General features: G+C 45.7%; 8 protein-coding genes and 1 long non-coding RNA gene across 16 annotated transcripts in view; 6 read left to right on the top strand and 3 right to left on the bottom strand.

The window, feature by feature from the left end:
• The window catches only part of wnt4 (wingless-type MMTV integration site family, member 4), a 12,442-nt gene extending 2,650 nt beyond the window's left edge, over window positions 1-9,792 (top strand). The window contains exons 2-6 of the mRNA XM_057030784.1: window positions 5,933-6,014; window positions 6,422-6,575; window positions 6,830-6,961; window positions 7,051-7,193; window positions 7,917-9,792. Coding sequence (XP_056886764.1) covers window positions 5,933-6,014; window positions 6,422-6,575; window positions 6,830-6,961; window positions 7,051-7,193; window positions 7,917-8,387 — 982 coding nt within the window. The 3' untranslated portion in view covers window positions 8,388-9,792. The remainder of the gene's footprint in view (window positions 1-5,932; window positions 6,015-6,421; window positions 6,576-6,829; window positions 6,962-7,050; window positions 7,194-7,916) is intronic.
• A 4,441-nt stretch (window positions 9,793-14,233) lies between these two features.
• On the bottom strand, window positions 14,234-20,632 carry LOC130524047 (cell division control protein 42 homolog). 3 transcript variants are annotated; one of them, XM_057029751.1, is made up of 6 exons: window positions 20,474-20,632; window positions 18,016-18,156; window positions 17,872-17,944; window positions 17,682-17,791; window positions 17,398-17,595; window positions 14,234-15,699 (listed from the first exon to the last, which is right to left on the bottom strand). In XM_057029751.1, the coding sequence occupies exons 2-6, from the start codon at window positions 18,118-18,120 to the stop codon at window positions 15,610-15,612; spliced, it is 576 nt and encodes a 191-aa protein (XP_056885731.1). In that variant the 5' UTR covers window positions 18,121-18,156; window positions 20,474-20,632; the 3' UTR covers window positions 14,234-15,609. The 3 variants fall into 3 exon arrangements, with proteins under 3 accessions (XP_056885731.1, XP_056885733.1, XP_056885732.1); XM_057029753.1 differs by lacking the exon at window positions 20,474-20,632 and adding an exon at window positions 19,002-19,025; XM_057029752.1 differs by lacking the exon at window positions 14,234-15,699 and adding an exon at window positions 16,214-17,033.
• Window positions 20,633-20,953: 321 nt separating this feature from the next.
• LOC130524049 (small nuclear ribonucleoprotein E) lies at window positions 20,954-23,127 on the bottom strand. The gene is made up of 5 exons (XM_057029756.1): window positions 22,841-23,127; window positions 22,304-22,330; window positions 22,154-22,216; window positions 21,428-21,506; window positions 20,954-21,152 (listed from the first exon to the last, which is right to left on the bottom strand). Exons 1-5 carry the CDS (start codon window positions 22,892-22,894, stop codon window positions 21,097-21,099), a joined length of 279 nt encoding a protein of 92 aa, XP_056885736.1. The 5' UTR covers window positions 22,895-23,127; the 3' UTR covers window positions 20,954-21,096.
• Window positions 23,128-23,666: 539 nt separating this feature from the next.
• Window positions 23,667-25,569, bottom strand: LOC130524048 (small nuclear ribonucleoprotein E). The gene is made up of 5 exons (XM_057029754.1): window positions 25,397-25,569; window positions 25,008-25,034; window positions 24,858-24,920; window positions 24,349-24,427; window positions 23,667-23,851 (listed from the first exon to the last, which is right to left on the bottom strand). The coding sequence occupies exons 1-5, from the start codon at window positions 25,448-25,450 to the stop codon at window positions 23,796-23,798; spliced, it is 279 nt and encodes a 92-aa protein (XP_056885734.1). The 5' UTR covers window positions 25,451-25,569; the 3' UTR covers window positions 23,667-23,795.
• Window positions 25,570-25,709: 140 nt separating this feature from the next.
• Window positions 25,710-29,690, top strand: LOC130524046 (uncharacterized). Of its 2 annotated transcripts, XR_008950061.1 has the most exons (9): window positions 25,710-27,020; window positions 27,173-27,226; window positions 27,310-27,432; window positions 27,613-27,652; window positions 28,061-28,312; window positions 28,480-28,604; window positions 28,747-28,839; window positions 28,944-29,085; window positions 29,264-29,690. XR_008950061.1 is itself a non-coding variant. In XM_057029749.1 (8 exons), exons 1-8 carry the CDS (start codon window positions 26,931-26,933, stop codon window positions 29,028-29,030), a joined length of 864 nt encoding a protein of 287 aa, XP_056885729.1. In that variant the 5' UTR covers window positions 25,710-26,930; the 3' UTR covers window positions 29,031-29,690. The 2 variants fall into 2 exon arrangements, 1 of the variants encoding a protein (XP_056885729.1); XM_057029749.1 differs by having other exon boundaries at window positions 28,944-29,690.
• A 1,659-nt stretch (window positions 29,691-31,349) lies between these two features.
• Window positions 31,350-33,730, top strand: LOC130524828 (uncharacterized). The gene is made up of 8 exons (XM_057031288.1): window positions 31,350-31,448; window positions 31,601-31,654; window positions 31,738-31,860; window positions 32,040-32,079; window positions 32,487-32,738; window positions 32,904-33,028; window positions 33,171-33,263; window positions 33,368-33,730. The coding sequence occupies exons 1-8, from the start codon at window positions 31,359-31,361 to the stop codon at window positions 33,452-33,454; spliced, it is 864 nt and encodes a 287-aa protein (XP_056887268.1). The 5' UTR covers window positions 31,350-31,358; the 3' UTR covers window positions 33,455-33,730.
• Window positions 33,731-33,734: 4 nt separating this feature from the next.
• Window positions 33,735-38,115, top strand: LOC130523925 (uncharacterized). The gene is made up of 6 exons (XM_057029549.1): window positions 33,735-36,392; window positions 36,498-36,737; window positions 36,890-36,943; window positions 37,027-37,149; window positions 37,330-37,369; window positions 37,778-38,115. Exons 1-6 carry the CDS (start codon window positions 36,312-36,314, stop codon window positions 38,113-38,115), a joined length of 876 nt encoding a protein of 291 aa, XP_056885529.1. The 5' UTR covers window positions 33,735-36,311.
• An 83-nt stretch (window positions 38,116-38,198) lies between these two features.
• On the top strand, window positions 38,199-39,232 carry LOC130524628 (uncharacterized). The gene is made up of 4 exons (XR_008950175.1): window positions 38,199-38,320; window positions 38,463-38,555; window positions 38,660-38,801; window positions 38,981-39,232. It is a non-coding gene; the product is annotated as an uncharacterized LOC130524628 (long non-coding RNA).
• A 16,405-nt stretch (window positions 39,233-55,637) lies between these two features.
• The window catches only part of LOC130524983 (transcription factor SOX-13-like), a 22,898-nt gene continuing 9,961 nt past the window's right edge, over window positions 55,638-68,574 (top strand). The window contains exon 1 of one of the 5 annotated variants that reach the window (XM_057031607.1): window positions 55,638-55,967. The gene's annotated coding sequence lies outside the window, so the exon portion shown is untranslated. The remainder of the gene's footprint in view (window positions 55,968-68,574) is intronic. The other 4 variants (XM_057031605.1, XM_057031603.1, XM_057031606.1 and 1 more) reach the window with 4 other exon arrangements.

The following is a 68,574-nucleotide window of genomic DNA, read 5'->3' as shown; positions in this document are numbered from 1 at the left end:
CTGCAGCTCCTAATGCACAAAATAAGAGAATTTAGAATAAACAATAATTAATTTAATAACGTGTTTTTATTCTATAAAAATCAACATCTTTCCTGCTTGTCTGGCCTCACATTTCTGTTGGTGGAGCACACACACACACACAACACACACACACACACCACACACACACCACACACACACACACACACACACACACACACACACAGATATAATGCGTGTTTCATTAATAATAAACTAAAGAACTACATTGTATTATTCAGAACAGCTGGAATATTTCTCCCACTCCACCGGACACATTGTTTCACCCTCAGTTTACCTGTTAGCTTTAGCACGTGTGGCAGGATCATTATGGCTAACGAGTCAGTTGCTGACTCAGTTTTACTCCGATGTTGCTGAATAGATCTTTAAGATTTAGTTCTTTTGTTATGCTCATCTGTCCACATTTGGATTGCTTTGGCTGCTTCTGTGACCCGTGTGTGTTCATGAGTGTGTGTGTGTGAGAGAGAGAGAGAGTGTGTGCAGGAGGCTGCCACTTCACAGTACTTGAACTCACACCCAGATATACTTTGTGCTAACATGATTGGTGTGAGACTCGAGCCTCATCAACGGTGCTGCACATATCGCCAGCCTGACGCTTGTAACAGCTAGTAGCTTATTAGCATGTAGCCATCAGAGCAGACATGATTCATTCATGATTAAAAACATCTCTGCTCCTGAAATAACTTTCTAGGTGACAAAAAAGGGTGAGGAGATGTTGCTATTGATGGGTGAGGTTCACTCCACGCCAGGGCTGCAGTTTTTGACTGGCAGGACTTGTGTGGAGGATCTAGCAGCAGTCAGAAATGGTGACTCAAAGAGGATACGAGTGCAGTTGGCGGAGCCGAACGTGCACTGTTCCAGACCTGTTTCCAGGTCTCAGCGAACCTAAGATTGATCGTAATTACACAGGAGAACAATAAAAGGTTTCAATCTTTTTATTTATTGACATCATGTCACTTATTTCATTGTGGAACTCTCAGAGAATTTTCTCTGTGACTTTCATTGTCTGTTAGTGTGTGTGTATGTGTGTGTGTGTGCGCGCGTACATGCCCGTATATGTATGCTGAAGAGGGCAGCTGATGGGTAACAAGAGAAACCAAGACCTTGGCGTTGCGGTACACGCTGGCGCCTCACACACATATAAACGTGGTAAAGCTGCGGCATGTTATTTCCAGTCCTTTTGTCGCCAGAGTGTGAACAATTATCATGACAAACTTGGAGCCATTGAGGATCACTGGAGATGTCCAGATTACCACCAGGGGAGTTTGTGCTGGTGAGGAAACACCTGGGATGTTGAAAGATGACAGTTCTGGCAGCGAGGGGCTCGGCTGTTTTAGGTGACACACGCTATATAACCTCCTGTGGCCGTGGCGACAAGCTTTGGCATTAACTCCAATGGCCATGAACAGCTGGTCACACAGTATTCCTGCATTTTAAACTTAGAGGGAACAGTTTTGCTGGCTAACATCACAGTTAAGCTAAGGGCAGCTTACCGGGTCTGTTCAAGATGATGTTAAATGTAGCTGATGTACAGCAGTTAGCTGTAAGTGTGTAAGTGTTAGCAGCTACAGCAGAAGCTGCATCTACGTGCACGTGCACGCGTCACTGTTGTTTCCAGGGAAATTCAGATATCTGACTCCTGCATCTGAAGCTCATCAACAAGAAAAATAAGGTTTAAATGCCCTGATGATGAGCTGGAATGAGGTGAAGCCAATATTTGAACATACACACACTCACACACAAACACACAAACACACAAACACACACTTGACACTAGTGTGTAGAGTTGTGAGGGAACGTTGTGTTATTTTTAAAGGAAAATAGGCTCAAGTGGAGCCAGCAGCATATAAATACACTGAGACACGCGTGGGCAGGACTCTAAAATAGAATCACTCTCTCCCAACATCAGCAGACACTGTGTCAAAACGTTTCTTCCAGTTGTTGTAATTGAGGTTCAAACTTTGGGGGGTGAGGTGCAGAGATTATGCTGACATCAAAGCTACATCACCAGGTCCAGTAAAAGTGACTGAACAGAAGATTCTGGGCTCATGTGGGGGCTGTGGAATGTTGTCAGGTAGCGAACCAGGAGGGAGTTAGTTAAAGGAAAAGAGTTCAGAATGAAACCAAACAGGTATGAGAAGAAGAGTAGAGCAGATCTGGGGGGGAGGGGGGGGGGGGGTCGACATCAGTGCTGATGGTTAAAGCTGAAAAATGTCAGAACCAAACATCAGAACCACTGAAGTCAAACACTTTGGATGGAAACTGTCTCATTCTCATCTCAGGTCATCAAATGATGACATCACACATTCTTCTCGACTTGTCCACGTGCACGTGGTCGGCCATCCCAACGTGCATGTACCCACAGACAAGCCCCACAACGGTCCTTTTAGATGTTGAAATGATCACAGACGAAACATCACAAAACCTTTGGAGTTTGACGTTCTCCTCATCAGAAGGTAACCGGCGGTTACGGCGGTTGCCATGGTGCTTTAGCCTCCTCAGGATCTCCTCAGCCTTCATTGTGAGGAGGCTGGTGTAGGACCATGATCTCTCATCCTGAATCACTCTCATCCTGATGAATTTGCTCGTCTTCTGCTGCCTGCTAAGATGGAGCATTGACCAGTTTAAGGTCTTCTGGCACGGATGCTCGGTGTATCCCGATTCATGGCTCCTCGTATTACCCCCCCCATTGATCACGCTCTTGCTGGAGGAGACATGGCAGCTTTGCAGGAGCATGTGCAGAGGTGAACCACAAACAAACAAACACTTCCAGTTCAAGTGAACAATGAGGAAATTGGGGAGACTGGGACGCAGCCATGGAATTCTGTGGTTTAGTGCAGGCACACAGACTCTTAGAGTACAGTGCCCCCTACAGGTCAGTGCATATGTTACATAGTGTAGGTGTCAGGAAGAGGTCAAGGAGGGTTAGCCGGGGTCATGCGGCAGTGTTGTCTGACAAATAAAGCAGGTTTCTGCTGGTGAAAGAGCCGCATTACTCCAAAATATAAGTTCACCAAAACACACTGGGATAGTTTAGTGGCCAAGGCTTGGTCACATTAGAGAAGAAGATTCTTCTGTGTGCTGCTATATTTACCGCTCACTGTGTACCTCTGCTGTGTGCTCAGCGCTGGAAAGGCAAACACGGGGATATTTTCAAATGAATGCCCATTAGAGAAGATGGATGCACGCAGACAGTGAGTGCACAGAAATCCTGGAGGGTTTGATAACCCGTCATGTTTCTCCTGGTATCTGCCTCTCCTCTCACTTGTTGCTGAGTTTTCTGACTAAATAAGCAGCTAATGTGGGAGGACAGAAGAACTGGTCCTGTTAGAGGTAAAAATGAACCTAAATACTGTGTGAAATGGCTGTAGTAGCGTGTGGAAGTGTGTTTGACTCTGAATATCCTGTAAAGACCCCTCCTGTTGGACCATAAGAACATCTAATGTAGACATTCTCAACTCTTAGCCTTGATTTCCTGTCTGCTAACAACAACCTGCGCCTCCTCTGTTCGGGATTATCTCTCGCTCTCAGCGTCTCCCTCCCATGAGCGTGTTGGCGGTGGTGGATGGGAGGCACGGGGCATTCCACCTGGACTGGGGTGCTTTTGCAGGTCGTGGTGTGTTTGTGTTGCATTACACATCACAGCTTTCACAACACCACTGGCTCCGCTGGGCTTAGACCAGTGGGATTTAAGCACGCAAGCGGCCCAGGCCAGAGAGGCCGAGAGGAAGGAGGATGAGACCTGGGATGACGGTGTGTGTGAGTGCGTGTGTGTGTGTGTGTGTGTGTGCACCTTCCATCTCTGAATGAAGAGATAAAAGCGGGCTGCACGTTTTCTCTGCACACACAGAAACACACATGAACGCAGGAATTATCCAGGTCCGAGTGAATGTTTCCAGGGTGTCTGCTACACCAGCGGGATGCCATCCCGGCTCTGGGAGCGCGGTGCCGCCCGTGGTATGATCGGGTTTCTGTCGTCTTTGTTTTCTCCACACGTTGCTTTTATCGCTCTCTGACGGCCTCCCAGCTGGATGGCCCAAAAGTAGCACGTCGCCCGAGGCTGTGCTGCACAACAAAGGGGGATCAAATGCCGCACATGGCTTTGATGAAGGCCTTGTAACTCCGACGGAACGAATCAGAGCGGGGCAGGCCTGGATTTGAGCCACGGTGGGAGAGCGAGCACAACGTCGACTTGTGCTTCGGCCACCGTCCTGCTGTATTAATTATGATCTTCAAACTCAGCAGCTTGACCGAAAGCACAGGATGTTTTTACAGACCCCGAACGCTCCAGTGACAGTGACTGTAGCTCCGCTTTGATCAGGAACACGAGCAACACGAGATTGGCGAAGGCTTGTGCTCACGCTTGTGCTCACGCTGGTGCTGCTGTGCACGCTGGGTCGCCGTTACGAGACAGTGAAGTCACCTCAGAGTGTGGATGTGAGCGGATGTGGCTGCTGAGATGTGCTGGAGTGCTGGAGAGTGGGGTTATCAAGGCGATGAGTGCTGAATACTGACGCTGTCTGTGCACGAGGAGCAAAGGAAGACCATCAAAGACATTCAGGGAAAGATTATCTGAACTGCTGAGAGGACGGATGAAATCATTTGACCTCCAATTATATCACCATCAGCGCGTCTTGCTGTTCCTTCATAGCAACGTTTGGGTGAGATTCCATCTGTGTCGTCCATCCCAGGTCCATGGAGGTTCTCCTCCAGCCAGGCCACGGTAATCCAGGAAGCCTATCAAAGAGCTACTGGACAGTTGAAAGAAACTGGAAGACGTTTTGTTTCTCTTCGGTTCTGGAAGACGTATCGGTAGCATATAGTTGAGAGGTGCTTCCAGTTGGGTCAGTAATTGACAGCAGAGGTCTCTGGACCTGGGCCACAGCTTGATTGAGACAGACTAACGTGGCTTTACGGAGGTATGTGTGGTCTTGGGAACTCATAACATGAGACTCACAAAACAATCTAGGAAAACCTAGAAAAGGAGAAGCATGTCTGCTTGTGCAGAATGAAAGCCTAAAAGTTAATTCTGTTGGAATTTGCCTTTATCGTCTCCCTGCTTTGCCCTCGTCCCTTCAAGGCTTTGTGAACATTACAATTTCATGGCATCGTTGTCATTTCCACCAGCTGACTGGACGCTATTTCCCCGACAATCTCCAAATCGATGGATGATAATGAACTCATCATCGACTGGAATGTCAGGAACGTTTGCAAATGCACTGAAATGGACGTTTTTCTGTGTGTCCGACGCACCGGCCTCGTCTCTTAAGCATCGTCCCTGCCTGCCAAATGTTTTTATTTTTTATTTAATGATTTGTAGACTCGGGGATTGTTTGAGGGCTTCTGAGAAATCCTATTTCTGTAAGGTGCAGCTGGGATTAGAGATATGAGCCTCAAGTGATGTGAGGCGTACGTGTGGGTCAGGCCATCCACACTGATGCCATTTTCTCACACATTTTAGAGTGTGTGTGTGCGCACGCGTGGGTGGGTGTGTGTGGTATATCTGACTGACCTGTCTGGCCTGGAGGTGGTGTGTGTGATAAGACACTTTCCCTCCTCTCAGTGTCCTCACAACCAGACATTTATCCCAAACATTCCCACAGCATCATGGGAACTAACCTCCCTCCTACACACACACACACACACACACACACACACACACACACACACCACACCACACACACACACACACACACACACACACACACACACACCACACACACACACACACACACACACACACACACACACCTCTGCATTATCTGAATGACATTCAATTTGGATCATCCCTGTTCTGAGGGGAACATTGAAAGGGTCTGATGTCCTTTAGAACCTTGATGTTCTTCCCCAGCGACACCAACAAGGTTCTGTTGTGTTCTGAACTTCTCGACAGGTACCTGGCCAAGCTGTCATCAGTGGGGAGCATCCGGGACGAGGAGACCTGTGAGCGGTTACGAGGCCTGATCCAGAGACAGGTACCCACCTCTGCTTGGTCAGAAACTTCATCGGGCGCTCAAACTGTTAGCGAAGCATCTCCTCTTCAGATTAATTTAATTGCTGCTGTGGCTTCCAAAAAACAAAAAGATGGAAATAATGTTAAATCCTGTGAAGCTGCATCTTTCTACACATCTTAACCAAAATAGTTGAACCTCTTCTGCTGTAAACGTCATCAGAGTAAATGTCCACATTGAGCTGTTCCTGCACATCAGCCTGAAAATTAGACCCCGACTCAGTGCTGCCCTCTAGTGGACCGAGACCTTTGGCTGCTCTCTGCTTCCTCCCTGAGCGGCAGCTCCGTCTGGATAAAGCTGTCAAACACAAACAGTTGTGCTCGCTCTATTGCCATCTCTGTGGTCAATGTGGCTCCTGTGTCCGTGCTCAGGTTCAGATCTGCAAGCGCAGTGTGGAGGTGATGGATGCAGTGCGGCGTGGAGCCCAGCTGGCGATAGACGAGTGCCAGTTCCAGTTTCGCAACCGGCGTTGGAATTGTTCCACTCTGGAGACCATGCCTGTGTTTGGCAAAGTGGTCACGCAGGGTGAGTCCGCTTTGAACTGTCAGCTGCCAACAAGCATCTGGACAAACAGGAGATACTGATGACTGACGAAACGAAGCAGATCTCAGATGTCTTTGACCGCATCCTAACTCTGATTTTCCTTTTCAACTGTAGCTTAATCCATCGATGCCTGTCCATTCCGACCTCAGTAGACTCTTTAATCACAGTTTATCTGATCCAGAGGCATAGAAACAACTCACTCTGTGTGTGTGTGTGTGTGCGTGTGTGTGTCACAGGTACCCGTGAAGCAGCCTTTGTGTACGCCATCTCAGCAGCCAGTGTGGCGTTCGCGGTCACGAGAGCCTGCAGCAGCGGAGAGCTGGAGAAATGTGGCTGTGACCACAATGTACATGGAGTCAGCCAGGAGGGTAAGTCCACACACACGCACGCGCGCACAGTTGAAAGCACGTGCACGGACAGCCGTTCCTACAGACGACCACTTCCCATCTGGTCTCAGGGTTCCAGTGGTCGGGCTGCAGTGACAACATCGCCTACGGAGTGGCCTTCTCTCAGTCCTTCGTGGACGTGAGGGAGCGGAGTAAAGGCCAGTCGTCCAGCCGCGCGCTCATGAACCTGCACAACAACGAGGCTGGCAGGAAGGTAAAGCAACAATTCCTCGTCCGGGCTTTAAAACGTCTTCTAACAACTTAAATGTTACACATCCATTTGATTCTCTTTGGAAGAGGCTCGGGTCACGGCAGATGCAGGGTTGGTAGGATGGTAGGATTCCAGATGTCCCTTCAGGGACACGTTGCAGCTCCTCCCGCAAGATCCACTCAGTCAACACTGAGACGGCAGATGGGAGATCTGATCCCTTCAGAGCAAAAGGCCTCCGAAGGGAGGCATCCAGGAGGCATTCAGTCAGCCAAAACAACTGATTCTTTTCAATGCAAAGCACAAGCAGCTCCGTCTGGATCCCTCTGAGCCCCCCACCCTGTCTCGCTGAGCTTAGGGACCCTATGAAGGAAATTAATTTAGGCCCTTTGTATCCACAATCTCATTATTTCAGTCGATACACAAAAGTCAGCGTTATGGGCCAGGCTTTGAGAGTAAATCTCCTGGAAAATCACATTCCTGCATTCGAAGTGGTAGAAGTGGAGGGACCAGACAGAGGTTCTTCCAAACAAAATCAACCAACCCTTGAAAGAGGAACAAGCCTTTACAGTATGTTTAACCCGGGGATTTAATCAGACAGGTTTTATACTGGGTTGGGCTCAACTCCCCCCGTCAGAGCACAAAACGATACCCCGGCCCGTGTGACGGCTGCTGTCTCCTTGTTTCTAGTTCTCCCTTTTAACCTTCGGTTCTTCGGCGTGTCTGCAGGCCATCCTGTCCCACATGCGCGTTGAATGCAAATGCCACGGCGTGTCGGGCTCCTGCGAGGTGAAGACCTGCTGGAAGGCCATGCCGCCCTTCCGCAAAGTAGGCAACATCATCAAAGAGAAGTTTGACGGCGCCACCGAGGTGGAGCAGCGCAAGGTGGGCACCACCAAAGTCCTGGTGCCTCGCAACTCCCAGTTCAAGCCTCACACGGATGAAGATCTGGTCTACTTGGACCCGAGTCCGGACTTTTGTGACCACGACCCGCGCACGCCGGGTATGCTGGGCACGGTGGGCCGCCAGTGTAACAGAACCTCAAAAGCCATCGATGGCTGCGAGCTGATGTGCTGCGGCCGTGGCTTCCAGACGCAGGAGGTGGAGGTGGTGGACAGGTGCAGCTGTAAGTTCCACTGGTGCTGTTACGTCAAATGCAAACAGTGCCGCAAAATGGTGGAGATTCACACTTGTCGGTGATGGGGGGGGGAGGACCCAGAGGGACACAACAGGCACGCCGCGCTGCTCCACGGTGAACAGGAGCACAGAGGACTTCTGACACGCCATATTCTCCTGCTTGAATCCACCCCACCCTCCGACGCCTGCTCCCACGGGACGGGGGCCGAGGCTGCAGACGCCCTCCTGCTCATTGAGGCCAGCATAACTGGGCGTCCCTAGATTATGCACGGCGTTGACCTCGAGGAACAGAGCGATGGCTTTCTTGTGCCGTTTTTCACTTCCTGTCGCCCCTTCCTCACCTTCACATTTGCTTCGTCGTTGATGCTTTTTGGGTTTTGTAATGTTTAAGTTATTTGTTCAACATGGTGAGATTATGGGACGACTAAGGAGGAGGACACAGACAAGTGGAGACGATTAAAAACTGGACTTGTGGCTGGACAGATGGGTGGGTGGGGTTAAAGAGTTGGGTGGGGACCGTGGGGGGGGGTTGTTGTCCCCCTGTCCTCACTGCTGCTGCTGCCGCTGCTGCTTCAGGGACTCACTTTGAGTGCTGGATGTCAAAAAGGGGAGACGTCATGTCTGACTGACAGACGGACGGACGGACGGGCTCAGCTCACCACAGACGGACTTCCTGTGTTGGGCGTCCTGGGTTCATGTGCCTGTGTTGCGCTGAGGTTCAGTTTGCCCTTGATTCCATTATTTTGCCCTCTGCGATGCCCTGATGCTGCTTCGTCCTGATGGACAGGCGGACGCCACGGTCAGCTGCTTCCTGCCATTTTGGTAAAATCTCGTAGCACTGACAGGTGATGGCCGACACACACACACACACACACACACACACACACACACACACACACACACACACACACAAATATGTAATTGGTTGGCAAATATTACATTAAAACTACACCCCCAGATGCTAAAAATACATGGTAACAATGTAAAGAGTATAAATGCTGATCTGATCTTGTGCTCTGACCAATAAACACACACACACACACACACACACACACACACACACACACACACACACACACACACACACACACTAAGGGGTCTGCCAGAGGGTTGCTACGCATGCATGACGACTGAAGCACTTTCTCTCCAAGCGCACATAGAGCCCTCGGCCCACCGCAACATCTGACTATACTAAAATCATTTCTTTCTATTAACACACACTCTCATACTCTCACACACACTCACTCTCTCTCACTCACACTCTCTCTCTCTCACACACACACACACACACTCTTTCCCCTTCTCTTCTGAGGAATTTTCTTGTTTTGTACCATCAAACAGCAATGCCTTCCTATAAAATTGTGCTTTGATTATAAAAACATACTGTAGATCTGTAAAGACTTATACACTGAAGACTATAATGCTCATGAATGTATGTTAATACAGAATATATGCTGTGTCAAAAAGACCGCTGTCGTTTCTTTTGTTCGGTACCGTAGGACAGAGTGGATGGAATCATGGAAAAGTGAGAAGGAGCAGCTCCTATTCCAACATTAACCTCTCTCTCTTTCTCACACACACACACACACACACACACACACACACACACACCCGCAGACTTACACATACCTCAATAAAATTGTCTATTTCCCGTGTCTTTCAGCTGCATTATTATGTGACCACAGAGATCATTTCATGTGTGTGCACACGCGTGTGAGCTGCGCTGCACCCTGACACCTATAAACTCAATTTATGCCACATACATCACCACACGCATCATATCAGCCGGAGATAAATGAGCGTTTCCTGCGGCGCCGGTAGAACCGGGTTATCGGGTTTTGGGGAAGAACCAGCGTGGCCACTCGAATTTCAGAGAGCGCCTGGTTTGGTTTTGGCTGAAGAGGGAACGGAGGCAGGAACACCAGGCTAGAACAGGGATTACAGTCAAATGCAGACCACATGGCACCGGCTCTTTTCCCTCACTCTGTCTCTGTCAATATCACGCTGCCTCCCATCACGGTTCTTGCTCCTTCTCCTCCTCCGTGCTGGTTCCAGTGTGGCCCACTCTATGGAAAGTGTAACCCTAACCAGTCTTGATCTGGGACTATGCGGATCTGTGCTCCATTTAGCCAACATGACATTAGCGCGTGTGTTTCTGTCTGTCAGACAGCCATGGGAGTCTGTCAGTCAGGAGCTGCCATTCTTTTTGTGGTTTGCTAAGAGGAGAGGATGACGGCTGCATGTCTCTGAGCGCTACCCAGCTTTCGTCTTTTAGACTTTACAGTGATCAACAGCCGGGAGGACAGACCCCCACAAAGGACTTGTAAATTTCTACTCGTGTGAGTTTTACAGAGATAAGCATTTAAATTAAAAACACATGCAGGCTAAAAACATATGCAGAGGCACTGCATCGTACATTTCCAGTGAATATGGAGGAGTTAGTCAGCACTTTAAAGGTGTTCATCATCTTTAAACCCAGAGCAAACAGACCACCCTGGTCTGATTAGGCTTTAGTTGTAATATCAGGACGTTGGTTATTAATGGATTACGTTGCCCTCTGTTGCAGCGCTGCGAGTGTGAGGGGGTTAAACAGTGCAGGTTGGGTGGAAAATAATGCCCCATGCTCATGGAACCCAGGAAAAGGCCGGCTTTATCCCAGGGCCCAGCCCTCCCAGGCTTCTCTCAAACTCCTAGATCTCCTCAGCATACTTCTCATATTAAAAGAAAACAAGTTACACAAATGAGACAGATGGTTCTTGTTTGTGATGACAGTTGCGATTCTTTCTTCTCCAGCCACCCCCCCCATCCTCGACCCTCTTGGCTTTCCTCTAGTATCTCCCCTGATGGTTCCTGCTGGTATTGTGCTGCTAGCATGAGCATCCCGACAGGGACGCCAGGCTCCCCATCAGAATCTGCTGATGCTCCAGAACCTGATTTACCTCTACCTCAACCTGGATGACCCCTTTGACCCACAACTGTGACACAAAGAAATAGATCCTGACATTATTAAGTTGTCTTATTTAGGACTAATTTCATTTTGATGAACCACAGAACTTTCCAGCTGTGGGATTTATGGGCGCACATTTATTTAGTGTAATTACCGCACTGGTTTTCATCTGAGACGAGGACGTAACAGACAGATGTTAAACCGATTCATCACTGAGGGGTGGGCGCAAATAAGACAAAATAAGACTAAATCACAATGTTGGGGAGGTAAGAATAGTACAATAAACCCTAAACCAACATTATTGTTAATGTTAACTGTATCTAAGGCTGTGAAATTTAACCACTCCTGTTCTACTCATCCTAATTCTCACACACACACACACACACACACACACACACACACACACACACACACACACACAGAGGAAATGGCTGATCCATACATCCAAGCCCCCATTTCAAGGAAAAAAACCCATCAAGATAAGGGATGAGATCAGTAAAAGTGACAACACACACACACACCCACACCCACACACACATCCCTCCACATGCTGGTGAGAATAACTGTGAGCTCACCTCACCACACACAATAACACACACTTATTTTAGCGCATATATCCATGCGTCTGTCATCAGAGAGACTTGAGCTGAACTGCAAAGAACTTTCCCCTAACACCTGGTACTGAACACACACACACACACACACACACACACACACACACACACAACACACACACACACACACACACCACACACACACACACGTTCAGGTGTGTGCATGCGGGTGACGGGCGGTTGCTGGAGCATGTGTTACATGTATCTATTAGCCAAAAGTAACTTGCCGTATCAAAATAGTCCTTGCGGTGACCAGCGGCGGCGTCACTTGATGGTGATCTGCTTGTCAGACATGCGCTCAACACACAACCACCCCCGGCTGCTGCAGGATAAACACACACACACACACACACACACACACACACACACACACACACACACACACACACAACAGTGCAAACACACACATGCAGCCCCCCTTAACAGAATGGGGAAAAGACATCTCAATCAGTCAGATCTACTTACTTTAACGTAACCACAAAATTAACAACACATTGAGGACCACTCATGGCGAGACCCAAAAAGGGGGTCAAGACTGTAAAAATGAGGCCAAAACCAAGATCCACCTTGGAGCGTGGAATGAATCCTGCCCACATTTCCACTGTGGGAACCTTAACCAGCAACCTTACAGTGGCAAGAACAACCATCTAAATTTAGTTCTGGTGTCCCCCCCCCCCACCAGAAACCTCTGTGGTTGAGTGGCAGTTCTCTCCAAAGGTCCAGGAACTTTGGTAGCATGTGCTGAGCAGTTGTGATTGAATGCAGCTGCAGCCTATATTGATTACCTCTGCAGGGCTGATTCATTGCTCTTCGGCTCAGATGGGGAAGGTGAGGACAGACTGAAGGTGGGATACAGGCCTGATGTTCGTCCAACCCAAAACAACAGCTTGGAAAAAGAGATGAAAGCAGGTCAGAAGGTTGTAGAAGCTTAAAATAAGCCAAGACGGTCTGAACATTGCTTTAACATGCACAGAATCTTTCTCCAGTCTCCAGGGAAAACACTCATGAACAGTTTTGAAGAGGTGGGCTCACACGTCATGATCTGGTGCATCTGGGCATCCGGTTCCGGTCCTTACACCCTGACCTGCAGAACATCACGCCACTGCTGGAGAAAAGCCCGAAAGTTCCATTCTTGCACAGAACCAAGGTGGTAATCTCCAAACCAAGGTGGATCTTCCAGCTGTGACGTGAGCTTGCCCCAGTTGGGCCCAGTTAAAAGTAAAGGTGGACCCTTCAGTTCTTTCTCCTCACCGGTCCGACCTGCTGGAGAACATTTGTAGCGGACGGATCCGAGCCAAAGCTCGGCCAACGTCTGGGTCTCGCCTTCATCCAGGGGAGCAGATGTCTGATCACAGCCCAGACGTGATCGACCGCGAACATCCACCTCATCGCATCTCTGCGTGCACCTTCCATTTCAATTTTCAACCCGACCTTCATGAGGTGCAGAACCACCTCGGGGTTCTCAGATTTGGGTCGTCCCCGCCACCGTGTCCACCATCACGCCCAGGACAAAACATCCAGGCTCGTTTGTCAAACATGCCGAAAACCGGCCGAGGCCAGGTGGCGTCTGAGAGCGAAGGCAGGGGTCCGAGGAGAAGCCCAGAGGAATGCCCCTCGTTCTGCCTGCGTGATAATTAATGGCTGTCAGCGTCTCTTTAGGGGAAGAAGGTGCTGACAGACGGCACTCCAGAAACACTGGGGCTGTGTGAACGCCTCTCTGGGGTGGATGAGGGAGCTGAGGGCGCTCGCAGCACGGCTGTGGCAGATGATCCAGGTCACCAAACCTGGGCGATCGCCCTCATCTGCTGCCGTGTGTGGAATTCCTGGACATCTGTGGAAGCTGTGAGAAAGTGATAACTGATCTGTCGACACCAGCAATTACAGCAACTGTGAGATCCTGATGGACGAGACAAATTCGATTTATCAACAACCCCCCCGGACTCATTTTGCCACCCATAAAACCTCCTAGCAACCTAAAAAAATTGAGGAGGCTTTTATTTTATGTACACTGTGTGATTGGTAACACCCCAGGACAGACTGTTATAGGACCACCTGTTAACCACCAATGTTAAGATCTGGTCTAAAAAGCTGCCATTCAAATGCGTGATGTGTTTTGGTTGGGTGACGTCAAACAACCCCTGATGAGAGTATCTGGTCGGACGGCGCCCCCTGCTGGTTCGACACAGGTATTGACTAACTGGACTAGAATAAACCTGGAATATATATTTTTTTAAATCAACCTGGAATATAGAATAATCGGGAAGTTTCAAGGTTCCGTGATGACGGCAGGTGAGAAGGAGCTATGTTCACCACTCACACCTTACAGGACAAAGAGAAGGACAACGTGGTAAAGGCAATTAAGGTATAAGTTTAATATTCTTGAAAAGAATGCATATACAAAGAACAAAGACTTTAGACAAAGCATTTGGTTTTGCACCAAAACAACAGGTTATCATAATTATACTGACTTGAGTCTGGATTTCAACCCAACTCTGAAGCCACCAGTAAAGAAAACAGGGACCTGTAACAAACAGTCTCAATTTAACCAATCAGACCTTTTCTTATAAACTGGAAGATAAGAGTTCAGGTGAATTCCGACCCCCAAAAATGCAAAAGGAGTGAAAAGTAACCTTTTTATATATTTATATATATATAAAATAAAGAAAAACACACAAAAAAAAAAGAAAACAGATTTTGGTAAAAACACCTGGAGCCTACATCAGCATTTTGTGCCAGCTTACTTTATAATTACATCTGTTAAACCTATCCTTTAGAACAGAGACCAAGGAGCAACACTCAGCACTGGGACTGGGACTGGGCTCCGGACTAGCGTATCCAGCCTGGATAAAACACAAATGACTCGTCTGGTTGCCGATGAGCACGGCGAACATTCCGATTCACTCGCGAGTGTGCCGGAGCCCCGCCCCAGAGTGTACGGTGAGAGCGTTTAAATAGTTTCTTTGGTCTCTGGCAACACAAAGAACACACTGCTTGTTCTGCTAACACTGTTTAAGTTCCCTGCATCTAAGAGTCAATTGCTGCGGTTGACTAGCAGACTTGTTGCTACCGGTTGTCTTTAGCACTTCAAGTGTCTAACGCGCTCAAACGAACTGCAGCTCTGCACTGTCCGCTCTGGAGAGGACGGGACGCACCCGCTTTAGCCCCCACCGCCCACAATTACCCAGTCCCGTCAGGCCTACACAGTTTCCTTAGTGGTTAAGAGCGCGTTTATACCGAACAGGAAATAAATGTCAGACGAGGTGTTGGCAAACATCGAAACATCTACTGGAAAATGCTCCAGTACTGTAGGAGAACAGGGGGGGGGGGGGGCGCAGTGCTCTCGGCTGGGGTGCCATTTCTTGCCAATTGTTTTAGCCGAGGAGCTGAGGAATTTCCAACTGCATTAAATATGGTTTCTTGATCTTGGTCCAAGGTTGTAGCCACCCTGCCGGGGAGGGGGGGGGGGGGGGTCACAGCGGCCTGTTGGCCAGGGTAAACAGCTCCATACTAGGATTCAACGATGAATCTCACTGTTGCAGACACACTTTTAGGAACTTGGTAGGCTGTTTTTCTTCTAGTCTTCCCTGTGGAGGACGACGCTGTCAAGCAGCTTTAGCAGAGCAAGGGAAAAGGGTGGGGGGTGGGGAATGGGGGGGTGTATGTGTGTGTTTAAGATGTATGCGTGTGTGACGTGTGTGTGTGCTCTGAAAAGTGGAGCAACCTCTCATAGCAGCACACATTTGCGTTTCTTCTTGGGCTCTGGAGGCTCCAGTGCAGCCAATATCGCCTCATCAAACACATTCTTTAGGCCTTTCTGTGGACACAAACACACAAACACACAAGCTCAATGAGGGGGGCCAAGCAAACACACACAGGTCAAATCAAACAGGTGGGGGGAAAAATAACAGGGAGGGGGAAAACGTGTGAGCAACAACTTATAAAACAAGCTCATTTCAGTTCTCATCACTCATGAGAACTGAGTGGCAACGGGTCGAAGTGCAGCTGAGCTGTGACAACTGAAATCAGGACGGGTCAAACAAGAAAGTGGAGGGGAGAGAACCCAGCACCAGCACCAGCACCACACTCACAGCAACCACTTCCTGTCAGCTACTTGCAATCGGTGGATAATCGGTCATTTCTTAATGTTTGTGATAACTCAATGAGTCTATTGTCTTCATGTGTGGCCAGAACAGAGCAGCCTGCATCATGGGTCTGGTCATGTGTGGTGACCAGGGGTGTTCTCACACTGGGGGGGGGGCAACACACACGCTGGCACGGCTGAATCCACAACAACTGCAACTGGGAAAAGAAGGGACCCGGACAGAAAAGCCAGTTTGTGTCCTTTATTAATGGATTTGACAGGTCATTCATGATCCGAACTTAAAGACAGAACATTATGGCACATTTGCGTTATACATCAGGAATGTCTGGTCTGACTGGTTAGAAAGTATTTACTGGAAACCTCGGCTGTTGGGAAATGCCAAACCAATATTAATAACCAACAGCAAAGACTTTATATTTCAGTTTGAGATTAAAAAACAACAAAACATGCCCTGGATATGGCGCAAGTCTTAAAAGCTCTGTATATAATCAAGTACTTTTGTCAAACATTAATTGTTGTAGAAAAAATATCTTGCAATTGAAAATGAAAGAAGCGATCAGGATAAAACCTCGACCTTCGGCATATTTAAGCCCATCTGACGTACGTGACCAACAAACAAACGACCTGTAGACGCCCTTCACAACACACCTGCTGTTCACCTGTGAACGCGCCGCTGCAACACAAGAGGAGGAACACAGACGGCGCCACGCACAGGTGATCAAATGTACGCAGTTAGGTGGAGCAGCTGATGTGCAGAAAGGCCACAAGTCAGTAAAGCAGGCCATAAAGGTCTTTTTAATAAGGGGGGACTTTCAGGGGGGGTATCGAGATGAATGAAACAGAGTGAATCTTAGTAGCAGCACATGTAAAAGAATGTAAAGAGAAGGAAGAGAAAGTGGAGTCATCCCAAAAAAATTAGACAACAATCAGAATGAAGGTAAGAAACGCAGCAGAGTTTAGAATATACAGCATTTAGTGTTTCTTTGCGTCTCAGGTGGCTCGAGAGCAGCTAGGATAGCTTCATCAAAAACATTCTTCAGCCCTCGCTACAGTGAGGAAGAGAAGGAAGAGAACAACAACACGGTTAGCAAAGCTGGCGGAGGGAGGGAGGGAGGAGCAGAGAATCAGGGTGGAATCATGAAAGGAGAGCGGGCGGCTAACATATGGAGGACTGGGGGTTCTGACGGGAAAAGGAAATGACATTAGCAGCTATGCAACAGTTGTTCTGAGGAGGGGAGGAAGGAAGGAGCAGAGCAGCACGGCGGAGGCTGCACGTCAGCGTTTCAACACTATTGTTTTGTAATTGGCTGAGGCCGACGCGTTCAAATTTCCTCCTTTGTCTCAGCTGTGTGGACATCCATACAGTATAGATACACTATAGATATACTATAGATCTTTAAAGGCACGTACCTGTGTGAGCGCTGAGCACTCCACATATTTCACAGCCTTGAGGTCTCTCGCCAGCTTCTCAGCCGTCTCCGGAGTGATGGGCTTCTGCTTGTTCTTGGCCAGCTTCTCGATGGTGGACGGGTCATCCCGCAAGTCAATCTGGGTCCCAACCAGCAGGAAGGGCGTCTTTGGACAGTGGTGGGTGATCTCTGGGACCCACTGATCCGGGAGAGATGACAAACAGGTGGTCAACACCGATGTGAAGGTTTAGGACACCGTGAGACACCGTTTAGGACAAAACTCACCTTTTCTTTGACATTTTCAAAGGAAGAGGGGGAGACGACAGAGAAACAGACCAGGAACACGTCCGTCTGTGGATAACTCAGCGGCCGTAACCTGTCGTAGTCTTCCTGACCTGAGGAACACACAAATGGAGGTAGCAAAGTGAGAACGCGCAGTAACGGGGGGGCGGCGCGTGCTGGAGGAGCGGCGTACCTGCTGTATCGAACAGGCCCAGAGTGTAGGGCTCCCCTCCGATCATCACAGTTACGGCATAGTTGTCAAACACCTGGAAGAGACACAAGCTCAGTGACCTCGGCGGTGGCGGCGCCGTGCTCCCCAACGTGTCCTCAGACTCACCGTAGGAACATATTCAGAGGGAAACTTGTTTGTGGTGTAAGAGATGAGCAGGCAGGTTTTACCCACAGCACCGTCACCCACGACAACACACTTGATGGTCTGCATGGCTGCGTTTCACTCTCTTCCCTGCTCATCCAAGATCTGCAGCACAAAGTCAGACAAAAAGGCCCAAAGTCAAAGGAAGTGGAACCTCCAACGCTCGCTCGTGGAGACATTACATACACCTGACAGCCACCCTCAAAGGAAGAGACCATGTGGAAGCAGTTTGAAGGCCCAAGTCAAGAGTATCTGCCAGCTGAATCGCCCCCAAGCTCAAAACATTAGAACAAACCCACAAACATTCAGGTGTTTTCAGAAATGAGGGGGGAAAAAACCCAATTGTTGATAATTAGAGAACGCAATCTGAAGTCGAGGCGCCAAAGGTTCCACCCAGACCTGGTCGAGTTCGTCGCCTCAACGGCACCGGAGACGAATCTATTGTGAAGAATGAACCAAAGACCCTAGAAGTGCTCCAGCAGGCAGGTTTCACCCACCGCACAATAGAAAAATAAGGTCAAATGCTGGAATACCAGCACAAACATCACAGATTTACATTTTTAAACTCGCTTTGTTAGCTGCTGGCAGGTTTCTTCTGCCACCAGAGATTCTTCCTGGGTGAAACTAAATAACTGCGGTGTTGGTGGGTACGTGAAGACGTGGACGATCTCACATCAACTTTCCTTTGTGATGAGATCCAGTCGTGTCCCGACTGCACGATATAAAGTGTTCCACCATCGTTCTGAGCTGGTCTAAAGGAAATCGAAGGTGAACTTCTGCCTGACCTCAGCAAAAGTGTGTTATCTGATCTGAGGGTGAAACCTTTCACTCCATTTACAATAAATAAACACACAGGAGGGAGGAGGTGTGAATCACAGGCAGGTAAAACCACCTGGAACAGAGCAGCGCCCACCATGATGATGCAGTACTGTAATGTCAGATAAATCCACCTTTCCATGACTCAAAAGGATCTCCTTAGTTTCCTCCCTCTTCACTGCAGGCAGACGAGCTGTTAGACCACCATGTGACTGGCTGCCGGCCCAACACGTTACCAGTCTGGTTCCAGCCTCCCTGCATTTGATTCATTAGGATTTTTAGGGTGGTTTCTATTGTAAACGGTCTCTGACGATTCAGTGAAGAGTTTAATGGTGGCAAACATCCTCAACAGCACCGAATGCACCAGACTGGACTGGACAGGCGTTCTCTCCCAGCTCTGCGCCTGCACGGCTACACGATGTGGCACAGGCGAGAGAAACGGGGGTTTTATTAAGACTACTGAGCAGCTCTGAGCAACCGTGGGGATTTCCGGTTTTGCTGCGGACACACAGAATGACAGCAGTTACAATAATGTGGCAGGTTTGATCCGTTCATTCGTCTTCTAGGGACTACAAGCACTCGCTCAGGCCAGACCAGCAGCTGCAAACCAAAAACACGTTTCCCACCATTACAAGGCTACAAAAATAAAGAAGAAAGCCATTATTTTAAAAAAGAAAAACCCACCTGGCCATCAGATCTGCCCACAACAAACACACCAGATTAGATCGCGATTTACACTTAAAATGGCAACATATCGAACCTACTTGATGGTTTTTAAAGAGCAAATATAGATTTAAAACGTGATGGGGAACATCTGCCAGGCTAACATCGCTCAACCTAAAAACAATCAGAAAATGGAATTTAGAGCGCCTGGATCACCCCCCAACTTCACCATCTTAGCCGAATTCTAATGATCATAACAGGAACAGTAAAATAGCAGCAGACGGCTGCTGCCAGCTACCATCTGGAGGAATTAAGTTTGGCATTTAAAAGCTTTGGGAGCCGTCCTGACAGCGAGCGTCGAACATTACCGTTAGCTTGGCTGCATTAGCCTCAGCCTGGGTATTTCGGTCACATACACGGCCTCAATCTGGCCCAATTTCCTGTCGACTGTTCGCAATCCCTTTGCGGGTATTCTAAACCCCGCGTACGGGGTTCGGTAGAGCTCGTCCTCCATCAACAACCCCTCGACGGAATTTGATTCTTGAAAGGGATTTTGCCCGACATTTATTAGGTTTCGCCTTCTTAATTCAGCTCGCTTAACAGCTAAAGCTACTGTGGAGGAACAGATTTATGAAATCAAGGCATTATCCTTCCAAGTCTCCTAACACGAAAATGCGCAATGCATCTTGTTTTATATGATGATGCTGATGATCCAGGTCTTATAAATCTTATTTACCATCCGCTGTCTGGGGCTACTCTGGCCAATTGGCTGCTAGTTACGCTTCTGAGCTAACTGGCTAACCTTAGCGGATGCTGTTGCCGAACACTAATACCTCATTTCACCATTACACTGTATGTACGGCTAAAACTACACCGACACATTTGGAGGTAAAATCAACGGTATTCGTAGTCAAATTGGTGGAAAAACCTATATTTTCCTTACCGAATTCCTCTGCCTATGCGCCGGGCGTTGGCGACTCAGTGCTAGGGGCTTCCCAGTCAACGAAACAGGGACACGTCGTGTTGGTACCGAACTACGTAGTTACGTTAATCAGCTCAATCACAGCTGGTTACTGCCCCCAACACACCCCCGCAGCCAAAAACTACCATTTAAACCACCCTCCTTCAACATGCGCCATTCAGCCTTTTTAGAATGTTCGATACTTATCAAACATGGCATTCAGGAGCGTCAGGATGTTATTCTAATCAATTGGTTCTACAGTTTCGGTTGTTAAAACGTCCCACTCTTGGATACATGCGTATGGGTGGTTTGATTTTAATCATCCTGCTTTAATTACCTCCAAATTAAACAGCCATTGCTGTTAATATCTGTGGTTCTCTCTGCTGTTTGAGGTTGACCTACATTTAAAGAAGCAATACTCAAATCTGCCACTAGGGGGGGCGATGCTGTAAAATGACCCAATTACAATCACAAGAAAATAGTTTTATTCTCAAGTCATAGAAAGAAAACTGCAACCACCATGTAATATTAACTGAAAACAAATTTGTATAAAAAAAGAAACATTTCTTTCTAGGAAGGATTAGCTTCTTGGTGTCTCCAGGGCCCTAGTTGGACACACTCTGCAGCAGAGTGATGTTGTCTCCTTTCAACATGACCCTCCCTGAAAGACAATGAAGAGGACAAAGGGGGACAATCCCCAATGGCAAAAATATAAATAATCAATGGTGCAAAATAGGGTTCATCGTGTCAAATAATAGTGACCTGAAATGAGCCACAACAGCTGAAAAAGTTTAGTCACCTATAAATACGTGGTCCCAAACTGTGGCTTCATAGGTGAAAATGAACTTTAAGCTATCACTGATTCATTGTAATAATGTACATTTTGTGAATTGTCAGAAGTAAGTGTTTAATTGTTAAAATGCAGGCTGTTCTTACCCAGGGGCTTTCTGTTCTTAGTCTTCATGTGGATTTCTTCAGAATCATCTAGAACTAGGTTCATGTACTCGTCAAAGCCCTGAGAAAAGCAGAACAGTTTAAATGGGCTCCAGCAGGAACAGGTTAATATCGTGTTCTGGTGGTTATTTTATCTGCTGCTGGTGCGGTTATACAGTCCAACCTTAAGCAGGTAAACATGATTAAAACAAAAGCCGAAATTCTGTTCGTAGTTCAGGACAATGACAGATGGCAAATCCCCACAGAACACGTGACAGCATAAGATCATGCAATATTTTATTTATTTAGAACTGGCTATCCAGCTATAAGTTTTATTCCACCAGTAGAAGCCCTACATTGGTAAAAGGGAGTGATGATGACAAAGAAAAATGAAACTAGAAAAAAGACACATTTGCAAGGAAAAACAGAACACTTGCTTGTGAGTGAAAAGATCTGAAAGATTCTGAAGGTGCACATTGATGCTCACTCAACAGTGTTTTGTCTGCAAAGTCAGAGAAATCTTCTAATCTATCCACACTAATTCTTTTCAGTCCAGACTGTCAAATATCTAAAGGCATAAGGGAAAACCATGTGGTGAAGATCTGCACTGATCACCAATAATTTCAGATGTTATTCAGGTTCTTGGACTCAAGCTCTTCCACTGTTCAAAACAGACTGAATTATACACTTTAAAAGTTGACCTGATATAGCAAAAGCATAGAAACCTACAATGATGCAGCCTTCTATCCGCATGTTGACCTGTTCATACAACCAAACCTGGATCCGAGAGCGCTGGGAATGAGAAAAGAGAAATAAATACCAATTAGAACTAAAGCACACAGAAATCAGAAAATACAGTATCGGACATTTTTTACTTACATTTTGAAGATACCTGAAAATTAGGTTCTGATAAACGCCGTCAAGGAAACTAATGTACAAAAGCAAGAACACGAATGCGGCTAAATAATGGCAACATATAAACCATCAGATTATTATCTCAGTCATACTTCCAAGGTTAGCCGCTTGGTCTTTGGAGGCCAGATTCTCTAAAACTGTAAGCTCAGCTTCCTCTAAAATTTCAAAAATTAAATAGTTAAATATGTCCGGATATTGAAAACAAAGTCCCTTCAGATTCAGCTACTAATCATAATTGGAGGATCGGTCTTAAGCCTGAATCCCTTTTAGATTGACCGCTACTTACAGATATACGCCTTCACTTGAGCATTGGTAGCTTTGGACCATTATAACTATGGGTCCAGTTAATTCTAACAGCGAGAATTCACCGAATCTAGGATTGCTAGAAATAGTGAAAATGAATGAAACCATAACCACGATGAGACGGTTAGCCTAGCTGCTAAATCATTGTAGCAAATAATCCTACCGCATATATATGTTTTTTTTGCAAAGAAAGGATACAATGGGCTGCACCATAACCTTCTGGACCTTTTGTCCCTGTCCTCTGTATGCCATGTCTTCGACAAATCAACCGCGATCGGTAGACCTTTTGGGATAGAAAAATGCACTTTTTGAGAGTGCACATGTACTTCTCAGTACGAGGTTTAAGGCAGATTCCGCCCTTTCCTGTGACGTCACTTCCTAATAATTACGGAAGCCGAGCTGGGACAATTGTCATTACACCGTAGGGAGTTTGAGACGCACCTGCCTTTAGTGATGTACGTGACGTGATTTACCTCTTAAAATTGAAGCACCTCTCAGATCTTCCGTCTTTGAGTTTCGTGCACTGTAGTGTCGATTATTCTATACTCAAAATCATTTTATTTATTTTTTCTGTCTCTTTACTCTGCTACTATAATTCAATTTCCCCACGGGGATGAATAAAGTTCATCTTAATCTTCACATAATTTAAATTTTTCTAATCGACCGTTAAAGCTGCAAGAGAAATATACTTTTCTTTAAAATTTTCAAAGGAAGATGTGGAAACGACAAAGAAATAGACCAGAAACACGTCTGTATGTGGATAACTCGACAGCCATAACCTGTCAGTCATTCTAGACCTGAAGAAAACACCAATCAAGGTAGCAAAATGAAGCAGAGCGCAAAAACGACAGGAAAATGTAAATTCCCCTATATTTCATGTACCGTTCGTTAGTCCAAATGTAGGTTGTTAAAACGTCCCACTTTTGTATACATGCATTCGGATTGAATTCAAATCGTGCTTTCATTTCTTATAAATTAAACAGCCATACTCGAATCTGCCACTAGGAGGCGATGCAGCCAAATGTCATGAAAAAAAAAAGTTTTATTCTCAAAAGTCATAGAAAGAAAACTGCAACCAGCATACAACCTAATTTGTATTAAAAAAGAAACATTTCTTTCTAGGAAGGATTAGCTTCTTGGTGTCTCCAGGGCCCTAGTTGGACACACTCTGCAGCAGAGTGATGTTGTCTCCTTTCAACATGACCCTCCCTGAAAGACAAAGAGGGACAATCCCCAATGGAGGTGATTAGAAGTCCAAACAGCATTAGAACAATTAGTGCCTGTTCAGTTTTTTAGTATTGTGTTCTGTATCTGGTTCTCCTCCAAACACAAATACCAAATGGTGCCATGCTATTGAGAAATTGCCTAAAATTTCAACTCAGGTATGTTCTACACACCTTTCTTATCCTAACTTTGGTGTTGTATATTTTGTGTGTCACAATGGAGTTTACCCTTCAGCACACACACAACAGCGGGTAAAAGGCAGAACAGGGTTCAGTGTCAAATAATAATAAGATTGACCTGATATGACCAGCTGAGAAAAAGCTTTAAAAAAAAAAATTGTTACCTATAAATAAGTGATCTCAAACTGTGGCCTCATGGGTGAAACTAAGCTTTGAGCTATAACTGATTCATTATAATAATGTACATCTTGAGAATTGTCAGAATTAAACATTTAAAAGTGTTTAAATGCAGGCTGTTCTTACCCAGGGGCTTTCTGTTCTTAGTCTTCATGTGAATTTCTTCAGAATCATCTAGAACTAGGTTCATGTACTCGTCAAAGCCCTGAAAAAAAACAACAGTTCAAATGGGCTCCAGCAGGAACAGGTTTAACATACCATTTTAGTTAGACGACTACACACAGAGGGAACGATGGTGATGTTGTTTACAGCTGATTGTAGGAGACTGAAAAAATGTGAGAGACAAGTACAGGAGGGAGAGAAAAAGAAAAGACATCCGTGCCACAGCTTGACAGACCCATCCTTCAGTCACGCTGGCAGCACGGCGCAATGGGAGCAGCATCAGGCAATATTGTTGCCTTTAATGTGTATCAAGTGGTGCAGATCTGAACTGACCACCCAATAATTTCAGATTTTATTCCCAATAATTTCAGATGTTATTCAGGTTCTTGGACTCAAGCTCTTCCACTGTTTAAAACAGCCTGAATTACACACTTCAAAAGTTGACCTGATATAGCAAAAGCATAGAAACCTACAATGATGCAGCCTTCTATCCGCATGTTGACCTGTTCATACAACCAAACCTGGATCCGAGAGCGCTGGGAATGAGAAAAGAGAAATAAATACCCATTAGAACTATAGCACACATAATTCAGAAAATACACTAGTGGACGTTTTTTACTTACATTTTGCAGATACCTAAAAATTAGGTTCTGATAAACGCCGTCAAGGAAACTAATGTACAAAGGAAAGAACATGAATACGGATCTTTTCTTTGTTTCTCTCTACTGAACTGTGTAAATATCTCAAATTGGATCCGTTTACAAAGTAGTTAATTCCACTGACCGCAAGATATGCTAGAAATGTAGAGCCTTCTAAACAATAAATAGACGATTGTAACTTTAGCCGCAATTAATTTTAACAGCAGATATCACATGAAAATGCGATTGTCAAACTGAAGGGAAGTTATTGAAGCCATAACCGCGGTGAGACGGTTAGCCTAGCTAGCTGCTACATCATTGTAGCAAATTCGGTTCAACGGCGTCTTTTGTTCTTTTTGCCGGAAGGAGGATACAATGGGCTGCACCATAACCTTCTGGACCTTTTGTCCCTGTCCTCTGTATGCCATGTCTTCGACAAATCAACCGTGATCGGTAGACCTTTTGAAAAAATTGCACTTTTCAAGAGAGTGCGCTTCAATGTACTTCGTAAATACGAAATTTGAGGCAGATTCCGCCTTCCTATCGAAGACGTCACTTCCTACTATCTACGGAAGCCGGATTGGAGCAATTGGCAAAACACGTTATGTAGTTTGAGAAAGGTTTCCTTTCCTTCTGGTTACTCTGTTCTGAAAACGGCAGGCCCCAAGATTAAAAGAAACATTAGACGTTGTTTTACTTGTGCAAATTGAATTATCTAAAGTTTGATTTTCCTATTATGTCGTGCACTGCCTCATTTCTGGAACATTTTCTGAATGTTGCATTGTAATAGATTGCTTATTTTTGCACATGAACGTTGCTGTGTAGATTTGAACACTAACAGAGATTAAGTTTAGATTCTATAAATAATTAGCGTAAAAATTGATACTTTTTGATAGCGTGGTATGAATATGACTGATGTGAACTTTCCAGGGAGGAGCTTGATGTCAACGCCTATTGTTACCAAATACCATGAATATTGTTTTGCTCAAGTTGAGTGAGATCTTGTTGACGTCAAGTCAAGCTTTTATTTTACCAAGATGGGCTTTTTTTAAAAGGCCTATGAACAGCCCTACTGCATATCACACTTTCTGAGCCATCTGAGATGTCCAAGGTAGCTTTCTTTGTCAACTGGACTGTTTTTCTTCATTTGAGATTTCCTTACAGGTCTGTTAGAGCAGGAGAGGTTGACCATAGCACCCAAACCCAGACAGCGATGAAAGCCTTTATAAAAGGGCTTTGATTACAAAGCCATCGCAACACTATTGTCCTCAAAAGTAAGACTAATATTGTTTAACCTTCCTGCCCAACCTCAGAGTTGTAGATAAAACCAGGTGAATCGTCGATCTATTCTGACCAAAACCTTGCCGAGAGATTCCTCTCAGAGATTCATTAACCAGAATCATAGTGAGTAACCATCCACCTCAACCAGCAATCCTTTCACCGAGTCTAACTGTAGCACATTTATTAGTATCTTTACTCTTAATAACAATGTATCCAGCCAAAATCAGTACAATAAACCAAACTGACCATAGATGCTGACACACTGGATGTAATGTTCTCAATGTCTGATGAATGTTTTTGCAGAAACTACAACAGCAACAGATGGCCCTGTCTCTGCGGGAAACTGGGGAAACCCAGTTAATTGAGGACCAGGTAACAATCTTTAATGCTCATGGCTGTTAACAGGCCCACTTCAGGGTGTCGTATTTCAGCGGTCAAGGACTGTTTTACAAATTGATGTTTTTCTACCATCTTTAGTTTCTATTGAATGAGGAGGCGAAGTTCTTTAAGAATCAAACTGAACTCCTCCAGCAGGAGAAGGAGAGATTGCCCCTTTTGGATGATGAAGCTCTTGCTGCTACCGTCTCGCTGAATAGTGATCTGCAGACTTCTGTAGACATCAATGCCATGCAGCAAGAACAAAATGAAGCGCTGCAGAATGAAATAGAGGATCTGCTGAGAGAAAGGGAACAATTCAAGCAGTTCCTGATGATAATGGTTAAAACCTCTTACAAATTTGCAAGTTTTGGGATGATTCTGATAAAGAATTGTGTTCATTTTGGTAATGAAAATGAACACAATTCTTTGCCTCCACCTGAAAAAAGGAATCTTTTTTTGAACATTGACTTAATACATTTCTTTTTTTACAGATCGCTGGTTGGGAAACAAGACTGAGCATATTTGATTTTTGTGACGAAAATGAGGTGTGTTATTGTACTGTTATCTAACCAGAGAGCAATTTTACCATTCTTCCAAAAATGAGACTGAATCTTTTCTTGTCCGCCAGGTGAGGGAGAACCTGGAGGCCTTTGTAGCCACGGACAAGACTCAGTTTAATAACTTGATCTACCAGCAGTGGATACAGTCCCAGCGTACATGGAACGGCGAGCCAGAGACTCTACAGCGCCATGTAAATGCTTAGAACCCAAAAACACAGGACTTTGGTCCTTTAATGTTAAATGTCAAGGCTGTTGACATCATTCTGATTTATACAGAATAAGGTCCAGAATACATATTCAAAATGGTTGAACATAGCATGTATAATAGCTGATGTTTCTTAACAAATATGCCTTTTTTTTTTTTTTTACAGCTCACATTGTGGCAGTCAACATTTACATTTAGAGGAAAAGGTATGGATTATTTCACCAGCTTTCTCATGAAAACATTTGAACTGGTCATCTGAAAGATGCCGTGTCGACATCCAAATAACTAAAAAGTTATGAATGGATTTGAATTAAATTCTCAAGAAATGTTGATAACGGGCCAAGAAAGAGCTTCTTATAGTTTGGTGATGTTTCGGGTTCCAAAGGGATTTTGACCTTTGATCTTCCAAAGACCCTTGGCTCAGTAAAAGAAGCTAGTGAATTATGTAACCTTCTTTTACTACAGCCTATATATGCACTCTAGTACAGGTGTGTCACAATTTTGGGTGAAGTAAGGGGCAGGTCTGTGCTCTCTGAGTGTTTTGTTTCTAGAATATTATTGCTAATAAGATTTAAGAGCAGATAAAAGTAACTGGCTGGTTTGTGTCTGCTCAGCGTGTCTTAGGGAAAAGTTTTGTCCTCAGCTTGAAGAAATAGAAGAGGAAAAAGAAGATGGTGATCTATGGGAATGTGATGAAGAAGAGTCCAATTTGGAAGAGAAAGTAGCAGAAATGTACCAGAGCGTCGAATCCCTTCACTCCGAGTCTCTTAAAGACTCAGTCGACACCAGTGTTTTGGATTCTTGTGGATCTTCGATCAGTGGCCATGACCAGGAAACAAACTCAGCCAATGGCCAGGTTAAGAAAAGTAAGTTATACACGAATACAGGAACAGGTTGCTCAGTCACAGCTGTCGAGGGTTCCATGTCCATGAAATGCGGAGGACATTTGTGAGGAGTCGGGACAGTCAGGACAAGTCTGTGTCAAGGTCAATAAAGATGCTTCTCGTGTCTGTTTTTGTCTGTTTCATTTCAGAGAAAAGTTTCTTGAAGTCCTGGTTCAAGAAAACATTTAAGTTGAAAGCAAAGAAAGCAGCAGTCAGTCAGAGCAGCCAGCAATGTCGTCACCACGGTGAGATCCAGGAGGAACCCAAACCATCGGTGAGACCGTGATGCTTCATTAGTCTTTAAAGCAATGATATATTTGGATGAACAAAGTCCACCCTTGCGTGGTGTCTCAGTAGCAGCACGTTACACGCAACACAATCCTGGAGTCCAAATTGTCCTTTTTGTTTTCAAACAGTTCTGGAGGAGAATCCTACATACAGTCTGTCCTTGCTTGATGAGCAGAGAAAAGGAAGAATCTGATATATCCTTCAGTGATGATACTCCCAATGTAGGTCATCTATTCTTAGTCTAGTTCTGTAATCAACCTTGTGCCATGTCATCGATTATCAGGATAAGAGTGAGTCCAATTAAGTCAACTATTGTGTCCTACAGGACCGACTGATGTCAAAACGGAGGGGGCCCAAAAGTGCTGTTACTAAACCCCTTCAGGCGTCATCACCATCCTCCCCAGACAGCTGACAAACAGCCCCCAACAGTGTTACTGTTAGGGACTGGTGATGCGTTTCCACTGACAGTATCAGCTCTACCCTACTGACAACACCTACCTCATACTTGGTGCTACATTTTTGGATCCTGCTTCTTCGTGGTTCCATAAAAAAAAGCAATTTCCATACTAAATAGGGCTAAATAACCTGGTCTAACAGCAAGGTTCGCATGTCTTTGAGCTGAGGGGCAGACAAGAGAAGATGAAGCTACTTGATGAGACCAGACATAAGGTTTACCCTGAAGTCTCCGATGGGCGCTCAGGGGACCCAGTGAAGATGACCGTCTTATTGAGAAAAGCTAAAAAACCCAAAGGATGCTCGAGGAATGAAATGGACCAAACAGAATGGACTGGTGGAATGGACTGAATGGACAAGTTCTTTTTAGACAGGACACCCCAGTTGTATCTGATAACGAGCTGCCAGACTCCCAAAGAAGTGTGGACTACGCTGAGAGGCCATTTTGAGAGAGATACTCTTGCAAATAAACTATTTCTGAAGAAGAGATATTTCAGATGTGAAATGAAAGAAGGAGATAGTTTAACTGAGCATCCTAAACAAATGAAAGAGCTAACTGATCATTTATCAGCAATAGGAGCTGTAATTGAAGAGGAAGACCAAGTTGTAACACTATTGGGAAATTTGCCACCAAGTTATGCTACAATTGTCACTGCACTGGAAACAAAGATTGACAACCTGACACTGAAATTTGTTCAGCAAGCATCAATCAATGAAGAACAAAAGCGAGTCAATGCTAGTGGTGGTACGTCAGGTGGTGCAGCAGCAATGTCATCACAATTGCATGGTAATGTGCAGGATGGCTCCAAAGCAGTGGGAGCAGGACAAAGCACATGAAGATGCTATAAGTGTGGGAAGGAAGGCCACATTAAACGTGACAGTCCAAGCTTGAAGAATAAATCTAAAAAGAAAATCCACAAGGCTAAAAATGTGATGTGTGAGAATGAAGATGACTCATTTGAAAGTGCTTTTGTGTCTAGAAGGGAAAGCTCTGAAGAAACACAACAAGTTGAATGGCTAATTGATTCCGGAGTGTCAAAGCACATGACATGTAATCAAGAAATTCTTCAGGAATACCAACAGTACTCCAAAGCACAGTCAGTGAAACTCGGTGACGGCAGGGTGGTTGATGCCCTAGGAATTGGACAGAATGGACAAGTTCTTTAAAGATAGGACTAGAACTGGTTAATCAAATAGATGCTATTTAAAGGAGGGAGAGTTGCCTTGACTCGACCACAAAGTTGGAAATGTCAATATGACAATGACCTTCAAGTCAAGTGATGTAAAAAATGTCACAATGTGTGATGTGCTGTATGTCCCAAAACTTTCTGGGAATTTATTCTCGGTGGGAGCTGCTACCAAAAAAGGAAATGCAGTTCATTTCAAGAGATCTCGCTGCTACATTCGTGGAAAAGATGGAACTCTCAAAGGAATGGGAACACAAAGAGCCGATGGAATATCAGCTGGATGTGGAAGGAGGTGAATCTGTCTTTCACAATGCAACAGTAGCTGCCAGCTTATGGCACCAGTGTCTCGGTCACACTACCAAGCTGAAGGAACTAAAAGGTCTGGAGAAAAGAATTGGACTTCTCTGCAGAAGAAGAAGAGGTTCCTGAACTGCGGGTAGCTCAGGAGCAGGATCCGCACTTCATGGGATCCAACGGAGAGTCCTCAGACCAGAAGCAGTCCTCTGGGACTGCAGAGAACCCAGGAACCGGACACGGAACGCTCACCGGTCCAGCAGAACGGCATGGAGAACTTGGGCGTGCCAGGAAACAAACAGGACGACAACAGAGACAACAAAACACTCCAGCCCCGATGGGCAGGCGCTCCCTCCTTAAGTAGGCAGCCAGGTGGCAATCGCCCACAGGTGCGCCTTCCCACAGTGCCAGCTGTAGGCAATGAAGCTCCCCTACGCCCCCTGGAGGAAAAAAGCAGACACCACCCTGGACCCCAACACAGGGGTCGACAACCCGTTCTGGAGCCGCGTGTGGCTCTTTATCGCCGCCCTAGTGGCTCCCTGGAGCTTTTTCAAAAAAATAAAAATGTAAAAAGATGGTGTGAACATATGTTTTATTTTAATATAATTTCTGTAGGAGGAAAAATCACAAACATTCTTCAAGTTTCCCAATGCTGTAAAAATGTGTATTATAAGTATTTAATTTCAAGATCTCATTATAATGGAAGTTGAATATTGAATGAATATTGTTTTGCTCAAGTTGAGTGAGATCTTGTTGCTACCGTCTCGCTGAATAGTGATCTGCAGACTTCTGTAGACATCAATGCCATGCAGCAAGAACAAAATGAAGCGCTGCAGAATGAAATAGAGGATCTGCTGAGAGAAAGGGAACAATTCAAGCAGTTCCTGATGATAATGGTTAAAACCTCTTACAAATTTGCAAGTTTTGGGATGATTCTGATAAAGAATTGTGTTCATTTTGGTAATGAAAATGAACACAATTCTTTGCCTCCACCTGAAAAAAGGAATCTTTTTTTGAACATTGACTTAATACATTTCTTTTTTTACAGATCGCTGGTTGGGAAACAAGACTGAGCATATTTGATTTTTGTGACGAAAATGAGGTGTGTTATTGTACTGTTATCTAACCAGAGAGCAATTTTACCATTCTTCCAAAAATGAGACTGAATCTTTTCTTGTCCGCCAGGTGAGGGAGAACCTGGAGGCCTTTGTAGCCACGGACAAGACTCAGTTTAATAACTTGATCTACCAGCAGTGGATACAGTCCCAGCGTACATGGAACGGCGAGCCAGAGACTCTACAGCGCCATGTAAATGCTTAGAACCCAAAAACACAGGACTTTGGTCCTTTAATGTTAAATGTCAAGGCTGTTGACATCATTCTGATTTATACAGAATAAGGTCCAGATACATATTCAAAATGGTTGAACATAGCATGTATAATAGCTGATGTTTCTTAACAAATATGCCTTTTTTTTTTTTTTTACAGCTCACATTGTGGCAGTCAACATTTACATTTAGAGGAAAAGGTATGGATTATTTCACCAGCTTTCTCATGAAAACATTTGAACTGGTCATCTGAAAGATGCCGTGTCGACATCCAAATAACTAAAAAGTTATGAATGGATTTGAATTAAATTCTCAAGAAATGTTGATAACGGGCCAAGAAAGAGCTTCTTATAGTTTGGTGATGTTTCGGGTTCCAAGGGATTTTGACCTTTGATCTTCCAAAGACCCTTGGCTCAGTAAAAGAAGCTAGTGAATTATGTAACCTTCTTTTACAACAGCCTATATATGCACTCTAGTACAGGTGTGTCACAATTTTGGGTGAAGTAAGGGGCAGGTCTGTGCTCTCTGAGTGTTTTGTTTCTAGAATATTATTGCTAATAAGATTTAAGAGCAGATAAAAGTAACTGGCTGGTTTGTGTCTGCTCAGCGTGTCTTAGGGAAAAGTTTTGTCCTCAGCTTGAAGAAATAGAAGAGGAAAAAGAAGATGGTGATCTATGGGAATGTGATGAAGAAGAGTCCAATTTGGAAGAGAAAGTAGCAGAAATGTACCAGAGCGTCGAATCCCTTCACTCCGAGTCTCTTAAAGACTCAGTCGACACCAGTGTTTTGGATTCTTGTGGATCTTCGATCAGTGGCCATGACCAGGAAACAAACTCAGCCAATGGCCAGGTTAAGAAAAGTAAGTTATACACGAATACAGGAACAGGTTGCTCAGTCACAGCTGTCGAGGGTTCCATGTCCATGAAATGCGGAGGACATTTGAGGAGTCGGGACAGTCAGGACAAGTCTGTGTCAAGGTCAATAAAGATGCTTCTCGTGTCTGTTTTTGTCTGTTTCATTTCAGAGAAAAGTTTCTTGAAGTCCTGGTTCAAGAAAACATTTAAGTTGAAAGCAAAGAAAGCAGCAGTCAATCAGAGCAGCCAGCAATGTCGTCACCACGGTGAGATCCAGGAGGAACCCAAACCATCGGTGAGACCGTGATGCTTCATTAGTCTTTAAAGCAATGATATATTTGGATGAACAAAGTCCACCCTTGCGTGGTGTCTCAGTAGCAGCACGTTACACGCAACACAATCCTGGAGTCCAAATTGTCCTTTTTGTTTTCAAACAGTTCTGGAGGAGAATCCTACATACAGTCTGTCCTTGCTTGATGAGCAGAGAAAAGGAAGAATCTGATATATCCTTCAGTGATGATACTCCCAATGTAGGTCATCTATTCTTAGTCTAGTTCTGTAATCAACCTTGTGCCATGTCATCGATTATCAGGATAAGAGTGAGTCCAATTAAGTCAACTATTGTGTCCTACAGGACCGACTGATGTCAAAACGGAGGGGGCCCAAAAGTGCTGTTACTAAACCCCTTCAGGCGTCATCACCATCCTCCCCAGACAGCTGACAAACAGCCCCCAACAGTGTTACTGTTAGGGACTGGTGATGCGTTTCCACTGACAGTATCAGCTCTACCCTACTGACAACACCTACCTCATACTTGGTGCTACATTTTTGGATCCTGCTTCTTCGTGGTTCCATAAAAAAAAGCAATTTCCATACTAAATAGGGCTAAATAACCTGGTCTAACAGCAAGGTTCGCATGTCTTTGAGCTGAGGGGCAGACAAGAGAAGATGAAGCTACTTGATGAGACCAGACATAAGGTTTACCCTGAAGTCTCCGATGGGCGCTCAGGGACCCAGTGAAGATGACCGTCTTATTGAGAAAAGCTAAAAACCCCAAAGGATGCTCGAGGAATGAAATGGACCAAACAAAATGGACTGGTGGAATGGACTGAATGGACAAGTTCTTTTTAGACAGGACACCCCAGTTGTATCTGATAACGAGCTGCCAGACTCCCAAAGAAGTGTGGACTACGCTGAGAGGCCATTTTGAGAGAGATACTCTTGCAAATAAACTATTTCTGAAGAAGAGATATTTCAGATGTGAAATGAAAGAAGGAGATAGTTTAACTGAGCATCCTAAACAAATGAAAGAGCTAACTGATCATTTATCAGCAATAGGAGCTGTAATTGAAGAGGAAGACCAAGTTGTAACACTATTGGGAAGTTTGCCACCAAGTTATGCTACAATTGTCACTGCACTGGAAACAAAGATTGACAACCTGACACTGAAATTTGTTCAGCAAGCATCAATCAATGAAGAACAAAAGCGAGTCAATGCTAGTGGTGGTACGTCAGGTGGTGCAGCAGCAATGTCATCACAATTGCATGGTAATGTGCAGGATGGCTCCAAAGCAGTGGGAGCAGGACAAAGCACATGAAGATGCTATAAGTGTGGGAAGGAAGGCCACATTAAACGTGACAGTCCAAGCTTGAAGAATAAATCTAAAAAGAAAATCCACAAGGCTAAAAATGTGATGTGTGAGAATGAAGATGACTCATTTGAAAGTGCTTTTGTGTCTAGAAGGGAAAGCTCTGAAGAAACACAACAAGTTGAATGGCTAATTGATTCCGGAGTGTCAAAGCACATGACATGTAATCAAGAAATTCTTCAGGAATACCAACAGTACTCCAAAGCACAGTCAGTGAAACTCAGTGACGGCAGGGTGGTTGATGCCCTAGGAATTGGACAGAATGGACAAGTTCTTTAAAGATAGGACTAGAACTGGTTAATCAAATAGATGCTATTTAAAGGAGGGAGAGTTGCCTTGACTCGACCACAAAGTTGGAAATGTCAATATGACAATGACCTTCAAGTCAAGTGATGTAAAAAATGTCACAATGTGTGATGTGCTGTATGTCCCAAAACTTTCTGGGAATTTATTCTCGGTGGGAGCTGCTACCAAAAAAGGAAATGCAGTTCATTTCAAGAGATCTCGCTGCTACATTCGTGGAAAAGATGGAACTCTCAAAGGAATGGGAACACAAAGAGCCGATGGAATATCAGCTGGATGTGGAAGGAGGTGAATCTGTCTTTCACAATGCAACAGTAGCTGCCAGCTTATGGCACCAGTGTCTCGGTCACACTACCAAGCTGAAGGAACTAAAAGGTCTGGAGAAAAGAATTGGACTTCTCTGCAGAAGAAGAAGAGGTTCCTGAACTGCGGGTAGCTCAGGAGCAGGATCCGCACTTCATGGGATCCAACGGAGAGTCCTCAGACCAGAAGCAGTCCTCTGGGACTGCAGAGAACCCAGGAACCGGACACGGAACGCTCACCGGTCCAGCAGAACGGCATGGAGAACTTGGGCGTGCCAGGAAACAAACAGGACGACAACAGAGACAACAAAACACTCCGGCCCCGATGGGCAGGCGCTCCCTCCTTAAGTAGGCAGCCAGGTGGCAATCGCCCACAGGTGCGCCTACCCACAGTGCCAGCTGTAGGCAATGAAGCTCCCCTACGCCCCCTGGAGGAAAAAAGCAGACACCACCCTGGACCCCAACACAGGGGTCGACAACCCGTTCTGGAGCCGCGTGTGGCTCTTTATCGCCGCCCTAGTGGCTCCCTGGAGCTTTTTCAAAAAAATAAAAATGTAAAAAGATGGTGTGAACATATGTTTTATTTTAATATAATTTCTGTAGGAGGAAAAATCACAAACATTCTTCAAGTTTCCCAATGCTGTAAAAATGTGTATTATAAGTATTTAATTTCAAGATCTCATTATAATGGAAGTTGAATATTGAATGAATATTGTTTTGCTCAAGTTGAGTGAGATCTTGTTGACGTCAAATCAAGCTTTTATTTTACCAAGTTGTGCTTTTTTTAAAGGGCTATGAACAGCCCTACTGCACATCACACTTTCTGAGCCATCTGAGATGTCCAAGGTAGTTTTCTGTGTCAACTGGACTGTTTTTCTTCATTTGAGATTTCCTTACAGGTCTGTTAGAGCAGGAGAGGTTGACCATAGCACCTAAAACCAGACAGCACATTAGATCTTCAAACGATGAAAGCCTTTATAAAAGGGCTTTGATTACAAAGCCATCGCAACACTATTGTCCTCAAAAGTAAGACTAATATTGTTTAACCTTCCTGCCCAACCTCAGAGTTGTAGATAAAACCAGGTGAATCGTCGATCTATTCTGACCAAAACCTTGCCGAGAGATTCCTCTCAGAGATTCATTAACCAGAATCATAGTGAGTAACCATCCACCTCAACCAGCAATCCTTTCACCGAGTCTAACTGTAGCACATTTATTAGTATCTTTACTCTTAATAACAATGTATCCAGCCAAAATCAGTACAATAAACCAAACTGACCATAGATGCTGACACACTGGATGTAATGTTCTCAATGTCTGATGAATGTTTTTGCAGAAACTACAACAGCAACAGATGGCCCTGTCTCTGCAGGAAACTGGGGAAACCCAGTTATTTGAGGACCAGGTAACAATCTTTAATGCTCATGGCTGTTAACAGGCCCACTTCAGGGTGTCGTATTTCAGCGGTCAAGGACTGTTTTACAAATTGATGTTTTTCTACCATCTTTAGTTTCTATTGAATGAGGAGGCGAAGTTCTTTAAGAATCAAACTGAACTCCTCCAGCAGGAGAAGGAGAGATTGCCCCTTTTGGATGATGAAGCTCTTGCTGCTACCGTCTCGCTGAATAGTGATCTGAAGACTTCTGTAGACATCAATGCCATACAGCAAGAACAAAATGAAGCGCTGCAGAATGAAATAGAGGATCTGCTGAGAGAAAGGGAACAATTCAAGCAGTTCCTGATGATAATGGTTAAAACCTCTTACAAATTTGCAAGTTTTGGGATGATTCTGATAAAGAATTGTGTTCATTTTGGTAATGAAAATGAACACAATTTTTTGCCTCCACCTGAAAAAAGGAATCTTTTTTTGAACATTGACTTAATACATTTCTTTTTTTACAGATCGCTGGTTGGGAAACAAGACTGAGCATATTTGATTTTTGTGACGAAAATGAGGTGTGTTATTGTACTGTTATCTAACCAGAGAGCAATTTTACCATTCTTCCAAAAATGAGACTGAATCTTTTCTTGTCCGCCAGGTGAGGGAGAACCTGGAGGCCTTTGTAGCCACGGACAAGACTCAGTTTAATAACTTGATCTACCAGCAGTGGATACAGTCCCAGCGTACATGGAACGGCGAGCCAGAGACTCTACAGCGCCATGTAAATGCTTAGAACCCAAAAACACAGGACTTTGGTCCTTTAATGTTAAATGTCAAGGCTGTTGACATCATTCTGATTTATACAGAATAAGGTCCAGAATACATATTCAAAATGGTTGAACATAGCATGTATAATAGCTGATGTTTCTTAACAAATATGCCTTTTTTTTTTTTTTTACAGCTCACATTGTGGCAGTCAACATTTACATTTAGAGGAAAAGGTATGGATTATTTCACCAGCTTTCTCATGAAAACATTTGAACTGGTCATCTGAAAGATGCCGTGTCGACATCCAAATAACTAAAAAGTTATGAATGGATTTGAATTAAATTCTCAAGAAATGTTGATAACGGGCCAAGAAAGAGCTTCTTATAGTTTGGTGATGTTTCGGGTTCCAAAGGGATTTTGACCTTTGATCTTCCAAAGACCCTTGGCTCAGTAAAAGAAGCTAGTGAATTATGTAACCTTCTTTTACTACAGCCTATATATGCACTCTAGTACAGGTGTGTCACAATTTTGGGTGAAGTAAGGGGCAGGTCTGTGCTCTCTGAGTGTTTTGTTTCTAGAATATTATTGCTAATAAGATTTAAGAGCAGATAAAAGTAACTGGCTGGTTTGTGTCTGCTCAGCGTGTCTTAGGGAAAAGTTTTGTCCTCAGCTTGAAGAAATAGAAGAGGAAAAAGAAGATGGTGATCTATGGGAATGTGATGAAGAAGAGTCCAATTTGGAAGAGAAAGTAGCAGAAATGTACCAGAGCGTCGAATCCCTTCACTCAGAGTCTCTTAAAGACTCGGTCGACACCAGTGTTTTGGATTCTTGTGGATCTTCGATCAGTGGCCATGACCAGGAAACAAACTCAGCCAATGGCCAGGTTAAGAAAAGTAAGTTATACACGAATACAGGAACAGGTTGCTCAGTCACAGCGGTCAAGGGTTCCATGTCCATTAAATGCGGAGGACATTTGTGAGGAGTCGGGACAGTCAGGACAAGTCTGTGTCAAGGTCAATAAAGATGCTTCTCGTGTCTGTTTTTGTCTGTTTCATTTCAGAGAAAATTTCTTGAAGTCCTGGTTCAAGAAAACATTTAAGTTGAAAGCAAAGAAAGCAGCAGTCAGTCAGAGCAGCCAGCAATGTCGTCACCACGGTGAGATCCAGGAGGAACCCAAACCATCGGTGAGACCGTGATGCTTCATTAGTCTTTAAAGCAATGATATATTTGGATGAACAAAGTCCACCCTTGCGTGGTGTCTCAGTAGCAGCACGTTACACGCAACACAATCCTGGAGTCCAAATTGTCCTTTTTTTTTTCAAACAGTTCTGGAGGAGAATCCTACATACAGTCTGTCCTTGCTTGATGAGCAGAGAAAAGGAAGAATCTGATATATCCTTCAGTGATGATACTCCCAATGTAGGTCATCTATTCTTAGTCTAGTTCTGTAATCAACCTTGTGCCATGTCATCGATTATCAGGATAAGAGTGAGTCCAATTAAGTCAACTATTGTGTCCTACAGGACCGACTGATGTCAAAACGGAGGAGGCCCAAAAGTGCTGTTACTAAACCCCTTCAGGCGTCATCACCATCCTCCCCAGACAGCTGACAAACAGCCCCCAACAGTGTTACTGTTAGGGACTGGTGATGCGTTTCCACTGACAGTATCAGCTCTACCCTACTGACAACACCTACCTCATACTTGGTGCTACATTTTTGGATCCTGCTTCTTCGTGGTTCCATAAAAAAAAGCAATTTCCATACTAAATAGGGCTAAATAACCTGGTCTAACAGCAAGGTTCGCATGTCTTTGAGCTGAGGGGCAGACAAGAAGAAGATGAAGCTACTTGATGAGACCAGACATAAGGTTTACCCTGAGGTCTCCGATGGGCGCTCAGGGACCCAGTGAAGATGACCGTCTTATTGAGAAAAGCTAAAAACCCCAAAGGATGCTCGAGGAATGAAATGGACCAAACAGAATGGACTGGTGGAATGGACTGAATGGACAAGTTCTTTTTAGACAGGACACCCCAGTTGTATCTGATAACGAGCTGCCAGACTCCCAAAGAAGTGTGGACTACGCTGAGAGGCCATTTTGAGAGAGATACTCTTGCAAAAAACTATTTCTGAAGAAGAGATATTTCAGATGTGAAATGAAAGAAGGAGATAGTTTAACTGAGCATCCTAAACAAATGAAAGAGCTAACTGATCATTTATCAGCAATAGGAGCTGTAATTGAAGAGGAAGACCAAGTTGTAACACTATTGGGAAATTTGCCACCAAGTTATGCTACAATTGTCACTGCACTGGAAACAAAGATTGACAACCTGACACTGAAATTTGTTCAGCAAGCATCAATCAATGAAGAACAAAAGCGAGTCAATGCTAGTGGTGGTACGTCAGGTGGTGCAGCAGCAATGTCATCACAACTGCATGGCAATGTGCAGGATGGCTCCAAAGCAGTGGGAGCAGGACAAAGCACATGGAGATGCTATAAGTGTGGGAAGGAAGGCCACATTAAACGTGACTGTCCAAGCTTGAAGAATAAATCTAAAAAGAAAATCCACAAGGCTAAAAATGTGATGTGTGAGAATGAAGATGACTCATTTGAAAGTGCTTTTGTGTCTAGAAGGGAAAGCTCTGAAGAAACACAACAAGTTGAATGGTTAATTGATTCCGGAGTGTCAAAGCACATGACATGTAATCAAGAAATTCTTCAGGAATACCAACAGTACTCCAAAGCACAGTCAGTGAAACTCGGTGACGGCAGGGTGGTTGATGCCCTAGGAATTGGACAGAATGGACAAGTTCTTTAAAGATAGGACTAGAACTGGTTAATCAAATAGATGCTATTTAAAGGAGGGAGAGTTGCCTTGACTCGACCACAAAGTTGGAAATGTCAATATGACAATGACCTTCAAGTCAAGAAATGTCACAATGTGTGATGTGCTGTATGTCCCAAAACTTTCTGGGAATTTATTCTCGGTGGGAGCTGCTACCAAAAAAGGAAATGCAGTTCATTTCAAGAGATCTCGCTGCTACATTCGTGGAAAAGATGGAACTCTCAAAGGAATGGGAACACAAAGAGCCGATGGAATATCAGCTGGATGTGGAAGGAGGTGAATCTGTCTTTCACAATGCAACAGTAGCTGCCAGCTTATGGCACCAGTGTCTCGGTCACACTACCAAGCTGAAGGAACTAAAAGGTCTGGAGAAAAGAATGGACTTCTCTGCAGAAGAAGAAGAGGTTCCTGAACTGCGGGTAGCTGAGGAGTAGGATCCACACTTCATGGGATCCGAAGGAAAATCCTCAGAACAGAAGCAGTCCTCTGAGACTGCAGAGAACCCAGGAACCAGACACGGAACGCTCACTGGTCCAGCAGACGGCATGGAGACCTTGAGCGTGCCGGGAAACAAACAGGACAGCAACAGAGACAACAAAACACTCCGGCCCCGATGGGCAGGCGCTCCCTCCTTAAGTAGGCAGCCAGGTGGCAATCGCCCACAGGTGCGCCTACCACAGTGCCAGCTGTCGGCAATGAAGCTCCCCTACGCCCCCTGGAGGAAAAAAACAGACACCACCCTGGACCCCAACACAGGGGTCGACGACCCGTTCTGGAGCCGCGTGTGGCTCTTTATCGCCGCCCTAGTGGCTCCCTGGAGCTTTTTCAAAAAATAAAAATGTAAAAAGATGGTGTGAACATATGTTTTTTTTAATATAATTTCTGTAGGAGGAAAAATCACAACAAACATTCTTCAAGTTTCCCAATGCTGTAAAAATGTGTATTATAAGTATTTAATTTCAACATCTCATTATCATGGACGTTAAAGCACTATCATACAGCAGAGTGGTCACGTGGTGCATCCTTCTCTCCAGGATGCTGCAAGGAACATAAACATTTAATCATGATTGCATATTTTGTATTTGTAGCCTACTGATCATTTTAAAAATAGGCTAATATAGACACTTACAGCATGTGTTGCTCTCTATGATGTAGTGACAAACACCATGAAGTACCAGCACACAGCTCCAGTCCTTGACTGTGCATTTTCCGTGAGTCTGAGATTTTAGTGTGTGACTGTTTTCCTATGCAGGAAAAAGAATAAAGCAGCTGGGTACAGGGAAGTAACTTTATTTACCGTTTGCATTTGCAGGACCCAGCACATTCTTGGAGCGGGTTTCGATGCACAATTAAAAACTCACGACCTGAATAAAGACCAGGGTATGGCCCAGTTCTGCCACAGAGGCTCGTATATTTTGGGAGAAATATTCAATATATGCCTATTCATATGATCTTGGCCTATTATCCTCACACAGATACGATTGTTGGCACACACGATGTCCCTATTCGTTGCGTGGAATACTGCCCATAATAAGGTTTTTATAAGGCTTTTCATTTTTTGCGGCTTCAGACAGATTCGTTTTTTGGTCCAATATGGCTCTTTCAACATTTTGGGTTGCCGACCCCTGTTCCAAACCAAACTTGGAGTCCTATTTGGTTACATTAAGAGGACATGTTTACCTGTCTTTTATTTTCTATGGGGATGTTTCTTCCCATATAACTGGCTCTTGCACCACATCAGTCCTTCTTTGTTTAACCTTGCCAGCTATTTTGCACGCCTCGTTGCTTTTTGACAGTATCCACATCTAAATTCTGCTTCACAAACTGAATGATGACAGGGATTTCGCTCTCTAACCCGGGCAATCATTCATACTCTACAGCACTTCTGGTGCAATGATAGAAACCAGAGATCAACGTTCCGCTGGTGTTTCTCTTCCGCCCTTTGACGCGCAAATTCCATCTTCTCTTGAAGCGTTCTTGTTCCGTGCGCTCCTCATTCAACATTTTCTCTTCCTGCTGGAGTTTCAGCTCCTCCGTTTCGCGTTGTTACATCTCAGAACCGCCATCAGGGGTCAGGACTGACCGCAGAATACCGGCTCCTCTTCCGGGTTTGGCGCCGCTGCTGGCGATAACAAAGCCGAACCTTTGGGAACAGCGCCGCCGCGAGGTCGGAGGTCGTTACTGCTTTTAAAACAATGACTCAATTTGACTAATTGAACTATTAAATGTAAACAAAGAAAAAGGAAAATAGCCTCTTACCGGCATTTGAAAAGCCTTTTCCCCACAAAATTTAAAAAGCCAATTTTAATTATCGTGACTTCTTGACATTTTCAGGCAATTTTTTGTTTGTTTTTGTATGACAGGAAATTAAATTAAAAGAGGATGATGGGTGGATGTATGTACGATATGTAGATGGATAGAAAAACAGTCGGTTCAACATTTTCACATGTCATTCTATAGATGGCGCTGGACCACAAAAAACAGAACAGACCGTCTACAATTCGATTATCAAAGGTTTTGATAAACATTATTATAGATGCAAAATACATCGCACACTGAGATGGCATTTACCTGTTTTCACAGTTTTGCATTGAAAAATATTTTTTATAACTCAAAAACAATCTCTTCATCTCCAAAAACACAGCTACCAAACACTTTGTGGTGTTAGGTCAATAACAAAACCTTTAAGTCTTTCCTTGTCATCAACCTGCATGCTGCAAACCATAATTGGCCAAGATATTCCCCCTGATATTTATAGATGGTGTTATATAAAGCAGGATTTGCAATTTCCCTGTTGTGTACAATATACCTGTAACATGATGAGTCAAGTTGAGGAGACCAGCCTTGAGCGTGCAGTTAACAATAGTATTAATAACATGCAACACGGGCTTGTGCCTCAGCTCAGAGGAGAAAGTGTGATGGAAATTAGCAGCCGAGGACAGACGGGAGGACACAAGTGGGGGGAAAGAAAAGATGTAAGGAGCCTCAGTGGCGCAGGCTGAGGTGTCACCTTTCAGGGTAGGGACATCATGGACGCATCTTAAAAGGCAGGGCTGTTCTAGCCTGTGGTGGCCCACGTCGCTCATCGAGCAACACTCTCAAGTGCCACATGCTTGTCTTTGTGCTATGGGAGCAGGAATGGCCTGCTGACTCTCAATGCCACACACCTGCTCACATTCTCAAGGAAGACTGGGAAGAGGGAGACCCGGCGGTCCAGCTTGACACAACAGAGGTCCAGGAGTCAAAATAACAATAATGGGGCTGCTGCTGTGGTACACAAATGGGAATGTGTCCGACTGCTAGGAATGCCTTAAATAGCATCTCGGCCCCATTATGGTCCAGTTTGCTTCTCTGCTCCCCCACAACTAGTTCATTTAGCCACTCCATTTCACCGTTACAGTCCGTTTCATCTCCCTGTCCCACCTAAGTCGTACACTTTAGTCTCTGACCTACTCGAACCTGCAGAATGGTCCTTATTGTCTCAACATAACTGGCTTGTTTATTCTTCCTCACATTAGAATGCATCCATTTAGTCTCTTTGTCCTGCCAACACCATCCCATTTAGCATCTCTCCCCAATGTAACGGCATCATTAATTCTTTTTTTTCTGGTTTGTTTATCATTTCTCTCCCAAAGAAACAGTCCCTTCAGCCCCCTGTCTGACTAATCAGCAGTCTATTGGCTTTATATTTCTGTGTTTTATTAAGCATCGTTTATATTATACTATAATAAATGTTTGTGTTGTTGGTCTATTAGTAATTAAAAGTAGTGGAGGATACAAACTGTTCAAAAAGTTGTATAAATGCACATTTCTATTCCGTCCAGCCCTCCCAAACCACAGCACTGTACTGAACACAACAGGTGACAGTCTGAGACTGTACTGGGACCTTCTATAAATAGGAAAGGTACATGCACATTACACACATGTAGACAGTCACACACACCCAAACAGGATACCCTGCCACTACATACTGTGTGTGTGTGTGTGCGTGTTCTCTCCTTCCTCATTTCTCTGCCTACCTTGGCTTCCCTCATCTGACCCAGGCCAGAGGAATTGCCCTGGCTGGATGAACCTCCTCTCTCCATCACTTCCTGTTCCTGTTGGCTGTGATTGTTCTGAGGGGAAGGGAAGGGAAGGCGAATGGGGTGGGGAAGGGGCAGAGGGGGGAGGAAGGTACTGGTGCCGTTTCTTTGTTTAACTATCAGCCTCACCTGCCTAACCCCCCTCTACCCCCACCCCAACAGACTTGACCCCTAGGCCTGGTAGAGCCAGCCAGACAACCCGCTGCTTGTCTGTTTCCTGCCTCAGTGACTGACAGGATATTCATAGCGTGCATGGAAAGCAGCTGCACAGAACAGAGCACATACTGTTGTTGTTGTTGTTGTTGTTTTAAAATGCAACGTTGCCTCTATGTATTAACTGACTTATCAGATTTTTGGTGGGGAACTTGAACAGTTGTCATGGGCTTCTGTGTAGATGCTGTTACCTGTGTGTGTGTGTGTGTGTGTGTGTGTGTGTGTGTGTGTGTGTGTGTGTGTGCATGTGTGTGTGTGCAAATACGTCCACCTGATCAAAACACTTCAAGGGTCTCTGATGACGCAACATTGGCACTGTAACACTGTAATTTATATTCCCGACTTTCACTGATCGGTTATTTGGTTTTAATCACAAACAGGTTAAAAAAGCACAGGTGAGGGATCTGAAACACGGTGTTAGTAAGCCAGTCCACTTCGAGGACTCCTGTAGGAAACAAGAGTGCACTTTCACATGAAATATCTTAAATATTGTGACAAAGCAGCTGTAAAATGCCGTATTAAATGTTTTCCCTGTTTGTCTCTTGTTCTGTCTCGCCGGAGTTCAAAGGTCAGTGACCTCACAAGTGGTTGTGTGAGTATCTAGGTGAGTCGTTTTCACCCTCACGCGACCTCTGTACCTACTCAGACGTCTATTCAGGTCGCTGCAGGCTGCGTTTGTGGTGCTGAGCTCACCGGTCGACGGTCCAACTCTGGGAGGTGATGAGGCTTTTGTCAAACAGCCTGATTGCTGACATCTTTATTGCTTTTATTCAAAGCAGACAATCCGCTTGCTTCAGTCCAGGGTGGAGGGACCCGGAGCCGCTCTGAGGTAGAAAACAAAGAAATTCTAAAAATGGGCCATCAGGATTGTTTTTAGATTCTATCAGATCTCCGTGAACCTCCACCACCTCCTCATGCCTCAACACGTAATTACGCTACTTTTTGGGAAACCATCCTCTGAAATCTTCTGATAATTAGTGCCGGGTCACGTTAAGAAAGGTCTTAGAACCCCTGCAGTGATGGTCCACCACCACGTTCTGCATTTTCCATCAGTAGGTGCTGCAAAAGCAGGTTGTGGTTTGTGGGCATTTTGACTGCAAACATCTGCACCAACATGTTCCACAGCTCTCACATCGTTAGACAACTATCACATTTTCATGTGCAGGACTTATTAAAGCGCTGCAATCCTTACATCTAATAACAACAAAGAGGCGTTTGGTTGTTGAATAATGCAAAGCCGTTCAATGAGGCTGCACGTTTGGCCACAAGAAAACGAAAACGTCTCCTGCGGCCTGATGTGAGAAGCGCTCGGCAGCAGCTCAGGATGTAAATTCTCAGCGTAAATGGAAGAAACATGATCAGCGGCACATTTCGGATGCACCTCCGCTGCTCATGTTGTCGCTGACAGGAGACGCCGCGCAACCTTTCTCGCAGGCCTCCGGTGGCTCGTTTAAAAAGGTTTATTACGGTTCCAGCGCGTGTTTGGCCTCTCACCCTCGCTGTTCGGGGGGCAACTTTAAACCGGCATCATAAGTGACGGCTTACGGGGAATTACCACATTACAAAAAATACACTTTTTCACCCTGTTCACACTTTTTCCATTAAACAATTCATTCAGTACCAACAGCTTTGGACCCCCTCACGTAGTTCTTATCTTGTTTGAACAGTGCCGCCGAGATGCACAATACATTTATTTTCCCTCCAATTAACACGATGAATAATCCTCAGGTCTGATAAGGGCTTTTGTTCCAAATGGTGTTTGTGAAACCGAGGAAATGTTCAGGCATTTTTCATTGTGAGGCTGTTTGGCCGTAACACTGGGAATCTGATGAACATGTTGGCTGATGGTGAGAGGCAGGGGTCAGTGAGCAGAGGCACCGAGGGAGGGGGGGGAGGGGGGATCTGGCCACCTCAGACCTTAATCAAACAAATATTATAAGACTTCCTCAGCATTTAGCTATTGTCAAGTGTGTGGATGTTGTTTTAACCAGCCGCTGCAAAGGGATACGGGACATTTCCACAAACCTGAAACAAAAATAACTCCTTCCAAACTGGTGCATGAAGCATTTTTCCGAATTATCTTTTATCATTAAGATCGCATCCCAGTGGCGGTGACGCTGCATCAATCAACAGTTCATCTGGCTCAGGATGCACCTACCAGCTTTCAGATCATCTTCTGCTCCTTAAAATGGCCCTAAAGGCCTCTCTTAGTTCTGACATCACTGCTCCTTGTATTTTTCACTCCCCGCTCACGTGTCCCTCATCGTACGGTCAGTATCTCACCGTATACACCTGCTCGTATCCCCTTCCCCTCTCTCCAACCACCCATTGTGTTCTGAGCTCAGTAGTGGGGCTTTATTTTGCAGCTCTGCCCTCCTGTTTTTCTCTGCCTGTTTTTCCTGCTGCCTTGTTTGTCTTCCACGTTTCATCTGATTTAGCCCGTCCGTAACCTGCCACAACACTCACCTCTACAGCAGAACCGCGACAGTTTGGGACCTGCTGTCAGCCTCACATGAATGATTTAACCAGATTATTTTTACACCAGTCTGCTGTGGTGTGAAAGCTCTTTATGGCAGATTAAATCAGCTCTAAATGGTGCCAGAACGATGAACATGTACAAAGGAAGAACCTATTTAAACGGGTGTCCCATGGTGACCTCGGTGCAGCAGGTTTTCCCACATTGTGTTGCTGATTTGTTCTAAAATTAAATTCCTCCTCCAGGATGACGAAAACAGAATTTTAGACAATGTTGTTTTAATAGAAAACCTTAAATGTGCAGATATTCCGACTTCTTTACAGTTTTGAAGCACCGTTAGCAGCGTTTGCTGCCTCCAGTCTTCTTGGGCCAGATGCCACAAGCTTTGCAAACCTGGTTTGGGGATCTTCTGACATCCTTCTCCCCGTCTCGAGGCCTCTCGGGTTGCTCCGGGACGCTGGGTGAGCAGCAGTTTTCAGGTCCCTGGTTCCTCCAAACATGATTCTTCAATTAAGGCAACAAAGTTCTGATTTGGTTGCATCACACCAGAGAACCTTCCACCGTCTGAGACCGTCTGAGACCTTCTGGAGCTTCATCAGATTGAGCGTCGGGCTCCAGGTCACGTGGTTTTTTTATTTTAAAAGTTTAGCATAAAGCTGCGACAGAACAAACCTGTGCGGGATTCAAATGGAACCAGCCACATTCCTCTGATGCAGTAATGAAATGTTCTTTGTTTCGAGTGGATTTGAGTGAATAACATCGGTGCAATAACAAGCTGACATTCATGTGAAGTGGAGACAAGTTTACAGTGCAGGCAAGGTCAGAATCCCACAAACAAAACCTGCAGTGGGAGTGATGCTGCCTGCATGCACAGAGTGCTTTTCAAAAGCATTTGGTTATCTTCCAAAAGCTCTTTTCATAACATCTTTTTGTGTCTTTGCCTGTTGAGAGGAGCGAAAAAAAACTTTTGGTTCTTTTGTGTCTTTATGTGTTCCGAGGTGGTAAAGGTTGAATTTACCAAAGCAAACATTCAAAGATTCACATTCATTTGTTTGTGAAAAGTTTTCATGCTCATATTGACCTTCCAGGATGAGTGTTACGCAAACCATGTATCAGTTATGTTCCAGAACCTTCACATCTCACTGGCAAATAGAAAAAGTGAACGTGTTTTCGGTGCCATGGAAATAATTAACTCATAGAAGACGATGGAAGCAATTTGCATTTATGCTGAACTGAGCTCAATTATCCTGTGCCAACAGAAGTAATCGGACCTTTCGCACGATAAGACGGCGTCTCTGCGTGTGGAAGTGACTTGCTGCTCTCCGTTAGAGCCAATCTGAAGGTTAGCATGCTAAATAATACCCAAGAGTCCATGTAGAGTCAACATCTGCAATGTTCCAGCTCTTTTTTTCCACTTTCACCACTAAATTCTTCATTTGTGTGCTTAGTAACAACTTCGCTTAAATGACTTTATTGCAACGACCTTTAAAACATCTTCGGTCAGTATCACATATGTTCAAGGCTGCTGTTTCTGTAGCAGATGTAGAAGTGCTGCACGTTATTTACCCTTTCAAATCTGTAAATGCCCTCCCGCACGGACCCGAGGAGCATGTTGATGGATCTGCAGACACGTCGTCATTGTTCTGAAACGTTCTTCCAATCCACGTGGTGGGTGCAGGACTGTAGCTATGCAACGAGCACAGGTGGAGTTTCTGCTCGCTGCTGTTGTCTGTCAACATCACAGGACTCATTCAGAGTGTGGGAGCTGCCTGGAAGACGTGTGTGCCTCCCAACACGTTGGTCACATTAGGAGCAGCGACAGGAACAGGAAAGCAGTTTGGAGTTCTGTGAAGGTGACTTTGGTTTGTCTGGAGTGAAATGATTTGATATTTTAGCCTCTCTTCTGCGCGACCACTGCACATTACCTGCAACCCTCCAAGCGCTGATGTTGATGTGCATCCCAGAGTGGCAAATTCTGCCTCTAGATTTTCATTAATGCTGATTTACCAACATAAGATCATGAAAAATTCCTCTGCAAATACGTCGACCACAGAAATGCTTGTTTTTGATGGAAGAACAGTATCACATTCATTTATGGTTTCCCTACACATCAATACGTTTGACTGTGTGCGTCTCTTCATAAGTGAATAAAAGGAAGATTGGTTATCTCCGTGATATCTGTGATACTGCACGACGTCAAGGAAACGGCATGATTAGTAAAAACTGACATACATACCCAAGTTTCACAATACTCAGACCTTTATTTAATCTCAGAAAACTCTTTTTATCTCCTTGACACTCCCCCCCCCCCCTCTCTCTCTCTCACACACACACACACACACACACACACACACACACACACACACACACACACACACACACACACACACACACACATGCTGTTAGCAGATCTGTATGAAGTACCTACATATGGTGAACAAAAGGTTTGCAGGGGAGTGAAAGGAGAAGCGGAACAAAAACAAATAAGTAATGAAATTATAACAATACAGAGAGAGAGAGAGACATAGAGAAAGAGAGGGAGAGAGAGAGCAGCGCTGCCACAATAGCGGGGAACAATCGTGCCGCGTCAATGGAAAAGGGGAGGTGGGGGGGGGAGAGGGCTATCTGGACAATAGAGCCGGTGACAGGAGCACAATGACTGCAGTGTTTTCAATTAGACATTATCTCATAGACAGAGTGGCAGGTCTCATTGTGCGAGGGGGCTATTTCAGGGCTGCCTTTGTGTGGGGCAGTGCCACAGTCCCCCAACCCTCCTCGACCCCAACTCACTGAATCCAACCCCCTTCGCTGTGATGTCCCCACAGAGGCCCTCTTATCTTGTGTGCGGCTCCGCGCAGAGTTTAAGCCTTTTATGTGGATTGTTATTTGCCTTCTATCAGCAGAGGGCAAAGTGTAGCTGGATACATGAGCCGGCGTGGAAAAAACAGCGCGCGGAATGTTAGCGGGCCCGTCTGAAGCCGTCCGACCCACCTGCCATGTTGAGTCTCACACTAAGAAGGGTTTCCGAATGCGGCCTTCGTGCTCCGGAGCCTTTTTTCATGCATCACTATCAGCTCAGTCAGGTCATTGTGGTCTTTTTTTTTTTTTTACATCTATAGGGCAATATTTGCAAAATGCAGCTAACACATTCATCTCAAAATGCTTCCGCTGTGTTGTTTTGCTGCATTCAGCGGATGAGGCATCGGAAAAAAGGGTGTTGCGGTGGGCTCGATTCTCAGAACTATTGCGAACTTTGCTTATCGACCGGGAGCATCTGTCACATTTTGACACGCTCACATACAAAAAAAGGCTGTTTCGGCCAACCTGCGGTTAGCATGTGTGTTAATCGCACGGCCCTTTTGCCTGTTGATGGGGACACCTGACGTTAATGCACCCACAAGCAGATCAGCTCCATCGCTGTGATATTGTGTCAGCGAAGCAGAATATTCATCTGAGGTTTTTCCACTCTCGGTGTTTATCTCAGGGGCCCTCCGCACACAACAGTGTGTCATTGGTGCTCTGTTGCAGGTGATCAGGAGTCTCACTATTCAAAAGATGTTTGTGTTCACTCACTATAAGTGCTTCTGTATTCAAAAGATTCATTTTGAATTCATTAAGGCGTTGAGCAGCTCCGCTTCTTGCTGTGGATTTTCACATGTTCTAACACGTTTTCCAATTAATTCCACTATGGCCCACTTTCCTTTGTTGTGAATGTTTTGATTGTTGCAGAAAAATTCAATTTGTTTCTATGTTTTCTCAATGAAATTATATTTTCATCCTGACATCAATGAACGCTTCCATTGGGGCATCAATCCCGTGACCAAAGATGCAGAAAGTGTAATAAAACGCACAGAAAATAACAGAAATAATCTATTAAATATGTCACACTAATGGCCCAAAACCCAACTCATATCATCACCATATTGTGGAACATTTAGAGCTCACGGCCCAACATACGGGACCACATCTATTTAAAAAGGCCAAACCAAAGAACCCAAGTGTTTCTGATCCATGTGCAAATCTCTGATCTGATAAGATCTGAAGCTAATATGTTTGCAGGTCTGCGAGCTGCCGGGCGAAGCAGCAGGTCCTCAGATAGAGCTGGTGTCTCACTAATGTCGCCGTGGTGACACCAGTCGAGTGACCTGATTCCAATCTGTAACATCAGGATCTGACAACCTCAGAAAAGAAGTGGCAAACTGGGACACAGGAAGACAGTGTGGGTAATTGACTTCAGTTCAGGTCACGGTTGTTATGATTCGTTGCGTGTAGATTACGGGACACAACGCCAGCAACTGTCACTGTGGTCACAACGGCCTTGTTGTTGTCGCACCTGGAACAGAAAAGTCCCCAGTAATGTCCCAGAATGTGATGTCTGTCACACACACCACAATAACTCGGACTTTGATCAGCAGGATTTAGCTTTTCTCTCATCTTTCTAGCATCTTCTTAGCTTTCCCCCCCCCCCCCCCCCCCCCCATTGTCGGCGGTTTTTGGGCCGTCTCGGCATTTTTGTGCTTTGCTTAGCGGTAATTCTGTCCTCAGAGCGTTCCTACAAAGTGCTCGTGAAGGACCTTCAGAGGTGATTTAGTGATTGCCTTTTTTCCTCAGAGTCGTGACAACAGGCATGAGAAATCAGCCGCACGACTTTTTAGCACTTCAAACTTTCTGGACGCCCTCCAAAAAAAAGGCAAATAATAAAGAGGTATTAAAGGTATTAAAGAGATAATCAAGGAGCATCCAACTGCCTTTGTGTCCTGTTGTGCCCCTCCCAAGGTTCACCTATCAGGTGTGCACAGGCCCCTTCATTAATTTATGGGTGTGTGGTTGTGTGAACAGGCAGCAACTAATCACAATCTCCTGTTACCTGTAGCGGTTGCACCCTTGTGATTACGCTGTTAGCATAAACGCAGCAGGACTCGCACAGCACCGCGTCACCGTCTACACCTAAAAAACATCATTAAAGACTGAATTTTGTGCCACAGAAGAATAAATTTTCAAGCTAATTCAAGCTATCCCGCTCGTTGCGAGCATTTGTGCTACATTCTCTTATTTCATGCTGAATTACTGACGAGGAATCACAAAAGTGTCGTTCTCTGAACATCCTGGGACACTGCTATGGAAACGCTGCTGTTGGAGGCTCTGCTTGTTTGTTTCCCTGTGAGGCTGCCGACCGCGACCAGCAGCTCAGTGCAGCTAATGTAGCACAGCCGACCTGGCACAGCAAATGAGGCAGAGGGGCACCGCACAGCCAGGGGTGCCGGGGTGCCGGCCCACTCACAGAGCCTGGTAAACAACCCAGAACCCAGAGGGGAATAAAGCTCAGAGAGCGTCTGCCTGTCTGCCTGTCTGCCTGTCTGCCTGTCTGTCTGTCTGTCTGTCTGTCTGTCTGTCTGCCTGTCTGTCTGTCTGTCTACGTTTAATGAAAAAGAGGAACAAAAATCAGATTGACATTGTTAAAAGGTCATTTTTATGATTCTATGATTCCCCCCCCCCAAAAAAATAAAACAAAGTATGGTAACCTTGACAACGGGATTACAGTACCTGTGAAAAGGTCCAGACCCTGTTGGATCCAGACTGTGATGGATCCATACCCGGTTGGATCCAGACCCTGTTGGATCCAGACTGTGATGGATCCAGACTGTGATGGCTCCAGACCCTGGTAGTAAAGAATTAAATATAAAACAAAGTTGTTAATTGTCTGTAGAAGAAAGCAGGATTTTGAGGGGGAACCGATCTTATAGTGCATCTTTGCAGACGTCTGCGCTCTAGAAGTGGCAGCTGTTCGTCTATATGGTTCAAACCCTAATAAAAGATAATAATCAGAAGGTTGTGTTGGTGCTGACGGGCTGAAGGTTGACACTCGGCGTTCTTCTCTCCATCGTCGGCTCGTTTTGTTCCGAGCAGAACAGCTTTCAGAGGAAAACAATGACGTCTTTCAGCCTGCAACAAAGTCAATGTTCATCACCCCAAAAATCCTTCAAGAAGATCAAGAAAGAAGAAAAAAAATCCATAAAGTTTTTATTCTGCCCTCTTCATCAAGGTCTTCTCAGTAATGAATATAAAAATGATTATTAAAACCTTCTTTTTTTCACAAAAGAAAACAATTTTTCCCTGATATCTTTGAGTGTTTGTAACTGGAATCAATAATTGAGTGTTTTTTATTTCCACCAGTCGTTCGTGGGACATCGACGCGGCTGCTAAAAGCTCAAATATCCCCAAATTTACCAACCAGTGTTTTTGTTGCAGCTCAGCTTCCTGCTCAGTTCTGCAAAGACTCTTCCTGGAAATGAAGCTCTTATACGAGGGGGGGGGGGGCAACAACTCATTTATCTCAGTCAGTGGTCAGTGGTGGCCCAACAAGTTCTATATAGCAACACTCTGTGTGTGTGTGTGTGTGTGTGTGTGTGTGTGTGTGTGTGTGTGTGTGTGTGTGTGTGAGAGAGAGAGAGAGAGAGAGAGAGGGGCATTAGTGTGACAACATTAACAAAGGGAGGAATAGAAAGAAAAGGGGGAAGATGAGTGAAAAAGGAGAAGTGTAGAGGAGGGTTTTGTAATCTTGGTATGGTGGTGTTGTGCCGTCTCCATGGCGACAGGCACAAAGGCCTGTGGTTGGCCATTGATGGCTAATTGTATTCTTCACAGCTCTTTTGTTAATTGTTGTCTGCCCAGCTCCTACTTCCTGCTGGGCCACGGCACAAAGCCACGAACAGGAGGGATTAGAAATGGCACATCAGCTCTGCAAGTGTTCAGCCAAGCTCCTCTACCTCTCTGCCTTTCATTTTCCTCTCCTCCCTCTGCCCCCCCCCCTCTCTCCCTCTCTCTCTGCCTCCCTTCCTTTTATCTCAATGCCGCGTGTGCTCTCCTGACCCTGTCAAGTCTTTTCTTCTCCAGCGCTCCCCCTGAATACGTCTTCACTTCTTTGGTTCCATTTTCTCCTGGCTCCACGTCGACGTTCTCACCCAGCGACCAGCTTTCTGCTCCACCGTCCGCACTCGCTGATGTTTGACTCCTCTGGACAATCTGGTGAACGCCATCATGTATAGAAATCCTCCCGGTTGACGTCGCCTTTGTCTGCTCACCCAGAGAGAAACGTGATAAACAGACGTTTAAACCTTCACCAGTTGACGCTCGACTCTCCGACAGCCAAGAGCAGTCATTACGGCTCAGATGGACGGAAGCACTGAGCAAATTAAATGTTCTATCAATCCAGCCGCTGATTGGTTCACTTGTGTTATTGTGTCGTTCGTCAACACTACGGGAGAGGATGAAGGACGGAGGCGACGGCAACAGGAAAAAAGGTCTTATTTCACAGGGTTCCTGTCAGGATTATGTGGTGAGTCCGTTGATAACGGGCCTGCAGTGAACCGGTTGCCCTGGCGACACTGCTGATGTTAAGAGCAGCTAATTGTTGCTGCATTTGCAAGAGATCCAATTCAAAATGTAAAGAGTCTGTTTGGAGGGGCGGGAGGTCCCAGCGGGGCTGGTGCTGGACGGAGCTGTGCAGGCACACACACGTCTCAGAACACACACACACACAGATCATCATCATCACCATCATCACCGACATCATCATCATCATCATCATCACAATCATCATCATCACCGCCATCATCATCATCATCATCATCATCATCATCGCCATCATCATCATCACCGCCATCATCATCATCACCATCATCCCCATCATCATCATCATCACAATCACCATCACCACCATCATCATCACAATCACCATCATCATCATCACCACCACCACCATCATCATCATCACCACCATCATCATCATCATAATCACCGCCATCATCATCATCATCATCACCACCATCATCATCATCATCATCATCATCACCACCATCATCACCATCATCATCATCATCATCATCACCACAATCATCATCATCCTTTATTCAAAGGTGCAATAATTAGTAAGTAAAATTAGTAAAAAAAAAATTGTACTTACTATAATTAGTTGCTTTAATTAGTAGTAAATTCTTATTTTAGCAATAGCCTGCTAGGAGGCAAAGAGAGGGAGCTTAAGTACATATTCAGGGAAACAAGATCCCTTCTCACATGCAGGTGGATTAAATTTACACCTGTGCTGTGTCAAAAGATCAGAGGGTCGTTACCACGTTGGTGATGATAAAGGTGACCCAACAGGAGACCCAACAGGAGACCCAACAGGTGACCCAACAGGTGACCCAACAGGAGACCCGACAGGAGACCCAACAGGTGACCCGACAGGAGACCCAACAGGTGACCCGACAGGAGACCCGACAGGTGACCCGACAGGAGACCCGACAGGAGACCCAACAGGAGACCCAACAGGAGACCCAACAGGAGACACAACAGGTGACCCAACAGGAGACCCAACAGGTGACCCAACAGGTGACCCAACAGACCCGATCAACCTGCAGTTCACCACCAGTTTCTCACAGCTCAGTCAAACCGGAAGCTGAACGTCTAAAATCAGTTCCAGTTAATCGGGTTAAATGATTTAGACCCACTTGTTCCCCTTTGGTGGGATGATCGATAACAACACTTGGACCTGTGATAGATAATATCACATGTTCAACACCCAACCTACATCTGGACCCCAGAACCAGCAGACGGGACAGGACAGATCTGCTGTTTACCCACATTCATGTCAGGGAACAAACTGGTTTGGAAAATCAGCAACACATTTTAAATGATTGTATTTCTAAATAACATCAATAGTAATAAAAAAAATGGATGTCTGACATGCGTGTGCATGTAGGAAAGCAGCAGAAACCAGAATTAGGCTGCTGGGCTCGGGCTGCCGATGGCTGGGACCCAGCAGACTCCGCTTTATTGACATGACGCGGCGTCAGTGGCGGAGAGGCGTTCGCCACCTGGAAATCAGTCCCTCTCCCTTTAAGTGGGAGGTGAGCCGGAGGGCGCTGCGGACGGTGAGTGCTGGAGAGCAGAGCAGAAAGTCTCCGGGACCGGCAGAGACAGAGCAGGGCTGCGCTCTGCGTCTCCGACACCTTTACGCGCCACAGCACCGTCCCCCGGCAGCGCCACCACCGCAGGCAGCGACCCCCCGCAGCTCGGACGGAGCCTCTCCGGGGCCCCTGCGCACGGACCGAGCGGCAGCCGCTGTCCCGCAACACTGCGCGGTGCCGTGAATGCGGTGAGGAACTACCGCCGGGGAGGAAGAGCGGGAGTACGGAAGTTTTCTCTCTCGTCTCACTGGTGAGTGAAGACTTTACAAAGTGTGAAAGATCTTTTCCCCGTGCGTCAGAACTCAGCGGAGCGTCGCGTTTGCTTTTGAAACTTTCTAAAACTTCACTTTGGGACATTGTTGTAAAGTTTCGCGGTGGCGCTGAACCATCATCCTCATCTGACGCGCAGTCCGTGACATCTTCAGTGTGCATGTGCCAGAAATTTCAGGCTCACACTATAATCAGGTTTGATGGTGAGGAGGAGGGTGATGATGATGACAGGCAGATGCAGTGGAGCAATTTCAGCTTATTCGGGTCCGATGATTGTTTTTTTAATTTCGGTTTCAGAATCATGTGATTGTTCTTTTTAAACTAGCTCTTGAGGAAGATACTGTCATCAGCTCTGTTCTGCAGCTCTGATGCAGAGTTCAGGGTCTCTGCTCTGTGAAAATGTCAGTTAATTGAGGAATTAACTGAGAAGGTGGTTTTACTTTTAGAGGCAGACTGTAAACTGGAACCACACGGGAAGCCTAATCTGTAGCCTGTCAGCAGACAGACGGGGGCTTTTCTCCTGCCTCAGCCCCACTGGTCACCCACGTCCAGCCCCAGGAGCCATCATTTCTGCATCAGATGACGGCTCGTTTCCGCTAGATCCTCTTTATATTGACAGAAACCCAACGTGCACTCAACTTTACATTCAAACTCTCAGGAGTCTCTGACCTCCGTCTCTTTCTGTAGAGCTGCATGTGTGCATCAAGCTGTTCCACTACAAACACTCCTCTCTCTCTCTCCACACACACACACATACACACACACACACTGAATAAACTAGGAGTGGTTTGCCGTTTCAACCTTCACCTCTGCCACCACTCCCTCAGGTGAATGGGTCCATGGAGGACGACTCCTACCTTCTCTCTGCTGTCGCGCTAACAGTAGCCAAAGCTGTTCGAGTCCCCTCATGGGATTATTCAGACACATTGGCCATAACGTGATTAGAGTATTGAGATTGGTTCTCCTCTACGGCTGCAAAAATGTTGCTCCAGCATGTTTCTACGGTAGCCTGGTGTGGACAGACAGCCTGCAACACAACCTTGCTCTGTGCGTTTCAGAAGTTGTCAAGGTTTGCTGTGATTTGTTCAATATGTTTCATGAACAGCACCGCTGATCGTTTGGAATAACAAATCGATGCCTGCGCCTCATAAATATTCTGCCCCTGCAGATGTCCTGAGCAAGGACAAGGTCCTTGTGAGGACCCTTTTGTAATTATAATGTTTTTATTTTTATTGTTAATTCCACCAAGACCTACAGAAAGAGTTGGTGTAACCCCAGCAACCCTCAAATCAATAGGAAGTCACCCATTTTGGATTGAATAGTCATTTTTGGGCCTATTTTCTGGCCTTTTCTCCACTCTTGGCCGTTGATGGAAATCCTCTCGGGGATTACATTCGATCCCGCTGAGAATTGGTGCACATCAACGAGGCGAGATGGGAATCTCAAGTTAGCAAAAACTAGAAAAGTGGTGAGAGCAATTGCCTGGAAATGTAATTTTGAACAACTCTCAGTACCACATATTAAACTTGTGTTTAATGTAATTCCATCTGATGGAGTCCTGCGCATGGGCGGGGCACTACGCCTCAGTAGTGCCCCCTTGAATCTAAAAACAACCCTTTGATGAGGGGTTTTTAGTAGGAGGATGAAAAGTGGTAGACTGATAAACAAAAGGCTCTGGCACCTCCAGTCTAAAACAAACAGGAAGACGGCCATTTTGATTTAAATGTTTAATTTGGGCCTGTTTGAGCCAATTTCCCCACCTGCTAGTTGAATGAAATCCTCTTTAGGAATGAGTCGCTCCGAGACCCAAACATCAAAGGAAGAAAGAAAGAACAAAGAAATAGGAACAAAGATGAAGGAAAGGCCAGGGGTCACAGGAGAATGGAGAGAGGGGGGGCAAAGGAGAGCGAAGGCCTGTTTAATGCCGCTTGTAGCTTAGATTATACTTGTTATTCTTTGTTTTGTGTTTTTTTTTTATGTGGGTATTTTACGTGCTTGTGTGTCCTCTACATGGGACGCATCCACAAGGGCAGCGGAGCAGACAAAGGTTTTGTTATTTTTTCCTCCTCCTGACCTCCTATATCCTGTGGACATTGTTCTCTGAATCCTATTGAAGCAGCAGTCCACAGAGACGCACCACAGCGGAGAAGAATGGGGTGTCTGTAGTCCTTCATCGCAGTGTGAGGCCGAGCCAATCACACGGCACAATGCGAGGTTCTGGGAAACCTGAGGATGTTTTTAAATGAGAACCTTGATCCGCATTGTCTGCGCTGGAGGAGTGAGCAGGGCAGCTAATCTTGAAGGGGGTCCTTGGGCTGATAAACATGACAGGTGACGGATTTATCCAGGCCCAATTCTTCCCATCAGCGTCTTCTCTCAAATGGATCAGAACCGATCTATTGATCTGTCTTAGAGGGAGCAACTGAGTTAGCAACAGTTTTGATGTTGGGTTCATCATTTGACTGGTATCAACACTGCAGAGGAGCAATAAGAGCATCACCACCATCGACCAAACCTCCACTTGGAGGTAGAACTGATTCCCCGTGAGGTGTTATCTCTTTTTAACTGTCATGTAGTTTCAGTCATAAAACACGTTTTCTTTTCACAACAACACAACCTTTGACTACTTGCCAGACAACACAAGACTTAGGAATCCTTCGCCAGCAGCTCATAATAATTTTTCGCTCTTCTCCGGTAGTTACTGGACTATAACTGGCACTTATAGGTGTTTTTTCAAGCCTTGATGGGCTGCAGCAATTTACTCGGAGTTAATTACGAGTATGTACTTAAAGTTTCTATTCACAGCTGGCTCTTATTGTCCGACCTGTTGGCTGGAAATTATTCGCATTGCAATTTACGTCTTCACGTCCTTGACAGGCGGTTCAAGTCTCCAGTGCACAGTATAATTCCACATGTAAACACTGATGTAGCTTGCGTTTCCCTTGGCGATGATGTAGGCCGCGCAACAATGCCTGCGTCAGCTGCTTAAGTAGAATGGGATCGCACTTGTAGGCTCAAGGAAAATGTGCACGAAGCACCTGAAAGTGGACTGAAAATGAGGAGACGTAACGGTTAATTAGAGCCCCGAGTATTCCACTTTGCAGCCTGCGGTTGTCGTGCTGTTGCACAGATTCTTTGCCAACTCCTCAGTGCGCTGAGTGCTGCGTGTGGCATTAAACTTTATGTTTTGAATAATCCAAGAATGTAGTCCGACCACAGCACCATCCGGCGTGGAGGACGTTTCACGCTTCACCTTTTGCGGCCACGTAGCGCCCTCCATGGAGTGGCTTTTATTCCAGTATGTGTCTCAATAATGAAGAAAAAAAAAACCCAAACAATTCAGCATAATGTGATGAGAAGGTGTGCACGGGGTCGCTCTTCCTGGGCGGTGATAAAGTCTTATTTCAAAGATGGGCCACAGTCAGAGACACCGAGAGGCAGCAGCAGCAGCAGCAGCAGCAGCAGCAGCAGCAGCACACAAACTCACACAAACCACCCCGTCAGCTTTGACACACAATTTCAAGGTAAGATTCCACCTTTAGACGCAGCAAGCTCTCGCAGAAGCACAAACAAGTTGATTGTGATTAGTTTGCCTCCTTGCTTGCAAGGTTAAATACCTCTTAGACTTTTTACCTCTTTATATCGCCACCTTTTGTGCGGTTGTTTACGTGCGCGTGCTAATGTGCAGCTCTCACCGAGATGGGAGCTGGGCTCTGTGAAGCTGAAGGTTAAACAGGGATTTTGAATATTTTGTGTCATTGGCGCTGATTCTGTTCAGCACATCATGCTGCAAAGTGTGTTCATCTTCTGCCAGCTGGGCTCTGAATGTGCACTCATAAGCTCATAATAAGGTGCTAATAATGCAGAAGTAAAGCCCACACCGTCAGACACGGCGCGCTAATAACGACAGCTGCAAATCCAGTTTTTGTTTAAGAAGAAAGAGCGGAAGCGTCCCTGAACAGCAGCTTACATTTCTCATATCGCTTTAGAACACTAATCCAAAATATAAATAAGACTTTTCTCTCTCTTGTCTGGTTCTCTGTTCTAAGCATCATTCAGTGTTTAAAAACACGCTCCCACAGGTTCGAGGTGTGTTTAAGGAGTTGTGTGGAAGCTTTTGTGTGGAGGTGCGTGGCTTCGTGTGTTTGCCAGAGTGCCATACCCACAGGTTTGTTTTGTCTCGCTGTTCCCATTATGATCCTCACATAACTGCAGCGTATTGTTCTCCACACGAGGCATGAAGGAGCAGGTTCACGTGGGGGGGGTTGTCACGGTAAAATGCTGTCAATTATGCGTCTGAGACGAAAGTGTCACGGGAGAAAAAGTTTGTAATGGAAATGACCTCTAGTGTACAAGCAGCCTGAATAAGCAGCATAAAGGATGTGTAGGTTTAAAAGGATTGATAAAAATGTGTTTTTCTCATGACGAATACGTGGGAAAAATCAAGTGTTTTATGCTACACAAAAGGATTTAATGTGATTTGTTTGTCCTCAGAGGTCATCTGCTTGATTGGCGAGCGGTTGCCCCGTAAGCGGTCCACTTGTTCATTTATGTACGATTTTGAGAATTGAACCAAAAACCTTTGATGCCTGAGTTCTGCGCAGGACTCAAACCACCTGCCTGTTTCCCGTCCTCATAGCTGTCCTCAGACTCCAACACGGCGCTGTTGTCGTTGTGGGGTTGTGGATTTAAAACGAACCGTAGCGGTTTGAAATGCACGTTCCTGCGCACGTTATTCAGGTGCAAATAAGAGCGACCGCATGTTTGCTGGATCAGCACCTCGCAGCAAACGTTCATCCATAAAGGTTCGTTCATTTCACAGCAGCGGTCGCGTCTCCAACCGCTCAGATTTGTCTTTGCTCCTCCGAACAGGTGAAAAAGGTCAAATTCTTCAGGGCACCTTTGACTTGATCTTCTGTAGCTTCTGGCCCTTAAGTATCTCCAGGGTGCCGATCTAAACCCTCAACCTCCTCTAAACCGGGTGGAAACATTCGCTTCATGCAGCATCATGTTCTACTGTGTAGAAGAAATCTCTAATGCTAGTTTTAGGTGTGGATTTTGGTGTCAGCAGCTGTGCCGGGTTACGCTCCACCAGGCTGGTTTATCTGCTTCGGCTCATCCAGCTTTGACTCAATTATGCTGAAGAGGAACCAGGATTATTACACGAGCCCGTTTCAAAAGCAGCCCCTCGCAGCTTTAGGTGGCCCCCGAAAGGAGACAGATCAGTCATTTTCTTCATTTTGGCTTTGCAAAAATGAGTTTGAGTTTCACAAATAAAGTCTGGTTACTCTTCATGTCGGCTCTTGGTCGGAGCACCTTGTTCCGCATCTGGGTTTTTCCCCTTTGGTGAGCTCTCGGTTGAGAAGATCCAGGTGGATTCTACAGTATTTCACTGTCTTTCACTCCTTTTCTTTCTTGCCTCTGTTGTTTCTCCTGCTAACGGGCTACAAAAACAGAGATTTCCCACCATAGTCCAGTTAAATCTGTGGGCCTGCGAGTCTTTATGGATCCCATAGTTGAACTTCAGACATGATCTCCTGTTTATTGGAGCTGGTTAGGACTCGTGGGGCTAAGTTGTTTTGTAGCATAAGCAGCCATACTTGAGGGAAAGACACATTAAGGCCCCCCGCTGTGTCTCAACGTTCAGATGAGAAGGACCTCTGCAGAATCACCTGTTGTGCTCCTTACTGCTCAAAGACGTTTCCATAGTAACATTTCAGAGCCATGGCCCCCACTCCTATAAGACCCTGGGCAAACATAGACCCCCGCCACCATTACAAACTCCATAAAACACACATGCATTCTTGCACGCACGCACACACATATGCTGTGCACACGTGGTTGCTCTCAAGAAGCCGCCGTGAATGGAGTGAGGATATAAAGTGTGCTGGGCTAAAAGAGCGGGTACATTGTGAGAGTAGGGCCTCCTTTGTCTGAGCTAGCCTGAAGGGGCAGGGGTGGAGAGCAGTGGGGGGGTTTGGAGGATGAAGAAAAAACATGGCTTTCATACACATCCTTTCTTCCCTTCCTCTTGTTCTATCTCTTTATTGGTACCGTGTTTTGTCTTCCCTGTACTCCTCCCCCCTTCTTCCCCCTCCTCTCCTATAAATGCCACAGTAGCCTTTTGCTAGCTGCCACAATGGACGACCTGTTTCAGAGGGAGAGAGAACGAGAAAGAGGGAGATGAAAAAGAGAAATGGCTGCCTTTTAACCTGCGCTTCTAAATGGCGGAAGAATAAAGCATCAGTGAATAAAGCCGGAGTTCTGGTCTCCCTCTTTCCTCCCTCTTCAGTCTTTTTGTGAAGGGCGCTGTTGTGTCATCAGTCTATTTTTACTTCTTATTTAGAGAAACGGCGAATGCTTGGGGTGGGTGGGGGGGCTAGAATGGCAGGGAGATGTATAATTACTGTTCATACGTAACACTTACAAAAAAACTTGCCTGATGTAAGATAGAAACCTCAGCCTAGACCCCCGTAAACTCCCCTGGTATTGTTACAGGTCAGCGTCCCGTTTGTCTCTGACAGGAATTGTCCTTGCAGAGAAACACGGGTTTAAAAATGAATGGTCAAAGCAGCGTTGGGTGTTTTCATGCTGACGCCTCCACCTGTGTGAGCTTCTGATGAGCTTCTCCTTTAACTGTGAGGGATTCCCACCTCCAGAAACACTTCGTTTTGAAGCTGCGCTCCATCGATATTTCCCATTTCCCGTCATATCGGCGTTAAAAGCTGTAGCTTGGGAATTAATTTGATCTGGATTATTTAGGTGGCCCTGGTCTGATATGGCAGCAGACCAAAGTGGCTTTCTCTGAGAGCCTCCTGGTCACGGATGGGTGCTCGAATAAAAACGAGACGATCTCGTTGGACAGAATGTAGTCGCATACGTCGCCATGGCCGATCCTCCGGTAGCTTTCACTTTCCTCCCTTCTCCTCCTGTTTGAACCAGACATCAGTCCAAGTTTAGCGTCTGGCCCTACGCAGCCGAACATCTTCTTTCTCTTCTGAGGATCAAGAAGAGCGTTTTGAGATCCGAGCCGCCGTCATGTGCTTTGAGAGCTTTATTAAACCTCCAGAACCTGAAAGAGGAGAACACGTGAATGCAGAGAAGTTTTGTAGATTCATCAGTGATGAATTTTCCCTCCGAATTTTTATACGGAGTCAATTTTCCATCACACCATATCTTCATCATCAGAAAGGCTGCGGTGGTAACAGGCTGGTTCCTCGGTTCCCTCTCTGTGTGTGTGTCTCTCTCTCACACACACACACACCACACACACACACACACACACACACACACGCACTGTCTCAGTGAGAGAGATAAAATAAGACAATAAAAGAAAGACAAAAATGAGGAAACTGAATATGTGATCTCGATGAGCGTATTGTTGGGACTCTGCATTAGTGGTCCAGCACCCTTGACATCAAAAGGCCAAGAGAACAGAGGAAGAGAGGGGAAGGAAAAGAGAAGAGGGCACAGCTTTTGTCTCCAGTCAAGAGAGCTCATTCCCTAATGAGTCCAGTGTGAGGCAGCTTTGTTTCAGAGATGTGTGTGTGTGTGTGTGTGTGTGTGTGTGTGTGTGTGTGTGTGTGTGTGTGTGTGTGTGTGTGTGTGTGTGTGTGTGTGTCTCGTTACCTATTGAGGGATCATTTAGAAAATGCTGACCTTACTGGGACCAGTGCCACACAAGAGACGAGTCGTCCTGAACTGGAGCTTAGGAAACCTCCCCCATACATTTCTTTCATTCACCACTAACTTTGCTGACGAATGCAACGGAAATGAAGCCGGGAAATTTGCATCTCGGTCGGCCACGTTCGATTGTTGCTGCGCTCGTCTGTCAGCCGCGAGACCCAGAGCAGAGCATCATTAATTTACTGACTCTGAGAGGCGTCCCCGCTGTGAAAGACGGCGCTGCTCCTCGTGTCTGACAGTGACGTGTCGGTGTGATCGTGCTCATTATCGTTCTGAGTGCTGATCCTGACAGGTCAATAACTGCTCCGCTCTGTAAACCATCTCATTCTGTGGCTGAAACTCTGACAACAGCACAACGGAAAGCACCAAAATGATCCCGAAGCATCACAAAGGAGGAACCCACAGATGAGCCTGGTGCATCTGCTGTGTTTACCTGTGGATGATGCTTTAGCTACGACTCTGACGAGATAAGCTGGACGCTGGAAGAGGAAGCGACAGGTTCCTCTTTACAGGCCGACAACCCGCCACGGAGAACCAGCGTTCCTCAGAACGGTGCAGCAGGACCAGACGGTGGTCAACACCTGCTTGTTCTGCTGACCACCACCAGCCTCACTGAAGCTGAAGGAGTGATGGAGGTGGAGCTGGAGGTGTAGAAGAGGTTCTCAAAAACACATGTCCCGTATGTCAGGGGGAAGTTGCATTAGTTCAATCTTTCATTCTTCCTCCCAGCTCCACGTTTCAAATAGCAGCAACAGAGGAGCCTGGATGTCCTGGAAACCGTCGTCGAAAACAAATCCGGTCTGTTCGGAATGAAATCGCACCGGTTTCGATGTTTCCGTCGGGCCCGTCAGAGCTGCAGCAACGGTTACCTGCAACAACGTGCTGATTATGCAAATCAGGCTGCTGCGCTGTGGTATTTGAAGAGGTTCTTTGTGCTTCCCCCCTCCAGAGTGGGGTGGGGGGGGGTGTCAGAGGTAACTGAAGTGGGGCGTTAATGACGAGGGAGCGAGCCCGTCTCCATGGCTTGTGTGCAGAAAGGAGAAATCTCTCCATTCACCAGGGCAGCAGAGGGTCAGGAATATTCTAAATGTCCTTTATCTTGAGCATTTTTTTAACTTTGCATATTCCCCCAATTATTTATAACCTGCTTAATGAACAAAAGCGACACGTTTTAGACATTTTTATGCAAAGGGTGAAATGCAGGTTAAGGAAAACAAGGCAAGTTAGATAATATAAAGATAATAAAGAACATCTTTAGTAGAAGGAAATGTATACAAAGTATGTGTGGGTTGGGATTGCGTGTGTGTGTGTGGGTGGGTGTGTGCGCTTTTATTGAGGTGCGGTGTGTCCTTATGATGTTTTTACCCGCGGGCCCTCAGCCAAGCCTTGCAGGCAGTCGCTGGCACTGATCGCTACATCATCTTATCATCCCCAAGTAAATAGTGCGAGCTGTGAAACATTTCCCAAACATTTGTTGATGCGCTTCACACCCGTCTGAACAGGACCAGAAATGCATCGTTTAGGCTCACAAAATGCAGTCAGAGCGCATCAGTGCAGGCGTTCTCGTTCAGGAGAGGAGTGGGTTTGAGCTCTGCTCATTGACCGATGTGATTTTCAGGTTTGGATGCCCCCCTTCAGGGAACAGCCACCCCTCAAAGTGACTGCAGTCATCATTTATCAATACGCAAACCTTTAAATGTCTTCAACGGCGTCTTGCACGCCATCTCTGTGTGCTCTGCTATTCCGCCTGTGGCGTCGGTCAGACAGGGAAACGGATTATAAACTCCCCCAAGGCTCCTGTCAAAGGGAGAAGAAAGAGAGTGAGAGAATAAGAAAATAAAGGAACAAAAGAACAGCACTGGGAAACAACAGAAGGGTTCTTCACTGACAGTCCCCTCGGGGGAGGGGGGGGGGGGTTGACATGTTAAAACTTGTTTGCTAACTGAAGGTTTTGTGTGAAGTGATTCTGTGTCACGAGAATTGTAACGTTCAAACGCTGTCGGCGCTCACAGGAGGGTAGCCGATGTGTGTCTGGGGTGTCTGTCTCTGTCATGCTCCATTACCCCCCCCCCCCCCACCATCAGGAGGTCGGTGGGGGGGCCAGGACAAACATGCCCCTGTAACAGCGCGCCATTAAACAAGCCGCTCCGTAATTATGTGGACTTTATTTCGGACTGTGTTTAGAGACGTTGCAGCAACAATTGGAAATGTAAAAGCTGCGTTGGTGGAGCGTGAGAGCAGCTCCGGTAACCTGATGGACCAACATCTGACCGGCTAAAATCACGGCTGGTGTTTGGGGGCCGCGTGAGGTGCTTGATGTTTTGAACACAGCGAAGTCAAGTGGAGCTCAAATGATCAGAAGAGCTGAAGACAGCGGCAGAAACCAGCGGCACCTTTCAGAGATCCCACTCAACACAGATTCCTGGTCCAAACCTCCGGTTGGTTTAAGTGTTTGTTAACGCCGCGCATGAATATTGCCAATAATGGCTAGAGTTGTGCAAACAGACCCAAATAGCTCTAAAACTATACATCACATCTCATCTTTTGACGTCTCGGTGGAAGCAGCCGAAGAGTTCGATGTATAAAACACGCATGTTGTTGAAAACTTGTGTCATTAAGATAGAAACATTTTAAGGCCAATGTGGGCCGATAATATCGAGGCCAGGCAGGAGCAGTGGGGAAAAGGGTGCCTTGCTCAAGGGCACCCCAGCCCATGGGATTTGAACCCTCCTGTTACCAGACCAGTTACCAGTTCCTTTCCTCCCAGCCACGGGTTTGTCCCCTGGTCGTAAACGTTCCCACCCTGCTGCTTCCAGCAGCTGCTTCCACGTCTGTTTTATTGTGATTTCAAAGCAACTTGTGGCGTGCGCCTATAAAACCTGAACAACCCTGCAGGGGCTCGGGAGGACCAGGCCTCAATCCGATACCCTTCAACAAAGGCAGCGCTATGCAACTAATGCAGGCCACACGCGCGCACACACTGTTGCATATAGGCCAATTTTGCATTTAAGTAGATGTGAGTGGTGTGATTACAAGCCGGGTTTCTATTAGTAAGACACTGTGAGCATTGTTTTTAAAAGCCCTTTTGTGTAGAAGACACACTGTGCGTGTGTGTGTGTGTGTGTACTGTACATACCAGTACACTGGCTGTTAGTGACAGATTCTCTGCATACCTTTGCGGTGGCACACACACACACACACACACACACACACACACACACACACACACACACACAAGTGTGTGAAAGACACCTGTGGCAGTTCAGCACAGAAGGGGTTGTGACCCAGGAATAACTCATTGGGTGGGACAAGACGACAGACAAAGCAGGGGTCAAAGGGTAAGTTTGTATTGTTCCCATCCTAAGTTGTGAAATTTCTCTCTTAAATAAAAATATAAAATGTCACGATCGTCCTTGATGAGCTTTATTTCTTTCCTCTGACATGTTTGCTGGTCCCTACATAGCTTTATCATTGTCTCTGTCTCCCCCACCACACACACACACACACACACACACACACACACACGCGCGCACACACCCGTAATTATGTGAACAGTCATAAACCAGGTGGTATCGATTGAGCCGAGTGCTGCAGGTTTGGCTCCCGGCTGGATTTAATGTGCTATTTGAGCGAGTTCTCTTCTGAAAACTCAACCTTGTGCAGGATGCAGAATGCACACGCACGTTTGTGCACGTTTGTGCACGTTTGTGCACGTTTGTGCACGTTTGTGTACCAGTCTACAGATGGATTTGTGCTCAAATGTAACAGTGTTTGACGGTGGCAGCGGGATGTTGTCTGAGCGTCACAGATGGAGGACGACTTTGTTCTCAGCTTGGACTGAGTGTCACCATGATAACGTTCATCTGATCCTTTAAAGATCTCACAGGCAGAAAATCTGAAGGCGGCTTTGGGGAATTTCCCTCAAACACACTCCGAGCTCACTGATGTTCAGGGTCCTGGACCACGGTAGACAGGTGGCTTTCTTCAGAACTGCAGGATGCATGAGTTGGGGAAGGTCAGGTGGGGGGTGTCTAAGCTTCGCCGTCCTTTCTGCACAACGGTGGCGCGCCGCTTTTTTTCTGTGTTCCCGAGTTGGTCGGCACATTCCGCTGGCATTGTTATCCGGCCCGTTTCCTGCGGCCGGTGGCTTTTGTCAGCCTCACCCCCATTGTTGGAACTTCCTTTGTTCCTTGGCTCTAACAATGGCTTTTTTCTGCCTCTTAATATATATGTGCACTTTCTGCCCTTGTGTGTTCTGTTTGTTTTGTTCTGCTGTCTGCTGTGTTTTTCTTTGGTCCCGCTGCAGAGCTGGAGCGCAGCCCATGCTCAGCCTCTGTTGCTCCACCTGTCTCTCCATTCATTTGTCTCCCACCATTCACTGCCACACTGCTGTGGTCCTGGGGTCATATAGGAGGAGGTCACGCTCCTAATGCCGGCTTTCTTCTTCCCCGGGGATGTTGTGAGTGTGGGTGTGTGTGACGGTGATGAGGCTCAGGTGGGGGCACGCGTGTTAAGTCTAGGTGAGGCCTCGACTGGGGACATAACACACACCCAGACTCATGTTTTGATAACTCGGTTTATCACCTTTTACTGTCACCTGTGCATTGTTCCCTTCCAGGAAATGCCTCTCTTCTGCTTCATCGCATTGTTGTAATGAAAATTCCTCTTTCTCCTGGAATGTTTTAGTTGATACTGCTCTGCAGGAAGTGATGGCTTTTAATGATGGGGGTGCAACATTGATTCTAAGAATACTGAAACAATTCTGATTGACAACAAGAGGAGTTTATTAGAACTTATGACGTGAGGTAGTGTGCCTGTTCTACTTACCTGTTTTCTTTGTCTGGCTATAAACAAGATTAACAACAACTTCTGATTTGATCCACCTTTTACGGCAACCAGAC

The sequence above is a fragment of the Takifugu flavidus genome, chromosome 4 (genome assembly GCF_003711565.1).
Source record: "Takifugu flavidus isolate HTHZ2018 chromosome 4, ASM371156v2, whole genome shotgun sequence".
NCBI lineage: Eukaryota > Metazoa > Chordata > Actinopteri > Tetraodontiformes > Tetraodontidae > Takifugu > Takifugu flavidus.
This window is presented reverse-complemented; position numbering and strand designations above follow the sequence as displayed.

Bases quoted from the DNA above. Each gene is read 5' to 3' on its own strand.
- LOC130524046 (XM_057029749.1), top strand. From the start codon at position 26,931: ATGCAGCAAGAACAAAATGAAGCGCTGCAGAATGAAATAGAGGATCTG. The intron at 27,021-27,172 runs GTTAAAACCTCT...CTTTTTTTACAG, and splicing joins AGCAGTTCCTGATGATAATG to ATCGCTGGTTGGGAAACAAG. The intron at 27,227-27,309 runs GTGTGTTATTGT...CTTGTCCGCCAG, and splicing joins ATTTTTGTGACGAAAATGAG to GTGAGGGAGAACCTGGAGGC.
- LOC130524047 (XM_057029751.1), bottom strand. From the start codon at position 18,120: ATGCAGACCATCAAGTGTGTTGTCGTGGGTGACGGTGCTGTGGGTAAA. The intron at 17,596-17,681 runs GTGAGTTTTGTC...CTCCCGGATCAG, and splicing joins TTGAAAATGTCAAAGAAAAG to TGGGTCCCAGAGATCACCCA. The intron at 15,700-17,397 runs GTACGTGCCTTT...TTGTGTCCACAG, and splicing joins AGTGCTCAGCGCTCACACAG to AAAGGCCTAAAGAATGTGTT.
- LOC130524048 (XM_057029754.1), bottom strand. From the start codon at position 25,450: ATGGCATACAGAGGACAGGGACAAAAGGTCCAGAAGGTTATGGTGCAG. The intron at 25,035-25,396 runs GTATCCTCCTTC...GGCGTTTATCAG, and splicing joins AGGTTATGGTGCAGCCCATT to AACCTAATTTTTAGGTATCT. The intron at 24,428-24,857 runs GTAGGTTTCTAT...GTTTTTTTTCAG, and splicing joins GGATAGAAGGCTGCATCATT to GGCTTTGACGAGTACATGAA.
- LOC130523925 (XM_057029549.1), top strand. From the start codon at position 36,312: ATGTTTTTGCAGAAACTACAACAGCAACAGATGGCCCTGTCTCTGCAG. The intron at 36,944-37,026 runs GTGTGTTATTGT...CTTGTCCGCCAG, and splicing joins ATTTTTGTGACGAAAATGAG to GTGAGGGAGAACCTGGAGGC. The intron at 37,370-37,777 runs GTATGGATTATT...GTGTCTGCTCAG, and splicing joins ATTTACATTTAGAGGAAAAG to CGTGTCTTAGGGAAAAGTTT.
- LOC130524828 (XM_057031288.1), top strand. From the start codon at position 31,359: ATGCAGCAAGAACAAAATGAAGCGCTGCAGAATGAAATAGAGGATCTG. The intron at 31,449-31,600 runs GTTAAAACCTCT...CTTTTTTTACAG, and splicing joins AGCAGTTCCTGATGATAATG to ATCGCTGGTTGGGAAACAAG. The intron at 33,264-33,367 runs GTAGGTCATCTA...TGTGTCCTACAG, and splicing joins TCAGTGATGATACTCCCAAT to GACCGACTGATGTCAAAACG.
- LOC130524049 (XM_057029756.1), bottom strand. From the start codon at position 22,894: ATGGCATACAGAGGACAGGGACAAAAGGTCCAGAAGGTTATGGTGCAG. The intron at 22,331-22,840 runs GTATCCTTTCTT...GGCGTTTATCAG, and splicing joins AGGTTATGGTGCAGCCCATT to AACCTAATTTTCAGGTATCT. The intron at 22,217-22,303 runs GTAAGTAAAAAA...TCTCATTCCCAG, and splicing joins TTTTCAGGTATCTTCAAAAT to CGCTCTCGGATCCAGGTTTG.